At 38.3% G+C, this 58,159-nt stretch overlaps 4 protein-coding genes and 1 pseudogene across 4 annotated transcripts; 1 reads left to right on the top strand and 4 right to left on the bottom strand.

The window, feature by feature from the left end:
- Positions 1–4,420: 4,420 nt before the first annotated feature.
- Positions 4,421–6,149, bottom strand: LOC148113839 (vomeronasal type-2 receptor 26-like). The gene is made up of 2 exons (XM_087894459.1): positions 6,102–6,149; positions 4,421–5,335 (listed from the first exon to the last, which is right to left on the bottom strand). The coding sequence occupies exons 1-2, from the start codon at positions 6,103–6,105 to the stop codon at positions 4,440–4,442; spliced, it is 900 nt and encodes a 299-aa protein (XP_087750585.1). The 5' UTR covers positions 6,106–6,149; the 3' UTR covers positions 4,421–4,439.
- A 286-nt stretch (positions 6,150–6,435) lies between these two features.
- On the bottom strand, positions 6,436–17,718 carry LOC117673029 (vomeronasal type-2 receptor 116-like). The gene is made up of 5 exons (XM_087893445.1): positions 17,477–17,718; positions 12,559–12,850; positions 10,674–11,528; positions 10,023–10,250; positions 6,436–6,456 (listed from the first exon to the last, which is right to left on the bottom strand). The coding sequence occupies exons 1-5, from the start codon at positions 17,716–17,718 to the stop codon at positions 6,436–6,438; spliced, it is 1,638 nt and encodes a 545-aa protein (XP_087749571.1).
- Positions 17,719–24,132: 6,414 nt separating this feature from the next.
- Positions 24,133–33,888, bottom strand: LOC117672989 (vomeronasal type-2 receptor 26-like). Its single transcript, XM_034430122.2, has 6 exons — positions 33,686–33,888; positions 32,449–32,626; positions 30,118–30,975; positions 26,839–27,066; positions 25,867–25,993; positions 24,133–25,056 (listed from the first exon to the last, which is right to left on the bottom strand). Exons 1-6 carry the CDS (start codon positions 33,886–33,888, stop codon positions 24,149–24,151), a joined length of 2,502 nt encoding a protein of 833 aa, XP_034286013.2. The 3' UTR covers positions 24,133–24,148.
- Positions 33,889–39,466: 5,578 nt separating this feature from the next.
- Positions 39,467–46,659, bottom strand: LOC117673030 (vomeronasal type-2 receptor 26-like; annotated as a pseudogene).
- A 3,839-nt stretch (positions 46,660–50,498) lies between these two features.
- LOC132709364 (vomeronasal type-2 receptor 26-like) lies at positions 50,499–57,744 on the top strand. Its single transcript, XM_087893444.1, has 6 exons — positions 50,499–50,722; positions 51,726–52,017; positions 52,734–53,585; positions 54,939–55,004; positions 55,878–56,004; positions 56,840–57,744. Exons 1-6 carry the CDS (start codon positions 50,499–50,501, stop codon positions 57,742–57,744), a joined length of 2,466 nt encoding a protein of 821 aa, XP_087749570.1.
- The last annotated feature ends 415 nt before the right edge of the window (positions 57,745–58,159 follow it).

Below are 58,159 nucleotides of genomic sequence, written 5' to 3'. Positions count from 1 at the left end.
TCTAGATTATATCTGCACATATGTTATCTCAATCCCTTGATCACTCATTTCCTGTTTGGTTTTAAGTTCCCCTTTTTCATTTAAAATATCTGGTAACATTCTCTATGTCAATAACATTTGGATAAATCAGTGCCTCCATTATTGAAAGCCAGATTGGTATTTTCAAATAGTGTTTTCTTTAATTTTCTCCCAAGCTAATAATAGTGCATTCCTAACATAATGTCTTTGGAAATAGCTATGTATTTTATTTTTTCTGTACCATAAAAAGTCATGCCAACCTAGTTCAAGATCATTCCCTCCAATGTCAGTAGTCTTTTATTCCTCAAACCTATCCATTCTTTCAGTGGTGAAATGTCAAATTTGTTACTACCGGTTCTGTGGGTATGGCTTGGTGTGTGTGTGTGTGTGTGTGTGTGTGGTGGGGGGGTAATGTGACTGGGTGGGCATGGCCAACTTTTTTTTTTTTTTTACTTTTAAAATAATTTTTTCTACAACCTCTTTGGCAGAAGAGGTTGTTAAAAAATGATTTTAAAAGCCTCTGATGATTAGGCAACTCAGCTGGGATCGTCAGAAGCTTTTAAAAGCATTTTTTTCCTACAACCTCTTTAGCCAAAGAGGTTGCAGAAAAAAATGTTTTTAAAAGCCTCTGATGATCAGGCAACTCAGCTGGGATCATCAGAGGCTTTTAAAAGCCTCTGACAATCCCAGCTGAGCCGCACGATCATCAGAGGCTTTTTTTAAAAAAATGTAAAAGCATTTTTTCGGCCAAAGAGGTTGTAGAAAAATGCTTTTAAAAGTAAAAAAAAACAAAAAAAAACAGCCTCTGATGATCACACGGCTCAGCTGGGCATAGTGGGGGGGGGGGCGCAGGATTTTTGCTACTGGTTCTCCGAACCACCCGCCCAAGAGGGTCCAAGTGCACATGTGATGCATGCACGCACTTCCGAACCAGTTGGGAAGGTAAGTAGATTTCACCCCTGCCCAAAACTACCCCTACGTTTAGCATCTTGCAACATTTTCAAACTTATCCTTGCTTTTTTCCCCTGCCAGATATATTTTAATATTGTTTTTTTTTTAATTCTTCAAAAAAAATCCAGTTTTATTGGTACTGTTTGAAATAAATATAATAATATTGGCAAAATATTCATTGTTATAGTGGCTACTCTTCCGATCAATGATAGTTGTAAATTTTTCCACTTTCCATTTTAATTTGTTGCACCAATTTATAATAGTTATCTTCTTTACTTATCGTTACACATCTTACTGCTAATTGAATTCCTAAGTATTTAAATTTCTTGACTATCTGTTTACCTATTTTCGTCATTAGTTCTTTTTTCTGAGTGTCTGTGACATTTTAAACTATTATTTTAGTTTTATCTTTATTTATTTTCAGTCCTGCTACTTCACCATATTCTTCTACTTTCCTAATTAGTTTAAGTCCATTTTCTTGTGGGTCTTTCAGAATAAAAACTAAGTCATCGGCAAACACCTGCAATTTATATTGTTCCTTTTTTTATGCCCACACCTTTAATTTCTTTATCTTGTCTAATATTTCTATTTAACATTTCCAGTGTCAAGATAAATAGTAAAGGAGATAATGGACATTCTTGTCTTGTGCCTTTTTTTATATTAAAATTCTCTGTTGTATCTCCATTTACTATCACCTTTGCCATTTGTTTATGGTATATTGCCTTTATCATGTTAATAAATCTCTCACTAAAGTCCATATATTTTAGTTGTAACAACATAAATTGCCAATTCACATTATCAAATGCTTTCTGTGCATCTAAGAAGATCAACGCCATTTGTTTTCCAGGATGTGCTTCATAATATTCATATGCATTTAAAATCATTATCATATTTTTAATCTGTCTCTTAGGTAAGAAGCCATTTTGATCTGAATGTATACATTCATTTAGAAATCTTTTTAGTCTCTCTGCCCTTATTGAAGCGTATATTTTATAGTCAGCATTCAGTAAAAATAATGACCCGTAGTTTTCTATCTGTATTAAATCTGAGTCTTCTTTCAGAATCAAATATTTGCTTCCATCCACAAATTTGGTACCTTCGCATCAATCAATACTTCATTATAGACTTCCAACATTGAGGAGCCTAGAATATCTTGTAAATGTTTGTAAAATTCTGCCGGCAGCCCATCTGGTCCTGGTGTTTTATTGCTTTTTTGTCTCTTAATCAATTCTAATCGATTAAGAGACAAAAGAGCAATAATTGATATTCGTTCATTTAACTTGACTTTCACTGTTTCTGGTACTTTAGGTAGTCCTACTTTTTCCAAATATTGTTTAATTTTCTCTTCTGAAATTTTCTCTTGCTCTTACAGCTTTTCATAATAGTCTTGAATTATTTTTTTATCCTCATTTTGGTATAAAGTTCCTTTCTTATCTACCAGTCTATGTATCAATTTCTTCTCTTTCTCTGTTTTCAATTTATATGCTAACCATCTTCCTGGCGTATTTGCTTTTTCAAAAAGTTCTGTTTAGCATTTTTGATTTTTTGTGCCAATTCTTTTTTATCTAGTAAGTTTATTTTATGTTTTATTAGTTCCATTTGATTTTTTAAAATCTTGTTTGGTACTTTCTGTAGTTCTAATTCCAATCTCTTGTGTTCTTCTGCTAACATCTTTTGATTTGGTTTCTTTTTCTTGTTTTTTCCCCTGTGTATGTTATAGCTAGTCCCCGAGTGTATGCCTTAGCAGTGTCCCATACATTTTGTTTCTTCTTTTCTGTTCACTTTGGGGAAAAAAATCCATTTCTTTTTCCATACTTTGTATAAATTCCTTGTCTATTAATATTGATTGATTCAATGTCCATCTCCACTTTCTCCACTTTGTCCTTTCCACTTAACTCCAATTGGATTATGGTCTGCCCAAGTGTTTGTTTCTATTTCTATTTCCTGCACATTTGACTTCAACTCCGGTGACATCCATATCATATCTATTCTTGACCAGGACATATGTCTATTTGAATAAAATGAGTATTGATATCTTTTAGAATTTACTTTTCTCTATATTAAATCTTGGGTACTTGTCTCTTCTGCCATTTTAAAAAAAATGTTTTTAGAAGCCTTTTTCTAACTTTTTTACTTACTTTTCTACTTTTATAATCCAATTCTGCATCTACAATTGCATTGAAATCTCCTACCACACAAATATTTTCATATTCCAATTCCATCATTTTCTTATGCAATTTAAAATTGTTTACCATTTGGTGCATATATTGCTACCAAAAGTATTCGTTTGTAGTTCATTGTTACCTCCACCATCAATATTCCATCCACAAATTTGGTATCTTCACTTCTAACAGTACTTCTTTATAAACTTCCAAGACAGAAGGGCCTAAAACATCTTGTAGATCTTTATAAAGTTCTGCCGGTAGCCCATCTGGTCCTGGTGTTTTGTTACTCATTTGCCTCTTGATCACTTCTGTTAGTTCCATCATTGTTATTTGTTCATTTAACATGGCTTTCACTGTCTCAGGTATGTTAGGTAGTTTAGCTTTCTCCAAATGTTGTTTTATTCTGTCTTCTGGAGTTTTCTCGATAATCTTGTATTATTATTTTTTTATTAGTGTTTTGATAATGGAGAGTTCCTTTCTCATCTACCAAACAATGGATTCAGTGTACGTCTCAATTTTCTCTTTTTTCCTTTCTACTTTCTACTTAACTTTTACTGGATTGTAGTCTGCCCAAACACTTGTTTCAATTTCTATTTCTTGCACATTTCATTTTTAACTCTGGTGACATCATATCATATCTATTCTTGACCAAGACATGTGTCTATTTGAATAAAATATTGGTTTTTCTTAGGGTATATCTCTCTCCATACAACTTGAATACCTATTTCTTCTGCCATTTTGAAAAAGGGTTTTGGAAGTGTTTTCCTAGCTTTTTAGCCTACTTTACTACTTTTGTAATCCAGTTCTACACCTGCAATTGCATTAAAGTCCTTACTATTCTCTGTATGGGATTTTTATCTGAGGAACTGCTGCCACCAAACAAACATTGACACAGTTTGCTAAAATGCTCTCAATTATGCCTCTTTAAAAAGTGGCCAGGACAAAAGGAGAAAGACGTGCTCTCCTCATCTGATGTAGGAAATGCAGATGCTTTCCTAAGAATAATGTGTGCAGAGCCCAGTATACAATATAGTCAATAAAATTAACATTAAAATCAGAATAATTTAAAAATAAAATGTTTAGAAAAATGCTGCATTATCTCTCATGCTGTCATAGACCTATTGCAACTTTAATATCTGTGTCGCTATATATATATATAAAGCTACTGCCTTGTATGTCACTTTGATGTGATGATATGAGGGATGAATGTAGACTCCCCAAACTGCAAAAACAGAACAAAAATGCCCTAAATGGTGAAAGTAAACAATTAAGCTTCATTCAAGGGATCTGGTATAAATATCAGTTTTATTTTTTTATTAATTGCTCCTTCTTATTCAAATCAGGTCTCAGAATAATGATATAGCACTTGGGGGAAAAGATGCAGCCCAGTAATCCAGCTGCTGAAGCCAAAATGGAGAAGATCTCCACAGCAACCACATATTTCCCCTTGGTGCTCAAGTAGGTGGGAACAAATGTCACCCAGACACTGCAAAAGACCAACATGCTGAAGGTGATGAATTTGGCTTCATTGAAGCTGTCAGGTAAATTCCTAGCCAAGAAGGCCACCGTGAAAGTGACAGCAGTCAAGAGCCCCATAAAGCCAAGTACTGTATAAAACATTGTGGTTGAACCTTCATTACATTCCAGGACAATTTCTTCAACTATGGAGTGCATGTCTGAATCTGGAAATGGGGGAGAAATTGCCAACCACACTACACAGATGGTGAACTGAGCCATGAAGACAGATAGGACTATCGTGTTGGCCATCCTTCTCCCCACCCATTTCCTCATTTTGGAGCCTGGCTTGGTAGCCATGAAAGCAAGAACTACTATAGTTGTTTTACCCAAAATACAAGAGAGGGCAATAGAGAAAGTGATGCCAAAAGTACTTTGTCTCAAGAGACATTTCACTTGATCAGGTTGCCCAATGAAGAGGAGTGTGCAAAGGAAGGAGAGCAGGAGAGCAATGAGAAGAATGTAGGTGAGGTTTCTGTTGTTGGCTTTGACAATGGGAGTGTCCTGGTGTTTAATGAAGATTCCCAACACCATAGCTGAGATGACAGAAAAGGAAACTGAAATCATTACCAAAGAAATACCCAATGGCTCTTGGAAACTCAAATAAGTTACAGTTTTTGGAAGGCAATTATCTCGACCTTTGTTTGGATGTTGATCCTCTGGACATGGGAAACAATCATCTAAGTCTGGGGAAAAAGAACAAATAAAACTGTTTCACAGAACCATTATAGGATTTAAGAATGAAAAAGTAATAACACTAGATTTAACAAGATTTTGGGAGTTCATACTATTTTTCTCAAAATAATTTAAAATGAAATTCTTTATATAATGCGGTGTTCAGTTTCAATATTCTTTAAGTTACACAGTTATCTCAAAACATTTATATGACACTTACTCTCCAGCTGATAGTTGAAATGGCAGGAAAAAATGTTGCACAGATTGAATTTGATGGAGAATGACCTTACAATAATATATATAATAAAAAGACTTCTGGAATTTTTTTTAAAAGGCATAGGTTACCTGCCAAATGTCTATAAGCAGTAAGAAGAAAAATCCAAGGTGCTGTTTCAAAAAAGAAACTGGATTTTCATGTTTTTCCTTGAAGACATTTTGCTTCTCATCTGAGAACCTTCTTCAGTTCTGAGTGAAGCAAGTCAGTCAGAATTGAAGAAGCTTCTTGGTTGAGAAGTAAAATGTCTTCAAGGAAAAAAGGGACTTCACTTTTCTTTTGAAAAGGCAACCTTGGGACAAAAAGCACTTTGGAAGATTGAGAATCTCCATACATATTAAATATCCCTTTGAATTAGAAACAAGTAGTTGACGTTTTTCATTACTAATCTATACCATGTATCAGATAGCTCAAGATTTTCAGTCGCCATAATACTGATGAAAAATTCAACCACATTTATATTTATTAAATTATTGATATATTAAATATATTTCTTTGCTTACCCATTTGGTCAGCTATCTTCCCTTCTGGACATTGTCTACAGTCGTAGCAGCAGGATAATTTGCCTTCTATTTTTACCTTGCTGTAGCCAAAGGGACATTTCTCATTACAGATGGAAAGGGGCAAAGTCTGTTCATAAATAAAATCAGAATTCTTTCACATGAAGGACTTATAGGTTGGGAGTGTTCACTTCATCAGGTATATATACCAAAATTTTTCACATCCTTATCAAAACTTAGTGTCCCATTTCCCCATTTACTTTTGTTTTAAATTCATCAAAACAATCCTTTAATTCATTTCTTTCTCAAACCTCAGTAACTAAAAGAGGTATGAACATCAACTCCCTGAATGCTGCAGCTGCCAGAAAAGCCAATGCAGTCATAGTCTGCATTAACAAAGGGATAGAATCAAGATCATGTGAAGTGTTAATGCCACTTTATAATGTCTCAGAAAGACCACACTTGGAATATTGCATCCAGCTTTGGTTGCCACAATATAAAAAGATGTCAAGAGTATAGAAAGAGTGCAGAGAAGAGCAACAAAGATCATTAGGGGATTGGTGGCTAAAATATCCGAAGAACAGTTGCAGAAATTGGGTGTGTCTAGTTCAATGAAAAGAAGAACTAGGGGTGACATGATAGCAGTCTTCCAATATCTTAGGGCCTGCCACAAAGAAGAGGGAGTCAACCAATTCTCCAAAACACTGAAGGCAGGATAAGATGCAATGGATGGAAACTAATCAAGGAGTCTGAGTTTGAGTTGATTTAGATTTATATACCACCCTACTCCCGAAGGACTCAGGGCAGTGAACAGCCATAGATAAAACAGATACAATATAAAATTTAAAAAACAATTTAAAAAAAAATATTTTTAAAAAATATTAAATAAATTTGGCCCACACTAATTAAAAACACCCCTATTTTAAAAAAACAAATTCTAATTAAAATTAAACAATTAAAAAGAGTTAGGCCAGCCCCGCTTGTTGGAATAAAAAAATCTTGAGGGCACAGAGGACAGTGCGTAAATCCGGGATCTTCCGTATCTCTGGGGGGAGCTCATTCCAAAGGGCAGGTGCCCCCACAGAGAAGGCTCTCCCCCTGGGGGCTGCCAGTCGACACTATTTGGCCAATGGCACCTTGAGGAGCCCCTCTCTGTGAGAGCGTACTGGCTGGTGAGAGGCTACCGGTGGCAGAAGGCGGTCTTGTAAGTACCGAGGTCCTGAGCCATGGAGCGCTCTAAAGGTGGTAACCAATACCTTGAAGTGCACCTGGAAGACCACCGGGAGCCAGTGCAGCTCGCGCAGGAGAGGTGTTATGTGGGAACGCCATGTCGCTCCCATAACCACCTGCGCGGCTGCATCCTGGACCAGTTGGAGCCTCTGGGTGCTCCTCAAGGGGAGCCCTATGTAGGGAGCATTACAGTAGTCCAGGCGGGAAGTGACGAGGGCATGAGTGACCATGCATAAGGAGTCCCGATCCAGAAAGGGACGCAACTGGCGTATCAGGCGAACCCGATAGAAAGTCCCCCTGGCCACAGCCGTCAAATGTTCTTCTAAGGACAGCCATGTATCCAGGAGGACACCCAAGTTGCGAGCCCTCTCCATGGGGGCCAACGACTCGCCCGCAATAGTCATTGATGGCACCAACTGGTTATATAGGGACGCCGGAAACCACAGTCACTCGATCTTGGATGGGTTGAGCCTGAGTCTGTTTCTCCCCATCCCGATCCGCACAGCCTCCAGGCACTGGGATATACTTCAAGGTCATCATTGGGGTGGCCCGGGGTGGAGATGTACAGCTGAGTGTCATCAGCGTACTGATGGTACTTCACCCCGAAACCATGGATGATCTCACCCAGTGGCTTCATATAAATGTTGAATAGAAGGGGCGAGAGGACCAACCCTTGTGGCACCCCACACACAAGGCACCTCAGGGTCGACCTCTGCCCCCCTGACAACACAGACTGCGACCGGTCAGAGATAAAGGAGGAGAACCACCGCAATATGGTGCCCCCCCAACTCTTCCAACCGGTGCAGTATGATACCATGGTCAATGGTATCAAAAGCCACTGAGAGGTCTAATAGGACCAGGACAGAGGAACAACCCCTGTCCCGAGCCCTCCAGAGATCATCAACCAACGTGACCAATGCCGTTTCCGTGCTGTACCCAGCCTGAAACCCGGCTGGAACGGATCTAGATAAACCATTTCATCCAGGTACTGGGGAAGCTGTCACACCACCACAACTCTCAACAACCTTCGCCACGAAGCGAAGGTTGGAGACTGGACGATAATTTACTAACACTGCCGGGTCCAGGGAAGGCTTCTTACAGAGAGGCTTCACCATCGCCTCTTTCAAGGCAGCAGAAAAGTCATCCTCACTCAATGAAGCATTAATAATCCCCTGGAGCCAGCCTCGTGTAACCTCCCGAGAAGCCAGCACCAACCAGGAGGGATACGGGTCCAAGTAGAGGACCAACCTAGAAATAAGGAGAAATTTCCTGACAGTTAGAACAATTAATCGGTGGAATAGCTTGCCTCCAGAAATTCTGGGTCCTCCAACACGGGGAGATTTTAAAGAAGGGATTGGACAACCATTTGTCTGAAATGGTAGGGTTTCCTGAGTAGGGAGTGTTGGACTAGAATACCTCCAAAGTTAATCTGTTATTTCCCCAACCATCATGCTGAAGTTGGGAGTTGAAATTCACATCTCATATACTTGCTGGGTTGGAGAAACACTTGCTTAACTGCTCCTTTTTTTCTAATGTAGTTAAAGACACCTGACTACTTCAGATGTGCTACTCAATTGTCTGTTATATGCTCAACAAGGGCTCGATACATAGAAATATTGCTTCACAAAAATGATATATTAGGACTCAAACAAACAAAATAATTCTATTTCCTTCAGGGCCCAAATATGTATGTAGTCACTTGAACTGTTAAGTTTATAGTCAGGCTTCTCCAACAAAGGACATCTTATATATTACACATTGAGGTTGTATGTAAAAGTAATTAATTAAGTTAACTGCCTACTGTTATCCAAATAGCGCAGTCTTGGAACGTGCTGGAATTTCTAGCATGTATACACTATTGAAACCGCAATGTCTACACTGGCTTGGCCATGTCTTGAGAATGGCTGATGGTCAGATTTTGAAAGATCTCCTGTATAGAGAACTAGTGCAGGGAAAGCGCCTTGGAGGAAAACCACAGCTGCGATATAAGGATATCTGCAAGAGGGATCTAAAGGCCTTGGGAATGAACATTAATGACTCGGAAACTGTGACCTCTGATCGTTCAGCTTGGAGGCTAAAGATGCAGCATGGCCTTCTCCAATTCAAAGAGACTTGAAGACTTGTTCGGCAGGCTGAGGCAAAGAGGCAGTCCCGGAACCAGCAAAATCTGGTGGCAGGGCAGGCGACAGAATGTATTTGGCCTCAGTGTGGAAGGGATTGCCACTCTTGAATTGGCCTTTTTAGTCACACCAGATGCACAATACCATAGTCTTTTGAGACTGAAGGTTGCCAATGACTGTTGTCCATCTCTAGGATTCCTTTCATTATACTGTATACCTTTGCATTCTGTTTTACCATATCCCATTTTATCTTACTGTTTTAACTTATCTAATTTTATTGTATTTTTCTATGTCTGAGGCTCATTTTAGTAATGTAACCCACTGAGTAATTAGTAGAGATTACAAGTGTGCTATGTACTGGGATGATGTTGCACTGGAGTCTGGAACTAATTAAATGCTGTAGGCATTTAGACTTTAAGCCACCTACACTATATATACTTCAGTAGTTTATGTACCTCAAACAAAAAAAGTGAGGTTGTTAAATCCAAGTTTGATTGTGATTGTAATTTAATCATTTACTTCTGTGGATCAATGAATACATGATTTCCAAAAAAAAGTGAAAGATAAGACACACCTTGTTAAATATGAGGGGCCAAGCAGCATCGTTGGCAGAAATGGTGAGGAGCTTTTTTGGGGGAGCCAGGGGGTCGATCTTTCCAATTTGGACTTTCAGAAAGGACTTGTTTGGAAATGTGACCCAATTAAAAACATCAAACCCAGTTTCCAATTCTCCATTGGGACCAAAAGAAACCTGTTCTCCAGCACTGTTGTTAAAAGAGACTTGCTGCAAAAAATGATGAAGCTGAATAAAAAAACAAAAAACAAAAAACAAAGAAATATAAATATTAACTGAAGATACTTTACATAGCATTTCATACATAAAATATAGTTCATATGTTAGGGGGTTTTTTCAAACTTTTTCAAAAGGTTATGTTTATTTTCAAATTGCATCCAGTTTTGCATAAATGACCTTCATTGTTTAGATTATTCAGATAACATTTGAAAAAGATAATAGGTTTTTAAACTTTTTTAGTTTCTGCGTAAGAGAATACCATGAACATTCAAAACTATCTGTAAAGGGAGGGAGGTGAACAGTTATGAATTATGAAATATAAAGAAATAAAGACACTTTCAAAAGGAAAAGAGGGGGAAAAAACTATAAGCCAACATTTTTACATAATTACATGATATTACATGATTCCTGATTTGTATTCATAAACATTACCTGCCATGATGATTGAAGCTTCCATCTTCTCTCATCAATTTTTTGATCCGCTTTGAATTTGGAGGCATGCAAGGTCCTCAGAGCATATGCTACAGAATAGACTGCATTGTAAATACTGTAACTATGTCCACCAATGGTGGTCTCAAAGACAGAATTAGGAAGAGTCTCCAGCTTCTCTTCCCCAGTGCAGATCCTTTCTGCATTCTCGTCTGTAATATTGCAGGAGAATGCACATTCAAATGCATCTTTCCAGAAATCCCTAATAAACCCATCGTCTTTTTCAAAATTTGGATTTTTCTTCTTCATATATTGTTGGAATCCTGTTAGCTCCTTTGAGTGAAGTGCAAAGGAAATTGCACCATGGAGAAAATCAATGGGCAATGGTCTTTGCATTAGAATAGAGGTGAACTCCATTTGAGCTGTCATGATCCAAACTTTGGCTTTTCTCTCCTTTGGAATATCATCAGAATCTAAAACAGAGTGCATCATCCTCAATGTCACTATGCTTGTAATTTCAGCATTAAAGATCACTGCAATGACTGTACTCCACATGATCACTTTATATATTTTATCTGCCTTCTCCACCATTTCAGCAGCTTCACTACCATACATCATTTGGGGTAGACATTCTATAAAGTCAAAGCAGATTCCTTTCTCTGAAAACATGGAAAGACTCTTTTGAACAAACCTCTCCCTGTCTTCCTCAAACAGAGAAATCATCCCAACCCAGGTCCATCCAAAATGTAACAGTAAGTGTAGCACTCCTTTAAGTTGGTGGATCTCATCAGGGAACATCCATTTGACAAAAATTCCTGCCTGGTCATTATTCATCAAAGGAGCTGATCCATATGTGATCTAATTGGGGAAATATGGACATAGGAAGAAAGGAGACAGACTTTTAAAGGAATTTTAAAAAATTAAAGGAAGAATGCATTTTTTCTTAAACTTAATACAATACTTGGATTTGAGTCAGATACAGAAAGAGGCTTAATAGAATAGAATGGAATGGAATGGAATGGAATAGCATAGAATAGAATAGAATAGAATAGAATAGAATAGAATAGAATAGAATAGAATAGAATAGAATAGAATAGAATAGAATAGAATAGAATAGAATAACAGAGTTGGAAAGGACCTTGGAGGTCTTCTAGTCCAAACCCCTGCTTAGGCAGGAAACCCTACATCACTTCAGACAAATGGTTATCCAACATCTTCTTAAAAATTTCCAGTGTTGGAGCATTCACAACTTCTGCAGGCAAGTTGTTCCACTTATTGATTGCTCTAACTGTCAGGAAATTTTTCCTTAGTTTTAGGCTGCTTCTCTCCTTGATTAGTTTCCACCCATTGCTTCTTTTTCTACCCTCAGGTGATTTGGAGAATAGTTAGATTCCCTCTTCTTTGTGACAACCCCTGAGATATTGGATATTGCCATCATGTCTCATCTCGTCCTTCTTTTCATTAAACTAGGCATACCAGTTCCTGCAACTGTTCTTCATGTGTTTTAGCCTCCAGTCCCCTAATCATCTTTTTTGCTCTTCTCTGCACTCTTTCTAGAGTCTCAATATCCTTTTTACATTGTGCCAACTAAAACTGAATGCAATATTCCAAGTGTGGCCTTACCAAGACATTATAAAGCGGTATTAACACTTCACATGATCTTGATTCTATCCCTCTGTTTATGCAGCCCAGAACTGTAAGAGTTATACAGTAAGGGTTATGGATGTTTAATTCTGGTCATGAAGCAAAGAAGTGACTGGCCTTTGGTGATATGCTTGTCATTATATTGCCTCTGGAATCTTTCTCATAGGAGTTATCATGAGGACCCAACATCTGAAAATCGCAACTAGCTCATGAACTTTCCATCTTGCTCCACATTTCTTCTCACCTGGGGAAATTTGTAGTTGCACAGAGTGGTTGCCATGTTGAGACAGGTTTTAGTCTGGGGTCCTCCAATGATAGCTACCGTATTGGTCTGGTCATTACACTTGTAGTTGGGGATAAATTTATCTTTTGTAGATAAAAATTCCATTGTTAACAGAGAAGTAGTGTATTCCTCAAGATAATTGGTAGCGATGTGGAAACCAAGGCTAACGTTGGGTAAAATCCCAGAATGTTCGTTGATCTCCTTTACAGCAAATGCCAAAGCCAAAGCATGTTGATAATTTTGAGTGAGGAACCTTCAATGAGAGTTACATACAAATGGCATCAAATGTTGCTGCTTCAGATTCAGACAGTTGATATTTTTAATGTTATGGATCTAGTGCTTATGCATTTTGATTTAAGGAATCAGTGATGAGGAAGGGAGATAAGCTAACATTGTACTGAGAAAACATTTGTAGCCTGCTTTCTTCTGTATTTTAGATTCTTCTTCTGGCGAACTGTCAAATTCATTGTAAAATCTCTCTTCCAGGATCAACTTAGATCTCAAAGTAACATTGAATTTCAGTTCTATCTATATTTTGTCTGTGATTTTTAACAGTGGGAAGTCAGTTCAATTTTTCAACACTACTGTAGACTTGAAAAGTCTGAAAAAAAATTGTCAAATGCACTTAGGGATTTCCTGCTTCTTTTCTGAGTGAGATGAAACAGGAGGAAAAAAAAAAATCAGGATTAACCTGAAGGCATGTTCAACCCTGGATTTTTTTACTTTTAACAGAGGACTTTATTGAAGGAAGGAAGTCTCCTGAAGAAAAATTCATATAATTTATAAGTCAAATCAATTTGTCTCAATTTGAATTTCTGTATTAAAGGAGGTATTTCTATGAGTTCTGTAATTAAAAATGGCTATATACGGACATTGGAAGTTGATTACTGACTAACTAGCAACTGATATGGTTCAGTAGAAAAATACTACAGGTGGTATCGCAGGAAAGAGAGGCAGGAGGAGAAGCAGCAGCAGGAGGATACTTACAGATATTGATCAAGCACTTCATGAGAGGGAAAGCTTTGAAATGTGATCTCATTTGAAAGAAAGAAGACCTGATAAATAATTGCAGCAATGATTAAGTCTCCAGGCTGATAATACTTGTGAACAATTGAGAGAGGACTACTGAGTTTGCAGTTGTAAGCAGAAGAGATTAATATTATGTTAGGAAAAAAGAATAAAATTAATGTTCTGAATATAACCAACTCACTATAACATATGGCCATTGTACAGTAGATATTAAACAGTACTTCCTATTTTATCATTCAGATGAGGAGTTGGGTTGGCCGCCCATTGATGTTACCTACAGTTAAGCCATTCTCTGGAATTAAGACAAGGAAATATCAGTTCAAACACAAATCCTTCCCCCCCCCCACCCCTACATGTAGTTCTGTATTTCTGAGCAGAGATTAATGCAATGTAATGTTTTAATCTAGAGACACAGTTTTGTCAGTGTCTGTTCGAATGCCCTTGTGGCGTGGAGAAGAAGGGACAATGACTATACTTAATGAGTAATCAATAATATTACTTGCAGTACTTTGAAAAACACCAGAGAGAAACATGTTTATTATGTCTCAGTAGAACTTCTGCATTGTTATGAATTTTTGAAACTAAGACATTAAGTAGAAAATGGGAGAGTGAAAGGTCATATATACAGAAGAAAAAAATAGAGAAAACAATTGTGGAAATATATTTATTGAACTCATTTTTCTTACTCTTAACAACATGATAGCATGATACTATTAATAATATATGGTCTATCATGATACTACTACTATTACCCATTACTTGCCCCATCTCCTGGCCACTAGCATGTTCCAAAGCATGCAAATATGAGCATATTAATAGGTACCATTTCAGTGGGAATGTAACTGCATTCTGTGTGCCTTTGGTATATAGCCATACTGGCCACATGACCATGCAAATATCTTTGGACAATGCTGGAGCCCTTGACCAAGTAAAGGAGATGAGCACCGTGCCCTAGAGTTGGACATGACTGACAGGGAAACCTTAACCTTTGCCTTACATGATAAGTAGTGATATAAAAATCACTTAAGTTCTAAAAGGAAGTATAGCAAGATAGAACAAATAGTAAATGGAGTTCAGGAATGGGGATTGAACCTGTTAGGTTCTCCCAAAAAGCAGATGAGCATTTTCAAAGTGGTCTTTCCACTATCTCTTGTTTTCCAAGTCCTGCAGTAATGAGGAGAACACTGTGGTACTACACCTGGCATGCTAGCTATGATCACTCCATTAGGCCACATTACTCATTTCCCTAGCTTTCCCTCACTCATCGGTTTTCCACGTAAGTCCTAAATTATGTAAAGGGAACACAGTTAAACAAATGTGTTGAATGCTTTATAGATTTATTTATTGAGGAAAATGATCCAGAGTTACATACTTTTGTGTGGCATATGTATGTGAACCTTTGCTTTCAATAAGTGGGATGCCCCTACCCCACCCCACTGGCATCAATGGTTGACAATAAATGTGAATAGTTGTTCTTCATATCCATGAAATGTTGTTCATATTATTTGATCATTGATTGTATTGTAGACATTAACTGTTCTGCTATACCCGTAATGGCAAACCTATGGCACGCGTGCCACAGTTGGCACATGGAGCCTTCTCTGAGGGCACACAAGCCGACGGCCAGATTAGCTCCACTGCGCATGCCCGTGCGCTTCCTGCCAGCCAGCTGATTTTTGGGTCTCTGCTTGTGTGGGGTGGGGTTGCATGTGCTTATGCAAGGGTGGGGGTCACACGTGCATGCACATGCACATGGGGGTGCAGCACCCCCACATGCCCCATTTTTGGTCCCAGGAGGCTTCAGGGAGGCCTGCTAGCACCAAAAGAGGGGTCACGCATGCATGAGCAGGGGGCAGGGGAGTGGGGGGGGATCATGCACGCATGTGCAGGGCGGGACCTGCGGGGGGAGGCATTGCATTATGGGTGTTGGCACATGCGCACACACGCAAAAACAGGTTTGCCATCACTGTGCTATACCTTTACTAGCTATAAACAGAACACTGTTTCTTTGTTTTTCATGTTCTCAGTGTCAGACAGTGTGATTTTCTGATTGAAGTGACTGGTGCAAGCTCATCTCAATTCACCAATGCCAAAGATTTCAATTTAAAGTTGTTTCCCTGTGTTGAGCTTTCCCGTGTTCATGTTTCTTCTGCTCTTCATTAATACTGTAATTCTGTGTTTGCAATTTTAGATTTTCTTTTTCTTTTTGTACATATGTTCTGTACAACATCTGTGCCTACAAATCTTGAAATATTTAGTCTAATTATAAACACCATGAATCCTTGAAAGATCTTCAGCTCTTCCTCAGTAGCGTGTTGAATGCCATCTGACCCAAGGGGTTCATAATCTACATTATATTGTCAATTTTATATACCGTATTTTTTCAGACTATAAGATGCTCCGGACTATAAGATGCACATAGCTTTTGGGGAGGAAAACAAGAGGAAAAAAATCTGTCTCAGGCTTCCAGCAATTTGCCTCCTTGCAGCAAACAGCAAACAGCCTGGTCAGCTTCAGCACAGCCTGATTTAGCATGAGCAGTTGATTTGCGGTTGGATCAGCCTCCCAGAATACCAACAATCAGCTGTTCCAGGCTACAGGGATCATCGCCACCTATCGCTGCCTCTGTGCCCCCCATTTTTTGTCCTCCACATGCTCCATTTTTGGCCTGTTCCAGGTGGTGGGGATCGCTGCTGCCTATCACTGGTGAATGGGACACGTGTAAAACAGGATGTGTGGAGGCCAAAAATGGGGCACATGGAGGCAGCGATAGGTAGCGATGATCCCCGCAGCCTGGAACTGCTGATTGTCAGTATTCCAGGAGGCCGATCCAACTGCCAATCAGCTGTTTATGCTAAATCAGGTTGTGCTGAAGCTGACCAGGCTGTTTGCTGTTTACTGTAAGGAGGCAAATTGCTGGGAGGCAGAACTGAAGGGTGGGGGCCAGCAGGTGGGGGCCGACGGGTGGGTGGGGCTTTGGCAATATTCACTGTATAAGAAGCACAGACATTTCCACACTCTTTTTTTGGGAGGGAAGTGTGTCTTATAGTCCAAAAAATACAGTATTTTTCCATATGGCTTTCTTGGTGAAAAATATAGGAGTGTTTCATTATTGCCTTTTCCCTTGCTGTATTAATTGAGTCCTTTGCTACTGTCCATATAGTGGTATATGGATAAACCATGGTCTGTATATAAGGAGCATGATGGCTCACATGGTTAGGATGCTGGGTATGAGGTTAGCAAGCCCACCTTTGAGTCCCAAGTGCTGCCATGGGATGGGTTGAGATCCCATCCTGTACTCCAGCTTCTGCCAGGGACATGAAAGGAGCCTCTAACTGGGCATCCTCTGGGCAATGGTGATATCTCAGGCTAATCCTTTCAACCCGGAAATATCACGGTACTTCTGACATAAATGCAACACAATCTGCTTCTGGCATCTTCCTCTATTTTTTTTTTAAATTAAGGTTTTATAAGTTAAACAAAAACAGAAAACAAAAATACATACAAACATGGATACATTAAGACAATACAAAAGAAAAAACAGACCAACACTAACTCAGTCCATTGACTGACTTCTGAAAGCTGTTGCATCAGTGGTTATTTTCTATTTTGTCTATTTTTATCTATACATATCTATTTTAGATGTTTACTTATTTAGACATGTATACATATCCAAGGTTTCTTTTTTATGAAAATATCAACTACATTTATATAACTTTCTAGAAATCCTTCTAGGTATTTATCTACACCATCATTCTATCTTGCCTCTTACATCATTGTCTGTGTTTCTTGGTTAGATTGACAAAATGTATTATTTGTTGGTCCTATCTTTCCCTCTAACCAGGAGTACCACCTTTGCCAGACTAAATAGTAATCGGCATCGTCTTTCTCTTGCAATTCTTTTGTAAGTCTGCCCATTTCTGCACATTCCGTTATTTTCGCAATTATTTTTTCTTCTGTTGGTAGAAGTTCAGATTTCCAGTTTTGAGCGTACGCTATACATGCCACTGTTAAGATGTGAATAATAAGATACTTCATCTCTTTGTTATATTGTGGTGTGGTCATTCCAAATAAGAAAAACTCTGGTTTCATTTCGACCTTCTGTTTAGTTATTTCTTTAATCATTTTCCTGATTTCCTGCCAATAATGTTGCGCCCTTCTGCAAGACCACCAAATATGATAATATGACCCCTTTTGTGACTTGCATTTCCAGCACATTGGAGACATATTTGGGAACATTTTAGCCAGATGTGCCGGTGGGAGGTGCCATCTGTAGAACATCTTGTAAAGGTTTTCTTTATATGGTATCAATAGTGTCAGCTTGTAGTTTTCTGTCCATAACTTGTCCCATTTATCCAATTCTATGCTGTGCCCTATATTTCTTGCCCAGGTTATCATATTTTCTTTCACCGTTTCCTCCTCTAATTTATATTTTATTAAGTATCTGTAAATTTTAGTTATCATTTTCTCGTCCGTACTTTTTAATATTTTATCCAATTCATTTGGTTCTGTTTGAAATCCGTATTGTGTCCTGTCTGCTATGTATCTTGACTCTATTTGGAGATAAGGCCACCATTCAATAACTATACCCCGGTTTTCCAATTCTTGTCTCGTATATAAGTTCCCTTCACTGTTCAGTAATTCTTGGTAGTTCCTCATCTTTTCTATTTCTATGGTGTTTGGGTAGATTAAAGCTTCCATAGTCAATAGCCATCATGGGATTTTGTTGTAGTGTTGTTTTCTGATTTCTTGCCACGTTTTGTATAGTGAGCCTCTAATAATGTGTTGCTGGAAGTAGCTATGTTTCTTATCTGTGCCTTCCCACAAAAAGGCATGCCAGCCTCAATTCAAATCAAATCCCTCTAAATATAGCATTCTCCTGTTTTTTAAATCTATCCATTCTCTAATCCAGTTTAGCGACGCTGCTTTGTAGTATAGCTTCCAATCCGGTAGACCAAGTCCTCCCTTTTCCTGGGCATCCTGTAAACATTTTATTTTGATTCTGGCCTTCTTTCCTTGCCAGATGTATTTCATTACTATCTTATTAAGGTTCTGAAAGAAATCTTTTCCTGGGCTAATTGGTATCACTTGGAAGAAATAAAGTAATCTTGGTAATATGTTCATTTTTACTGATGCTATTCTACTCAGGAATGACAGCTGTAATTTATTCCATATTTCCAGATCTTTTTTAATTTGTTTCATCAGTTTAATATAGTTATCTTCTCTAATTGTTGTTGCTTTTGTAGTAGCCAAATTCCCAAGTATTTTACTTTCTTTGCAACTTGTATTCCTAATTCTTCTTCCAATTTTGTCTCTTGTGTCTTAGTTAAGTTTTTAGTCAGAACTTTAGTTTTTTGTCTGTTAATTTTAAGTCCCACCACTTTGCCAAATTCTTCTATCTTCGCTAATAGTTTAATTCCTGATGTTTCTGGTTGTTCCACTATAAACACAATGTCATCGGCGAAGGCTTGTAATTTGTATTCCTCCTTCCATATCCTCAGTTCCTTTATTTCTTCTTCCTTCCTTACTTTATTTAGTAAGACTTCCAGTGCTATTATAAACAGTAGGAGTGATAGTGGGCATTCTTGCGGCATCTTCCTCTATTGATGCCCCCCCCATACATGTTTGCTTTAGTTGGGCAGCTGCAATGACCTGTTGGTGATATACTGTATACTCACGGCACACACTCACAATATTCTTGTTCACCCCTCTCAGAAGCACCCACTACTACCACAATGAGGCAGCATGGTAGGATTTAAGGAGGGACAATTATTTTAATACATTTGCTACATGATCTGCATTGCTTACTAGTGTCACACTATTAAGCCATGTCTCCTTTATAGGAAGCCCTTCTTCTGCATTACAGGTGCCCCTGGGGTAGTATCAATCCAGAGGCACATTGTGCTCCTGTCAATTTGTAAAGCATTCCTGGCCTGCTCTCGAGTTGCCATAGGCAAGAGGGAGGGGGAACTGATGGAGCAGTATGGCAGCCACAACCAGAAGCACATTCCATGCATACCTTTCTCAAGGCTGCATCCTAGGTTACCAGAGCCAGCTGGAGAGGTGTGAACTCTACAGCCCATGAAAATGCTCCATTGGAGAATGTGATTTATGACACACCCTGGGAGGAGGAAGGAAACAGGGTCATAGCTGGGAAGTAAATTATGTGGAGCAGAGCTGACTTCACTTGGGTACATGCTGACATGTTGCTCCTAACAAATAACTGCATTTCTTTTAAAACTTGGCTCGAGACTCATGATTAGGGCATCTGTCAGAACCCTGACAGCTCCACTATTGGAAGCCTTTAGATCAGAGGTATCAAACTCAATTTCATTGATGGCTGCATTAGAGTTGTGTTGACCTGGGTGGTGGTGGCCAGTGGGGTGGCCAGCATGCTGTCACTCATGCCAAGAGGCACATGTCATGGCCCAAGTGCTCTGCCAGTGAAAACAGGTTCCCAAGCACCATTTTCAGCTGCAATGGCCTCCTACAAGCTTCTGCCATTGAAAACGGAGCTTGGGGGGACGGCCCTCATGAATTCCATTTTTGCTGGCAGAGGTACTGTGGGCTGGTCCTTTGCTGTTTCCAGGGTGACCCCACGGGCCAGATCTAACTATCCTGTGGGCCAGCTCTGGCTCCTGGGCCTTGAGTTTGACACCCCTGCTTTAGATGGTCTTTAAAAACATATTTTACCCTCCCAGAATTTCTTTGGCCCAGAATTTCTGGGCCAAAGTCAAAAAGTGGCTAGAGGAGATAACACAGAAATCAATAAAGGGAGAACCAGAGCAATTCTTACTAGGGATTCCCATAGAAAATTACACAAAGGAAATACAATATTTAACATTACACATACTAACAGCAGCCCGCATAGTCTATGCGCAAAATTGGAAGAAGGAAAATTCACCAAAAGAGGAAGATTTAATTAAAAAAAATTTAGAGTGTGCAGAGATGGACAAACTAACAAAAGAACCCAAGGAGAAAGAGGATACAGAATATTATAAAGTGTGGTGTAGATGGTATGAATGGTTGGAGAATAGGAAAAATGAGAAAGAGGAATAAAGGAGAGAGAGAGAAAATGTTAAAGATCAAGGTAAAATGTAGATAAAATAAGGGAAGATAGATAACAATGTGGAGTAAGATAAAGTTAAAATATGTGTAAATAGTAAGAAAGGACCACTTCGAAAGAGCTGTTAAAAAAAAGTGTATGTATATAAATGTTGTACAGTATGTTTGTGTCTTGTTTTAATGTGTTTACAATAAAAAACTTCAAAAAAAAAACATAATTTACCCTCAAGGTGCACAATAGGTCAGTGATGTGCCCTTGTGTTTAGTACTGTTTGGTTTGGTTCAAAATGTTTTCCTTCTCGTCACATGAGTTGCCATTTAGGTTGTTGTGGTTTAGATATTATACTGGGTTTAATGGTATGCTGCCAAAAGTAAGTTTTGGATGAGCCTAATTAATCCAAGGAAGGAAGGAAGGAAGGAAGGAAGGAAGGAAGGAAGGAAGGAAGGAAGGAAGGAAGGAAGGAAGGAAGGAAGGAGGAAGGAAGGCAGGGTTTTCCAACTCAACAAAAAAAGTTTAAAAAATTGTAAAGGAATTGGATGCTGAATCAGGTGGAGCCAATTCTGGTAGAGGAGATATTGGTAAAAGAAGGATTGAGCACAACAGTAAGAAAGACCAGGCTAGAGTCTGCAGAATAAAGGTGGCGGGGAGTCCAGACCTATTTTCCCAATGGTTCCCTTATGGTGGAGATACCTATCTAAAGTTGGTGACTAAATAATTCTAAGCACCCTTTGTCCTCCTTCCTTGCCACATTATCCAGAACCGAGGCACCAGCCCATCCTATGTTTTTCAGTAAAGATATACACACAACAAACATTGAATAAAAATATATTTAAATAAAAATATATTTTATTTAAGAGATTATTTCCATGGCCACTGCTGGTAAAGTTGAAAAGCATTCAAGAAGTCATTTCTGTATGATTGCCTATCTTTCTTTGATATCACAAAAATATATCAAGTACAGCATATCATTATATTCTTTAGAAATAGAGAAGTTGTTATTACCTATAGGGAAAAGTATTCCAGGGAATGAATAAAGTATAAAAGACTACAAAGCCCATGATCCATTGGGTCATCATTTCAAAGATATTTCCTTATCTAGAAAGAGAAACAGAATTACCATAGGTGAGTAAAAAAAATTGTGAGCATGGAAGCGACTTCCGAATTCCTGTTGGCTTCCCTATTGAATTTCCTCATGGATAGGGAACTGGAAGGAAAAATCCTTCCTTCCTTCTGTCAACTCGCAAAGCATCCCTGACCTGCTCTCTAGTTGCCTTAGGCAAGGGGGATGAGAAAACGAACTCTGCACTGTGTTGAGGCAGCAAGTCAGTCAAAACAAAAGCACATTCCAGCCATATCTCTCTCAAGGCCATCTCTGCAGTTACTCACAGTGGCCGGAGGGGAATGATCTCTACAACCTGCGAAATTGCTTCGTTGGAGAATGTGACTGATGACACACCTTGGGGGGAGCGGGAAAACAGGGTCAGAGCTGGAATGTAAATTACATGGGGTCAGAGTTGGCTTCACTTGGAATGTGCTGACATGAAGCGCCTAATAAATAACTTGGCTCGAGACTCATGATTTAATTAGGGCATCGGTTGGAACCCTGACACCTACCTTCCTTCCTTCCTTCCTTCCTTCCTTCCTTCCTTCCTTCCTTCCTTCCTTTCTTTCTTTCTTTCTTTCTTTCTTCCTTTCTTCCTTCCTCCCTCCCTCCCTCCCTCCCTCTCTCCCTCCCTCCCTCCCTCTCACGCTCCAATTCCCGATAGCTCCCACAATTTTTTTTTCTTGTGATTTCTGGAAAAAAGTCAATGGGAAAGCTAGCAGGAAATTGCAAGTCCAAAACCAGGAGGCAGGATATGATGGGTGATAGGTAGGGAGAGGGAGAAGGGAGGGTGGGGAAAGTATGAGAAGTGGTGAGCATTGAAAATGGTTCATAGGGATATGGCATAGGTCAGGAATGGTGTTCAGGGGTACATAAAAGTTGCAACATGATTCAGGGAGGGCCCAGTCAGGAAGACTGTTTGGGGCTGCACAGGGGTGCATGAGATGTGCCAAATGGGTCACAGAGGGCACATGGTGGGCCAGTGCAAATTGTGAAGGATATGTGGGGGATATGGTGCAAGTCAAGAAAATAGTGTGAAGAACATTTCATTCCCATGGGAGCAATGGGTTCTAGCCAGAGGTAGTATTCAGCTGGTTCTGTCTGGTTCAGGCAAACCAGTAGGTGGCGACTGTGGGAGGCTTTGCCCACCCACCTGGACATAATGTGTGAGCAAAGAGCATGCGCAGAAGGCCATGCACATTCACAGAAGAGTGTGCTCACATTTGTGAACCGGTAGGGAAGGTAAGTGAATCCCACCTCTGGTTCTAGCATTGTGTAAGTTAACCCATTTGAGGTACCTTCTTAAAACAATTGTTCCCCAATTATGAACCACTCCTCCCAATTGAAGGTTACATACAAACAGACATGAGAGCTTTGTACTATATAGATAGCCACACATAAATGAAGAAATAGGGTTAGAAAAAATATATTCTTTGGCTGTCGGAAGTGAAAATGAGTTTCTAAAATGGCAACAATAGGTAGAGGCTCATATAGCATTACAGTTAAATAATAGAATAAATGTCTTCTGGAAAAAAAAAACAAGGCTTTGACTCAGTAATAAAGCAACAATCAAATGGATGAAGATCTAACTTCTAGAGGCAGTGCATTTCATAATTGAGATGAGACCAGGGGTGGCCTTCAAAAATTTTAGCAAGGGGTTCTCTGCCAGTTGCTGGGTGGGCATGGCCATGGTGAGTGTGACCTAGTCAGCCACTGCACCATGGTGAGGGGGAGCATTTTTGCCCTCCCCAGGCTCTGGGGGCTTTTCTCAAGCCTCCAGGAGGGTGAAAACAGCCTCCCCAGGCTCTGGAGGCCTTCGAGTAGGCCTGTTTTTCACCCTCCCCAAGCCTCCATGTGCACCCTGCACTTACCGGCATCAAAAATGGGCCACATGGGGACTCCTGGGAGGGGTGGGGGGGAGGGGAGGGGCCAGCCAGGAGTGGGATTTGGAGGTTCTCTGAACTGCACAGAAACATAGCTAGAGATTCTCCCAAACCCCTGCGAACCCCCAGCAGCCCACCCCTGGATGAGACTCTCAATGCCCTAATCAAATGGGTTTCCACACAGTTGCAACCCAACAGTCTTCAGGGTAGAAAAGTCAGAAGCCATATGAGAATTAAATAGGTAGGCTTGATAGTAGTCTGGTAATAGACAAGGCCATCTACCAGGCCTCTCTCATTGGTATGAGAGAATGTGATCCTTAGATTCTGTGGATGTATTATGGCTTTGAATTTATATAACTGTATTCCATAATAGAGTCTAGACAAGATGAAATTGGTCATGATAGATACAAACCCAATTGCTTCTACTGGGAAAAAGCATTTAATATTGGCTGAAAAAGAAACTTCGTGGTTTTAAAGTCTGCTTTTTTTCCTAGTTAAGTGTGCCTTACTGTTCAGCTCAGGTAATACTAAAATAACAAAGCATTTGGGGAAGAAGATACAGCTCAGTAAACCACCACTGGAAGCTAAGATGGAGAAGATCTCCACAGCCACCATGTATTTTCCTTTGGTGCTAAGGTAAGTTGGAACAAAAGATATCCAAACACTGCAAAACAGCAACATGCTGAAGGTGATGAACTTGGCTTCATTAAAACTGTCTGGTAGATTTCTGCTTAGGAAAGCCACAGTGAAGCTGACAATTGCCAGGAAGCCCATGAATCCCAAGACACAATAGAACATGATAGCGGAACCTTCATTACATTCTAATACAATCTCTTCTGCTACCGAGTGCATACTAAAATCTGGGAAAGGTGGATAAATTACAACCCATACAGTACAGATAGCTATTTGAATAAAGGAGCATGAAACAACAATGGAAAGACTCAGCCTCCCCCCTACCCATTTCATCATTCTAGATCCTGGCTTGGTAACCAGGAAAGCAAGTACTACAATGATTGTTTTGGCCAATATGGAAGAAACTGCCACGGAGAAGATGATGCCAAAAGCAATTTGTCGAAAAAGACATATCCACTTGTCTGGTTGGCCAATGAACAGAAAAGAACATAGAAAGGAGAACAACAGTGCTATTAGAAGGGTATAGGTAAGGTTTCGGTTGTTGGCCCTGACAATAGGAGTGTCTCTATACTTAAGGAAAATTCCAAGAACCAAAGCTGTTAAAGAAGTAAAGAAAATGGCAACAGTGGTCAAACTGATTCCCAAAGGTTCTTTGTAAGACAAAAAGCTTATACTTTTTGGAATGCAGAAGTCCTGTTTATTGCTTGGATAATGATCTTCTGGACAATTAAAACACTCCTCCACATCTGGAGAGGGGAGAAAAAGAAATGAAGTATTTTCAGTGCAGGATTCAATAATAAATCTCAAATGAATGTTGTTTCACCTACATATGTAAAAGATTTAGAATATCTTTGGCTAATGGGGGAGCTCTCCATTTGCAAAACGTTCTTTTGTCTAATGAACACAGCGTGTTCCCTCAAGGAAGGAAGGAACTCATTCCAGTGCTTCACTGAGTGGAAGTTATAATTAGAATATTTTAAGAACAAGTCAAATGTAACATTTCTGGGTATGCCAAAATTTCCCACAATTCTCTTGAAGTGTCTTACTACATATAGTGATGTCATTCTTCTTACCAAATCACACATTCTTTTTTATCTTATTTATACATTCATCACTTTTACATCAAATCATTATAAAAATGGTGAGGAAATCAATATTTTGGGATACACCAATAAACCTTCCTTCCTTCCTTCCTTCCTTCCTTCCTTCCTTTCTCCTTCCCTCCTTCCCTCCCTCCCTCCCTCTCTTCCTTCTCCTTTTGCCATATTTTGTTTTCCAAATTTCATGTTTATATATTGCATTTATATTCTGCCTTTTCAGGGAGAGCTCAAAGAAACATTTAAAAGTTCCATTCATACCACGTTATTTTATTTTTGCATAATCTTAGAAGGCAAATTAAGATTTGCAACGAATGAAAAGAGATTTGACTTGAGATCTTGGCCCTGACCACCTCACCAAATATGATGGTTTACTCAAGAGCAAACAAGCACACATATCATTACATTAGGCCAGGGATATTTCATTATTTAGTTAATAAATAAATAAATAAATATTACCACTCTTGTTTGAAAACTTCCCTTGAGAACATGGAAGGCATTCATAACAACAAAATGGCTTATCTTCAATTTTTGTCTTCCTATAACCTGAAGGACAATTGCTGTTGCATAGAGAAAGAGGACGTATCTGTTGGTAAATGAGACCAGGCATTGTATTAGAACTAATTTCATTCCACCTGCAATACGACATTCAGGTATAAAATACTGTCAGTGAATGGGGTATTTTTTGGAAATTACTAGAGTATTCTTTGCCTAATGAAGGATTCAGAAATCAATATACTTCTAAGTGGCATGCTGTCTATTTAGCATAACAATGCAATGTACTGTCCAAACAAATACATAGTACTTGATACATAGACTATAAGTACAAGATACATAGGCTATCTTTGTTGATCAAGGAAGCTACATTTATGCATCCCTGTCATCACTATGAGATGTGACTGACGATGGGAGGTTATCTGAATTCCCTTGCATTAGGTATTAAGTGGGATGAGACCGGGGTGGGCCGTTGGGGCTGTTTGCAGGGATTTGGGAGAACCTCTAGCTAAGATTCTGTGCAGTTTGGAGAACCCTCAAATCCCACTCCTAGCTGGCCCCATCCACCCCACCCCGCCCCTACCAGAAGTCTCCACGTGGCCCATTTTGGATGCAAGTAAGTACAGGGTGCACGTGGAGGCTTTGGGAGGGCAAAAAATGGGCCTACCGGAAATTCAGGAAGTCTGGAAACAGGCCCGTTTCCAGCCTCTACAGGGCCTCCGGAGCCTGGGGAGGCCATTTTCACCCTCTCAGAGGCTCGAAGAAAGCCTCCAGAGCCTGGGGAGGGCAAAAACGCCCTCCCCATGGTGCAGGAGGCCGGCTAGGCCGCACCCACCAGGGTCACACCCACCCAGCAACTGGGCAGAGACCCCTTGCTAAAATTTTTGAAGCCCACCCCTGGATGAGATTGTTATATTTTTCTGAAATATGACCTACCTGGTTAAACATGTTGGGCCAGATGATGTCATCTGCAGAAATAGTGAGAATCGCTTCTGGTTGAGCCAAAGGATCTAGCTTTCCAACTTTGACTCTAATAAAGGACTGATTTGGGAATGTGACCCAGTTAATAATATCAAATGCAGCAATTAACTTCCCATTTTGATCAAAGGAGACCTTTTCCCCAACACTGTTGTTAAATGAAACACTTCTCAAATAGTACTGGAGCTAAACAGAATCAATATACGATTATGTAACCATTCAACAGACAAGCATATAAAGGATATTTAGTGGTCATCTTATTAATCTTTTATGGTCTCTATGCATTTCAATCGTAAAAGCAATTCAAGATTTACAATTATATACTTACATTATGCATTCAAAGATCTATATACTATAGCCTATAATACTATCAAACAGTATTATATGTAGACCTTTTATTGTATTGTTTTATTGTCAACCACCACTAACATTCTGAACTACAGGGATAAATTGCAATAAAGATTTTCAATATTGCACAGTTTCCCCCCCCCCAAAAGAGAGAGAGAGAGAGAGAGAGAGAGAGAGAGAGAGAGAGAGAGAGAAGAAAAATCTAATGAACATGAAACATAAATTGGTTGGAGAAAAGGAAAGATAGATGTAGATGCTTAGATGTAGATATATACTGGAATTCATATATGACCAATAGATGTCAAAGATTTAATTTTTCTAGTAAAGCTGTCTAAGTACACTACAATGATGTAGGGTGGCGCAGTGGTTAGAGTGCTGTACTGCAGCTACTTCAGCTGACTGCTAGTTCAGCAGATCAGCGGATCAAATCTCACCGGCTCAAGGTTGACTCAGCCTTCCATCCTTCCAAGGTGGGTATAATGAGGACTCAGATTGTTGGGAGCAATATGCTTTTTAGTATACTGTCGATTGTTGTAAGCCACCCAGAGTCCTCGGAGAGTGGGCGGCATAGAAATATGATTAATAATAAAAAATAAATAAATAAAAAATGATCATTTCACTGATTTGTAATGGTGAACTTATCCATGGAATTCCTCATTGTGTTATTCAACTATACCTGCTGTCTGTTTTCTGTTTTTCATTCTGTTACTTTTGTTAAGTTTTTTTTTTTAATATTAGCAACCTTGATTCTTTCCAATTTGGTTGCTGTAAACATTGATGATAATGACACAATTTTGAGGACCAGTAAAGCCATGGAGATAGGCAATGCGATTCTTTCATTTTTAGCATTAGCCAAGAGAAGCCTGACATATTGAAACTGCCATTTATCTTCTTTAGATAACGGAGTAATAGAGTTGTAGCATTTTATACATGTGATGAAGATCATTTAAGACAACTAGATGATCATGAATAATAATTATTTTTTGTTTAGCAAATAACTTCCCATCTTGTCTCCCAAAACAGAATATTATGGCACAAAATTAGGTATAAAGGGAGAAAGAATGTGAAAACTTAGTGGATTCAATGGTGTGATATGGAGAAAATAATAATAGGAAAAAACCTCATTGCGTCCCCATTGGAGATATAATTGGGCATCACCTCCAAATGTTCTGGCTCCTCTATTGTAGGCACTCCATAATACCTCTGGTCACATGATCCAAACTAGAGGTTATGCAAAACCACTCTTTGCAGATATAGGAACTATAAAATAACATCCCTGGAGATCTAGTTATTGGGTGGAACAGTATCCCCCTTTAAATTCAGATGGCCCTGATCATTCTAGCTTTTTACTTAGACCTGTTGGTTCTCTGAACCATTTGGGCAAATAAATTAAGAAAGTTCTGCTGGTTAGATTGATTGTTTCTTTTTCTTTGTTTGAAGTTGGACCTTTTCTTTTTAACTTCTGATATTGTTCCTTTCAGTTTATTGCTTATTGAATTTTTTTGTATACCCATTAGAGTCATTGCTAGGAGATGACCAGTGTAAATAAATAAATAAACAAACACAGAGAGATCAAACATAAGGGGTAAGTAGAAACATACCAAAGATACAATTCATATGAATTCTTCCTGATTAGACATCCCACACACCAGCACATATACAGAGGCAATATATACCATACATACAACACAGTGGTGTGTTTCTACTGACTGGCCCCGGTTCGGGAGAACTGGTAGCGGTGGTGGTGGGACTCTGCCCACCCACCCGGACGTCATCACGGATGCTCTGCACATGCACGAAGATTCTGCCCATGCACAGAAATGCCGCACGCAAGTGAAGCAAGCACATGTCCTTTCCCGAACTGGTAGCGAAGGTAAGTGAAACCCACTACTGATACAACACACACACACATACAAACACATATGAGATGAAACAAAATAATTCACCACACAGAAGAAAACACTAAGGCCTCTTGTTGACACTACAGGTGGAAATTGGAAAGACTTCTACTGCAGAAGTCATGCTTTGAGTGATGTTCCTATCTTGCTTTTAAAAGAAATTTCAGCAACATTTCTTTATATCTAATGACGGGGAAAAAATCTATTTAGCTTGCTACAATAGTTATTTTCTTTTGGATATGAACCATATTTTTCAGAGTATAAGATGCACCTTTTTCTCCCCTAAAAGGGGGTGAAAATTTGGATGTGTCTTATACACCGAATGTGGCCCCGCCCACCCACTGGCACTCACCCTATAGTCTCTGCCTCCCAGCAGTTTACCTCCTTGCAGCAAGCAGCAAGAAGAAACAGCCCATTTCAGCTTCCACAAGCCTAATTAGCACAAATTCATTGTCTGTTGGATCAGCCTCCCAACTCTCAGCTGTTTCAGGCTGCAGGAATTGCCATTGCCTATGGCTGTGCAGGCCTCTGCTGCTTGCTGCAAAGAGGTAAATTGCTGGGAGTAGATTTTTTCCCTTGTGCTAATCAAGCTATGCCAAAAACGAAAGTGAAAGTAAAGCAGGCTGTTTGCTGCAATGAGGCAAATTGTTGGGAGGCAGAGGTAGATTTCTTTTTCTTGTTTTCCTCACCAAAAAAGGTAGGTGTGTCTTATAGTCCAGAGTGCCTTATACTCCAAAAAATACAGGATTTGGTGGATAAATTGTCCAAGCTTCCTGACTGCCTATGTTATATTACATGCATTCCAACAGAATAACACACAATAATGATTGCACACTTTTTTATAATGATCGAATTGATTTTTTTAAAAAACTCCAGAATACAAGCCAACTATCTAAATCATTGAGACGAAGCTTCTGAACAAAATTGAGAGTTAGATATTTCATATTCCTGCTATGTTAATTCTCTTGCATTAGCAAGCTGAGTTCCTTACCTGCCATAGTTGATTCTGAAGAAACTTTTTTCCATTGCTGATACTTCTTCGGTGTCTGAATCTGGATGAATACATGGCTTGCAGAGCATAGGCTACATTATAAACAGCATTGTAAACATTATAGCTCTGGCCAGTCATACCAATTTCAAAAACAGATGCAGGAAGATCTTCCATTTTCTCATTCCCAGTGCATCTGTCTCCGCTCTTTTCATCTACGAAAGCCTTAGGTAAAGAGCAGTCAAATACCTGTTCCCAGAAGACATTGATGAAGCTGTCCTGGCTTTTGGAAGTTGGGTTTCGAGTCCGAACAAATTCCTCAAAGCCTAACACTTCTTTTGAGGAAACTGCAAATGATAGAGCACCATGGATGAAATCTAGTCCCCAGATTTTTTGAAAAGGAAGGGACGTGAACTCCATCTGGGCTGTCATAATCCATACTTTATCTTTGGTTTCAAAAGATATGTCTTCAAATGATGAAACGTAGGGAATCATTCTCAAAAATATCATGATCTGATTTTCTCCATATATGACGACAACATTGGCAGTGCTCTTCATGATATTTTTGAATGTTTCAATCCAGTCTTCTATCATTATACTTATATCAGCGGAAAAAGATTCTTTGGGCAGATCTTGTATGAAATCAAAGCAGATACCTTTCTGGGAAAACAAATTGTATGCTTTCTGCACAAACCTTTCGCCACTGTGACTTTCAAAATAAACTAACCCAATCCATATCCATTTAAAATGCAGTAGCAACTGGAGTATCCCCATAGTTTGGTCATCATCCTCTGGAAACATTTGGTGAAAAAAATCAGCCTGGTCATAGTTATTCATCAGTGGAGCAGAGCCATAGATGATCTGAAGGATATATTTTTTTTGAAAAAATAAGGAGCTTAGAGGATGAAGCCCCAAAATCTTGATATTGTTTTTTTCATTCTCTATAAAACTTAATTGCAAACACTTATTCACATATAATTTAACAGAGTTTTCTAACTTAGGGAAACATCATTTCTCTTATTTTTTTCTGAATATGGCAATAGCAATAGCACTTAGACTTATAGTGCATTTACAGCCCTCTCTAAGTGGTTTACAGAGTCAGCCTCTTGCCCCCAACAATTTGGGTCCTCATTTTACCCACCTCGGAAGGATGGAAGACTGAGTCAACCTTGAACCTAGTCAGATTTGAACTGTCAAATTGCAGGCAGCCAGCAGTCAGCTGAAGAAGCTTGCAGTACTGCACTCTAACCACTATGCCACCGTGGCTCAGTATGCTTACAATTGCAAACAGCAGATGCTGTAAATTGTTGATTCAGGAAATGTTACATACAGATCAGTGGTGAAATGTAAAATTTGTTACTACCAGTTCTGTGGGTATGGCTGGTGGAGGGTAATGTGACTGGGTGGGTGTGGCCAACTTTTTTTTTTTTTTTTACTTTTAAAACCATTTTTTCTACAACCTCTTTGGCTGAAGAGGTTGTTTAAAAAAGCTTTTAAAAGCCTGTGACGATCAGGCAACTCAGCTGGGATCGTCAGAGGCTTTTAAAAGCATTTTTTTCTACAACCTCTTTGGCCAAATGTGTATAACTTATAGGACACCCAATTTTAGGACACCTACCCTCAAAACTTCCATCCTTTCTAAGGTAGGTAAAATGAGGACCCAGATTGTGGGGGCAATAAGCTGACTTTTTATAAATATACAAAAAAGTATGAAGGCTATTGCTCAATGCATTGTAAGCCGCCCTGAGTCTCCAGAGAAGGGCGGCATATAAATCAAATTAAAAAAAAAACAAAAACGATGTTATAGAGCACTGCACACCAGAACAACTAGATACAAGAACAGTTTCTTCCCTCTGCTAAACAAATAATCCACTCAACACTGTAAAACTAGTTACTAAGTCTGCCTTACTATTAATCTTCTCATCATTCCTATCACCCATCTCCTCCCACTTATGACTGTATGACTGTAATGTTGTTGCTGATATCCTTAAGATTTATATTGACTGTTTCCTAATATGATTTGATTACTTATTTGTTCCCTATGACTCTCATTAAGTGTTGTACCTTATGATTTTTGACGAATGTATCTTTTCTTTTATGTACACCAAGAGTGTATGCACCAAGACAAATTCCTTGTGTGTCCAATCACACTTGGCGAATAAAGAATTCTATTCTATTCTATTCTATTCTATTCTATTCTATTCTATTCTATTCTATTCTATTCTATTCTATTCTATTCTATTCTATTCTAGAGCAGTTCTTGCCTGGGGATCTAATAAATGTGCAATTTGTTTAATGAATCTAAAGGATGCCTTCCATATGAGAAAATCTTACCTGTGGGACTTTATAATTCCTCAAAACGTTGGCTATGTGTTGATAGATGTGAGAGGTTGGTCCTGCAATTACAGCAACTGTACTATCCTGGCTATCACATTTATAATTAGGGATGAATTTGTCCTTACTGGAGAGAAGCTTCATTGAAGCAAAATAAGTCCACCTTGCCATGAAATAGCTATTGAAAATTTGGATGCCTAGGGTGATGTTAGGTAAGAGAGAGGCCATTTCATTGATTTCATTGACAGTGAAAGCCAAGGACAGGATATGTTGGTAGTTCTGCAAGAATACCCTAGAAGAAGAATTAGACTCTTAGCCATAGTACAGTATATCTGATTTTTAAAAATGTTTTTTTTTTGTATTTAAACATTTATGCTAGAAGCATATATTTTATTTATTTATATCCTGCCTTTATTATTTTTTGTTTTACAAATAACTCAAGGTGGTGAACTTATCCAACACACCTTCTTCCTCCTATTTTCCCTTCAACACCAATCCTATGAAGTGAGTTGGTCTGAGAGAGAAAGTGTGACTCAGATGGCTTTGTTGGTTAAGGCAGGCGAAAACTCACTAAAACATTGGAAAAGCATTTAGTCTCAGTACAAACATTTGTAAAAAGGCACTCATAAGGATCATGTTGCAAAATCCTTATTGAGAAATAATGAAGATACTCTTAGTGAAACAAACACAAATAAAAGCAAAAGCATGTTTGCGTCTGATCACACAAACTGCTGTGCTGTGAACTGTCCATGCAGAGATCATTCCATTACATTTTTTAAAAAGGAAGAATATTCAAATAAGCAACAAAGAATATAGATTATCGAAAACAGCTAAAGCTATAGCCAAATAACAGGATGGCATAGGGAATATGCCAACAGTCTGGATTCATATAGAACAAAATGTTTATAATCAACTAACAAATCTTTTCACACTAACCGGTTCGACCTCAAGGGACTGGGGGAAAAATACAAAATGAATCATATTGCAGATTATGCAGCCTTTCCTCTTAGCACCTATGATACATTTGCAGTGTTTAAATGCCAACTGATATATTTGTCGGAAAGAAGCACATTAAAGGACATTGGCGAAAAAAATGCAACTATTTAGCTTCTTTTTTAAAAGAAATAGTGCAGCAATCATCTGGCCTCACTGAGATATAATTAAATCTCTCAATCTCCTTCTCTGTGTATGCATTCTGGACTGCCATATAATATGATGACAATTAACAACTCCATACATGACATCCCCAACCGGATCCTCAGACATATGTCTTCTGAATGTTGTCAGATCTGAAAGCATGTAGATTTGAGAAATAATGCCCCCAATGATGAGATCTCCTGATTGATAATATTTATGTCGAATAGGAAGAGGTGTGCTAACAATACATTTAGTTTCAGGGGTACAGGATACCCATTGGGGTAATAGCAACAACACTAGCATTGTGAATGATGCCATTGCATGCCAACATCTACTGACACTGAAGCACCTGTGAGGATTGTTTTGCTGCCCAATAACCATCTGACTTCAAGCCATAACTGGATAATGCAGTTCTTCAGCTTCCTAGAACTGTATGAGTCTTTTTGTCCCAGCTATGAATGAGGGAACACTGACACCCAAGTCTTATTTCATTGTGTTTTCCAGCCACCAGGTCATATTGAGGATTGAAGAAAAAATCAAATTAAACATAGTCATTTTACTAATTACAGGGAAGGTAACCATATCCAATGGTTGAAGTGCCTTTGTAATACTGCAGGGAAAAAAATGAACTGCATCCAGATTTAAGATTTTTTTTAAAAAAAAAGATTTTTTATTTTTTACACAAACAAACAAACAAACAAACATACAATGTATTTTTTTTTAACAGAGTATTGGCCGGTTGACAAATTTAGACAATTTTTAATCATTTCAACACAATTTATGTATTCCCTTTTTGCCATAGTATTTATTCTTTCTATTTTTTTATAGACCAATATTACCCTTCATCCTAACTTCTAATCTTAACCAAATTCAATTTTTTCCTTCATCTCTATATTAAACCCCTTAAATTTAAAATCTCACATAATATAATTCCTAGTATTTCCTTATATTCCCTTAGTATAATCACTAGTATTTTCCATTATCATCTATTTCAATATCCAACATCTTAATAAAAATATATTAATTATGTAGTATTACAATCATTCCTTTCTTATAAAAATAATAAACCAGGAAGCATTGGATTTGATCTGAAGCATTGGATTTGACTGGAAGCATCACAGTGAGAAAGTCAGGGAAATAGTGGGCTCCGATGAGCTCCACAAAATCCCAGGCTGACAAACCGTTGCTGAGGGGTCTTTGGACCGGAACCGTCTTGTAGGGATGGAGAAGAAGGAGAGGTACCTCAGAAGACCAAGAGGAACAAGCAAGTTCCTCGAAGGTCAGAGGAAACTAACACCAAGCCCAGGGTGGTTCCTGGTGGTGTCTGGGGAAAGTGATGATGAGGACCCAGAAGATCTGATGGTGAGCGACCCCATTCAGCCCTTTGTAATTCCTGTTGTCATCTGGAACCTTCACTCTTCTCAAGGGATTGAATACGGGGCCCTAGTAGATTCAGGGTGCACACGTTGCCTGAACCGCCATGCTGTGATAACCGAACTGGGAGTCAGAACCATCAGGATGAAAACCCCTATCAAGTTTGAACAGATGGATGGCTCATTATTGGGGTGGGGGTGGCCACCCATTTAACTGAACAAGTCCAGTTAGAGATAGGAAACCATCGGGAAAGCATCTGATTCATTATAGTGGAAAGGATAATTGAGCCGATTATATTGGGGTTAGCATGGCTCGACAAATGGGAGCCCATTATATGGTGGGAAGGGGGCTTCTGGAAACTACGGTTCACACTTGGCCCAGAGCTGCCTGTGAACAACCAGATAAAAGGGGGAACAGGGGTGAGAGAAAAGCCAGTGATAGCTTCGCCAGGTCAGGGATTCCCTAGTATATACGGGGATTTGGCTGCTATGTTCAGTGAAGAGGAGTGTGAGATACTCCCCCCTCACAGGGCGACTGACTGTGCCATTGAATTGATCCCGGGGGCCAAGTTGCCAAAATCCCATATGTACTCGATGACACTGAAAGAACTGGAGGAATTGAGATGATACATTGATAAAAACCCCTAGCAAGGGGTTTCATTAAACCCAGCAGGTCCAGAGTGGCAGCACCCGTTCTCTTCAGAGAGAAGAAAGATGGGGGGTTACTCTTGTGTGTTTACTTCCATGGCCTTAACAGCGTGTGCATGGAGCATGGCCAGGACTCGACACACTTGGGGGGAGGAGAGTGGAATATGCAGCTACAGCTACTGATAAAGAGGCTGGGATGGTGTTGGGGGCCAATCCGGGCATCGAGCGGATGACCGGCATCAAGAGGCTGTCATCAAAACAGCAGGAGCCCACCAACGACTGCAGAGATGCCCCCGGTTCCCGGCATGGATTGGCAGCTTGTAATGATGTTTCAAAGCGCCGGAGAGATGTGAAAGGGCAAGAATTACAAAAGACCTGACGGTCAGCTGATGGGGTATGTGTGTCGCTTCGAATGCCAGATGCTGGCTAACCAGAACTAAGTGAATAAATACTGCTGAGAGATGGTTGCTCTTAGTGCTGACTTTGACCCAATAACTTGCCTTGTCCTGCCTGTTGGCTGTGTTCAGCAATTAAAGCTTTGCAACTATCACCATCTGTGGTTTGAATTGCACAGACCCGGAGCAGAAAGGCCAACACACACTCTATATCTTGGCATCTATAAATATTCAAACAATGCTCTTAACACTCATTGAAATTCAGTCTATTTTACACATATCCCTCTGGCCATTTCTCTCTGAATACTTACATACTATCCTCAAAGAGGTCACTCGAAGGAGGTATTTTGAAGTACACCATCATATGAAACATATTGAGCTGAGAAATGATGCCAGCAATGTTGATGTTCCATGACTGATATTGCTTGTGAAGGATAGGCAGAGGATCCTTGGTGCTGCATTTACTATGAGAATGTTACACATTACTTGTGACCAAAGCATTGATAGGAATGCAATGGGCACATCATATAGAAGGAATCAATTCATTCTGGGACTTGTATCACTTATCTCTACATTTTATTGCCTTTCTAGATTTTTAGCTAAAGATCTAAATAACTATTTGGAGTTTGTTCTTATGTGTTTGTGTCAAAAGGATATAAAGTTCATACTTTAAGATAAAAACCATAGGTTAACTTGAACTGCAAATGGGAACCTTACAAAGGCTATTGATAGTCCTCAATCCACTTGAAGTGTGTATCTTACAATCATGTTCATGTTATTGTCATTATATTTGTTATTATTACATTTGATATAATCACCAATTCAGAATAGCAGGCCTCATGGTTGGAAACTAAACAAAGAGAGAAGTAACCTGAGATTAAGGAGAAACTTCCTAAGAATAAAGCCGTGGAACAGCTTGCCTCCAGAAATCATGGATGCTCCATCACTGGATGTTTTTAAGAAAAGAGTAGACAGTCACTTATCTGAAATGGTATATGACAGTGATGGCTAACCTTTTTGCCATTGTGTGTCAAAAGCAGGGGGAGTTGGGGGGATTGCGTGTGTGCGTGCCCACACCCATAATTCAATGTGCCCCATCTCCCCATTCATGCGTCCGTGACCTCTCCTGATTTTGGCACGCAATGGCATGGTGGGCTCTGGAGGCCCATTTTTTTTGCCCCCCCAAGGCTCCAGAGGCTTTCTAGGAGCCTGGGGAGGGCAAAAACAGCCTCCCCCCCGGAAGCCCTCAGGAGGCCCGGAAACAGCCCTTTTCCCGACTTCCAGTGGGCCCGGAAGGCCCGAAAATCAGCTGGCCAGCATGCTGGACTGAGGTAGGGCAACACTTGCGTGCCCACAGATATGGCTCCATGTTCCACCTGTGGCACCCGTGCCATAGGTTCGCCATCATGGGTATATGTTCTTCACCTTGAGTAGTGGGCTGGATTAGAACACCCCCAAAGTCCTTTCCAGCTTCTATTCTATTCTATTCTATTCTATTCTATTCTATTCTATTCTATTCTATTCTATTCTATTCTATTCTATTCTATTCACAGGTAGGAGAATGTTGTTTGTCATGTCTGAGAAGAAGTTTTCTCTGGTTGACACCAAGCCATAAAGGGATTTACATAGAATGAGAGTAAATCTTAGAACAGCAAGGGGGTGAAGTATCTTTGCACCAGCTGGCTTGTAGCATTCAGAGGATGTCAGGTCATATGGGCTTTCTTCCGCCAATCTCATCTTGCATATGGCAGGTTCGGTGCTGTCTCCTGCTTTCACACAAAATGCTGCTATCTTTTCCAGCCAGAGTGGTATCTATTGATCTACTTGCATTTTTACATTGTTTTGAACTGCTATGTGGGTAGGAGCTAGGGGCAAATGATAGGAGCTCACACTACCACCTGGTTCTAGTTCACCCCTGTGGTTTGCCCTAGATAACACACATGCATGAACAAAGTGAACTGGCAAATCTTAGACTGCCAGAACTACTGGTTAAAAGCATTGAAGCTTTCCCTGGCTATAGGTGCTTAAAAAAACCCTCTTCGCTTTCTTTGTTTTTCTTTTTTAATTCCATTTTTTATATTAGTTTATTTTTCTTTCTGAGAAAATTTCCAATAATATTATAAAAATGGTATAATCAATGAATGAAAATAGAACAATAAAACAGAGAGAAGAAATCATGTACACTCATAATAAAGGATAGATATATCAGCAAAGAAGAGGCAATAATTGTTCAATGCCAACCTAACATAAGCCATTGGAAAACTGTATTTTTAAAGATTTGTGGAATAGCATCAGGGTTAGGACCAATACTTTGATTGTACCCTGTGCAAAGCAATTATGTTTGGAAGAGTTGGTGATAAAAGGAAACCATCAAAGAAAATGATTGTTGGACACTATCAGACCTGACACAAGCTAGAGCATAGAAAATAAAGAAATAGTGCAAGATCAAAAGGTGTGGACAGACCAGAAGTGGGTTTCAGCAGGTTCTGACCAGTTCTGGAGAACCGGTAGCAGAAATTTTGAGTAGTTCGGAGAACCGGTACTAAAAATTCTGACTGGCCCCGCCCCCATCTATTCTCTGCCTCCAAAGTCGCAAATGATCGGGAGGAAATGGGGATTTTGTAATATCCTTCCCCTGGATTGGGGAAGGAATGGAGATTTTACGGTATCCTTCCCCTGGAGTAGGGTGGGAATGGAGATTTTACAGTATCTTTCCCTTGCCATGCTCACCAAGCCACGTCCACAAAGCATGCCATGCCCACCAAGTTGTACCCACAGAACCGGTAGTAAAAATTTTTGAAACCCTGCACTGGGACAAACCCATAGAATCACCAAGAGTCGGATTCAACTGAATAGATAATATCATCATCAATTTCTTTATTAAGTGAAGCAGTCACTAATTGAAACAATGACTATACAGATAATCCTCGACTTCCAACAGTTTTTTTTTAGTGACCATTCAAAGTTACAATGGCATTGAAAAATGTGACTTATAACCATTTTTCACAGTTACAATCTTTGTAGCATCTTCATGATCATGAGATCAAAATTCAGATGCTTGGCAACTAGTTCATATTTATGACCATTGCTGTACCCAAGGTCATGTGATCTCCTTTTGCGACCTTCTGACAATCAAAGTCAATGGGGCAGCCAGATTCACTTAACAACTGCATTACTAACCTTTAAACTGCAGTGATTAACAATTATGAAAAGAAAAGTCATAAAACGAAGCAAAACTCACTTAACAAATGTCTCACTTACCAACAGAAATTTTGGGCTCAGTTGTGGTAGTAAGTCAAGGGCTAACTGTACTAATGATCTTACTTCAGCTTTCTTTGCTTTACAGACTTTTAGAGGTTGTAGATTACTCACAATTATTTTTTTATCCATCATTATAAATAGGAATGGACAGTTCTTCAATAAAGCAGTTGCTAAACAACAACTATATCATTCATAATATACCATTCATTGTTTCTTGCCTTTCAGTAACTCCCTCTTATTGTTCAGGTGAGGTCTCAGAAGAATAATAAAACATTTGGGAAAACAGATGCAGCCCAATAACCCTGCACTGGAAGATAATATGGAAAAGATCTCCACAGCCACCATGTATTTTCCCTTGGTGCTAAGATATGTTGGAAAAAATGACAGCCACACACTACAAAAACACAACAGGCTGAAGAAGATAAACTTGGTCTCATTAAAACTGTTTGTTAATTCTGGGATAGAAAAGCCACACTGAAACCAACAATAGCAAGGAAAAGAAGGTAGAGTAACACACAATAAAACATGAGAGTAGAGCCTTCATTACATCCCAGGATGATTTCATCTGCCACTAAATTCATATCAGCATCTGGATATGGGGGTGAGGTTATAAACCATACAGTACAGGCAAGGACTTGAATGAGGGAACAAGAAACAACAATGTAATTATCTAATCGTTTGCCCAGCCATCTCTTCATCTTGGATCCTGGCATTGAAGCCATGAAAACGATCACCACGATGATGGTTTTGGCCAATATACAAGAAATGGCTACTGAGAAGACAATCCCAAAAGCAGGTTGTTGGAAAAGGCAGGTGACCTTTTCAGGTTGTCCAATGAATAACAAACTGCAAAGGAATGAGAGCACAAGGGAGATGAGGAGAAGGTAGGTGATGTTCCGGTTGTTGGCCTTGACTATGGGAGTGTCCTGGTATTTGATGAAGATCCCAAGCACCACAGTGGCAATGCAAGCAAAGGCAATTGCAGTAGTGGCCAAACTGGTCCCTAATGGGTCTTTATAAGACAGGAAAACTACCTGTTTTGGAAGGCATGAATCATGGTTATCATTTGGATACTGTCCTTCTGGGCATGGTAAACAATCATCCATGTCTGCAAAAGGAAATGCTATTATTACAGTGTAGAAGATTGTACATGATTTAAGACATGGTTAATATTGACTGAAGAAAGAAGTTTAGCAAAATGGTTAATGCATAATATTTCAATGGGAAACTGCCTAAGAATTATTTTTATTATTTTATTTATTGAATTTCTACACTATCCATCTCACCTAAATGATTTTGGGCAAATTATAGCAATATAATAAAATAAAAATAAGTTGTAAAGCTGTTGGGAAACATTAAGAAATCAATTCTTTAACGTAGTGAATGAAAGTGCATAGAATTGACTCATTTCAAACTGACTTACTTTTATTCCGTTCTGATTAATCTGAATTTTCAAACTAATGTAAAATTGGATCTATGTAATTTTGCAATTGTTATGATACATCATAAATTTCAACAGATTAAATTGTATTTATACCCTTAGATATGGGAAAAGTAGATGTATGCAAAAGAGAATGTATATATATGATTAGGAAGAGCTAATATCCAAGCAAATAATTTTATTGGGTGTAGCAGCACATCAACATTAGTGCTTAGAGAAGAATTAAAGGAACAAGGAATAGCAATAGACTGGTGGCCATACTCACAAATAAAGATAAGATATAGGAAGGATCAGGAGGAGGGAGGAATAAATTTAAAACAAAATCGATTGGACAAATTATTAGAATCCAAAGAAGGGAAATTAATTTCGAAAATTTATAAATATTTACTCGAATATGATTTGGCAGAAAAATTGGTTAAAGGGCAGATGATAGCCTGAGCGAGGAACATTGGGCACAGTATACAACTAGAAGAATGGGAAAGAACGTGGGAAAATAACTATAGCATGACAAAATCGGTAGCCTACAAAGAAAATCACTATAAAATGTGGTATCGATGGTATCTGGCCCCCGCAAGGTTAGCAAAAATGTACCTAAATGTAAATCCGGCCTGTTGGAAGTGTAAAAAAGCACAGGGAACTTTTGATCACACTTGGTGGCTCTGCCCAGAAATTAAGAAATATTGGAACAAGATAAAAACATGAATAGCAGAAATAACAGATTATGAAATTGAATTAGAACCCGAATTTTTTTTATTAGGTATGATTAAAAAGAACATTAGGAATGATATAAAATATTTAATACTTCACATAATAATGGCGGCTAGATTAGCGGTAGCACAACTTTGGAAAACAAATAGATTGCCAACCAATCAGGACCTAATACAAAAGATATACACAGGCACAGAAATGGACAAATTAACTTTAGAGTTACAGGATAAGGAGGATTCAAAATATTTTACAATATGGAATAGATGGTACCAGTGGATAAATCAGAGGAGGGCAAATGGGTAGAGATGAAATTTAAAGGAAATTAATATAATTAAAAACAGCACTGTCAGATAGATAGAAAATGAAATATGTCACTGTAGGTTTGTATATATGTATATATAATAATAGAAATTAGTTAGTAGTTGAAGTTGTTTATTGTATATGTATATGTAAATTTGTTTCTTGATTAAGTTAACTTTTAACTTAATCAAGCTTTTGTATGTTTTAAATGTTTTAAATGTTTTTAAGAATGAATAAAGTTTTGCTTTTTAAAATTAAAAAAACAAAACATTAGTGCTTATAATTACACTCCATGGCATAGGGCCTAGCTATCTCCGAGACCGCCTGCTGCTACCGACGACCTCCCATCGACCCGTGTGCTCCCACAGAGAGGGCCTCCTCAGGGTGCCATCAGCCAAACAATGTAGGCTGGTGGCCCCCAGGGGGAGGGCCTTCTCTGTGGGGGCTCCCACCCTCTGGAATCAGTTGCCCCCGGAGATAAGAAGAATCCAGGACCTCAATGGAGGTCCTTCCGTCGTTCCCTGAAAACCCATCTTTTTCAGCAAGCCGGGTTGGCTTAAGAAGAAATTTTTAAATTCTTTTAATTAGTCTGTGATTCTTAACTTTCGGTCCAAAATTTATATATATTTTTAAATATTTTAATATTTGTATTCTATGTTTTTTATCTTGGCTGTACACCGCCCTGAGTCCTCAGGGAGAAGGGCAGTATATAAATTGGAAATTAAATTAAATTAAATTAAATTATAGCCTGTGCTTTCTCATAGGGTCTTTACCTGGTTTTATCATCATCCATTTGACCAATATCTGTTTTATTGCTTAGCGTACAAAGTTCCTTGTTTCTCAAATTCCTGGGAGGATATTAAGGAAGAAGAGAGGAAGTTTTGTTTTATTTCACTCATCTAAACTTTTCCCCCCTTATATAATTACAACACTTTCTCTTGAATACCCTTCTACCCTCCTTTGCATGGACCAATTATTCCTTTAAAGACAATACAACTTACTTTTATGATTTGTAATCCTTCCTTCTGGACATGGAAGGCACTCGTAGCAACAATATGGCTTTCCTTCTATTTTGGCCCTACTAGAACCAGGATTGCAATTATCATTACACACAGAAAGAGGTCTTTCCTGAACGAAAGAGAAGAGCAAAATGAAGAATTGATTTGGAGCTATTGGCGTGCTATGAATGTTTGATTTTTGTTAATAAAACATACAAGCCATGAAGGAATTGCTGTTACTGAAACACAGATACAAAATGGCTGGTTTGCTGTTTTATATGTCTTGCTTGAAGGCATGAGAGTAAGACTTTATGAAACAATGTCAGCTATAACCGCATTGGTCTTTGCAAATAGGGAATAAAACAGTATCATAGATTTTTCCACTTTACCCTTAATAGTCTCTATAAAATAGGTCCTTCACTTTGTATAAGATATTCTCTTTTTAGAACGGAATGGAATGTATTGCTAGTTTTGAGGAATGATATTTGGGCATTTATATTTACATTGAAGTGTTGTTTATCATCTAATGTACTCTCTCTGATTTAATTGTTTTAAGAAGAATGGACTGGAATTTTACTCAAGCATTAATTTATTACTTTTTTCTTTGCCAAACGTAGGGAGTTGCAAGTTCTCAAACACTGCAGTCTTTTAAGAACTGCAGTTTATTTTAATGATATCCTATGATTCAGTGACTGTTAATGTGTTAGAAACTTAGTTGAATTAATCTATCATAGTTAAAAGAATTTTTAAGGAGCTATGTGCCATTCTTTAGACCAGCAAGTTATTTCTTTTTTTTTTATTGAAAAAGTTTTCAAATACAAATTTTCCCCCTTTTTTCTACCCCCTCCTCCCTAACCCCCCCTCACCACCCATCCCCCCTGTGACTTCTTCACAACAAAAGCCTAATTCATAACAGATTACATAATATTTTACCATCCCCTTACTCCCTCCTCTAAATACTGACCCTTACTTGCTAAAAATATTATTAATATTATTACTTCCCCCTTTTACCATATATTTAAAAAAAAAAGCATTCTACTATTATTTCAATCAAATAACTGTTCCCCTTCTCCAGAAAATGCAGACAGCATATTTTAATGCACTTTATAGCCATCTCACTCATGCTGTTTAATCTCAAAAAGGCATCAAGCAAGACTTCATAATGACTCTACTGCTTATTTAACTCTATGGTGGGCATCTCCTTAATATGGACTTTCCCTACCCAAAACTTACTGGAAGACACTTTTTCTCTTCTACCATGTTCAGGTAATGCAGCAATAATAAATTTTCAGGGTCCTAGCACAAGGTTGTAAGAAATATTAAGTGGAACTCAATTATCAGAAAATCATGGCATTTGCCAACAGGTCCCCCAAAATTGCATGTTTCTTTTTTCAATATTTGGGGGTACGTCTTGATCATGCTGGGATAGGAAGGTCCACGGGCCAAAAATGCACAGAGGTGTTCATATTATCTTCAAATATATGAAGATATGAAGTGGACAGTATATATCTGAACCTCTTAAAGCTCCACATACAGCACATTACTGTACTTAAATGTTAAGGTACTGTGGGCAAGATAGGTGCAACTGATGCACAAGGTGAACTTTTGTAAACCCTCCTGGCCACTGCTGCTGCATCATCTTCAACCAGTAAAATGTCCAAAGATGCACATTAGTCTCTAGGGGAAAATGCATCCCATTACAAGAACAAAGGTGAGAATGTTGCAAATTCAGAAGGTCCAAACAGACATGGTACTCAGTCTTCTCAGGATTAAGCCAAAGTCTATTGCATCCTATTCAAACCCAAACAGCCTCAAGCACATGACCATCTTCACCTGCACACCATAGAGTTGATATGTGCAATTTGATATCATCATAAAGCAATACTAGACCCTGAACTATTGCATGACTTCACTCAGTGCCTTCATGTAGATGTGAAGCAGGACAGGTAAGAATGTTGAGCCCTGAGGCATCCCATAAATCCCATAAAGTCTGTAGGGGCAACCTCCTCCTGTCCACATTGATTGGGACAAAGAAGATATTTAATTTAACCCACTGTTTCCAAATCCTAAAGAGTGCATACTGACTATGCCATTTAAGTAGAAATGCAAGGAACTATTTTTTAAACATTCAAAATGGGGATTGAACTCTCTGCAAATTTATACAAAATATATACTGTACCTGGTTAAATCTCATGGGCCATGTAATGGAACCCTCCTGCATGTTGAATGTTTTGGAAGAGGAAGAATTTGGGTCCACCCATCCAACTTTGACTTTTGTAAATGTGTTATTTGAGTAAGTGACCCAGTTGAAAATATCAAATCCTGCATTGATATGCCCATTGTCATCAAAGGAAATATTTTCTCCAACACTGTTTTTAAAGAAGGTGTTTCTCAAAAATTTATGGAGCTAAATTGGGGAGATGGTAAAGAGAAAATGAAGTCATGTCTAGTCTAAAAACAAAACAAAACAATAAAACCTTTTCATATTTGTATGTAAGCTACCTGCCATGGCTGTTCATGTAGGCCTTTTGATATTATCTCTTTCGTCTTTGCTCTCTGTTTTGACTTGGATGAAGTTACTGCATGCAAAACATGTGCCATAATGTAAACTGCATTATAGATGCTGTAACTGTGGCCAGACATGCTTGTGTCAAACACGGTCCCAGGCAGAGTCTCCAGCTTTTCCTTCCCAGTGCAAATCTCCCCATCTCTCTCCTCTAGAGTAGAATTTGAGAAATCACAATTAAAAGCATCTTCCCAGAAGATCCTGATAAACCCATCCCTATTTTCTGAGAGAGGATTTCTTTCCTTCAGAAATTTCTGGAATCCTCTAGGATAGTTTGTGTGAACAGCAAATGATAAAGCCCCATGGAGGAAATGTAGATCCCAATCTCTGATAAAACCAGGAGATGCAAAATCCATCTGTGCTGTCATAATCCACACTCGACTCTCAAATGATACACCATAAAATTGTGCAAAAATGAACATTGACCTTAAGAAACTAATAGTATGTATTTCACCTTGTATAATAACAGTATTGGCAGTACTACCTGTGACCATATGAGAAGTCTCAGACCATTTGATTCCTCTCTCAGGAATATGACTTGAAAAAGATATTTCGGGTATTTTTTCTAAGAAGTCTACACAGATTCCCTTCTGAGAGTAGATGGGAAGTATATCCTGTACAAATATATCTGCATTGTCACCATTTGAAGCAAGCACACCAATCCAGGTCCACTTGAAATGCAGGAGTAATTCAAGAATGCCCATATAATCATGGGTCACATTTGGAAACATCTGGTGGAAGAAATCTTTGGTTTTGTCATTTATTACTGGAAATGTGCCATAACTGATCTTAGGATAGAAATACATGGGAAAAGGTGAGACATCATAACAATCAGTCTTGTGAAAGAGAAGGCATTGGAACAAGGTTTTCTCTTCATTCCTCTCTATGTTACATTTAGCTGAGTTTTGTATATTTCTTATTGTAAAAGAGAGTAAAGTATGCCTTCCCCAAAAATCTATCTTGAATACTAAAATGTCAAGAAATAATTTTGGAGCACATGAGTTCCTGGGATATGAGTATGGATTGAGAGTATGGATTACAGATGAGTAGATACAGTATGGAATAAGCTCATTTATTATCTTCTGACCCTTCACATTACAAACATAGATTAAACAACCATCAAGTCATTGCAGGGAAAAAAAGTCAGACACTTTCCATTTTCTAATAGCCAGGCCCAAAATCATACTTAAATTTAAGGAACCTTGTTCTTCCTCATGGTCTTTTGACACGTACAACTAACCTGTGGAATTTTATAAGTGCTTAAGATGTTTGTCATGTAGAGACAAACTTGAGAATTAGGTCCCCCAATGACTCCCACAATGTTATTGTGAATATCACATTTGTAGTTGGGGATGAATTTGTCCTTTGTGGATAGAAGTTCCATCGAGGCAAGGTAGGTCCATTTTGCAAAAAAGTGGCTATTTAAAATGTGGAAGCCCAAACTGACATTGGGTAAGAGTTGGGTATTCTCACTGATTTCCTTCACAGCAAATACCAAGGCCAGGATGTGCTGGTAATTCTGAGTGAATAGCCTATATCAAAAGAAAGAGTTTCAAGCTAGGTATATTTTTTTAGATGGTAACACTCATTCTACCTAGACACAGCACTATGAAAATTGACCTACTAAAAATAAGGCACTTCAAGTCAACTCCATGGAACTAAGGATAAATTTCCTAACACTGAGAGCAATCAACCAGTGGAATGGCTTTCCTTAGCAGTTGCGGGTGTTCCATTGCTGAAGACTTTCAAAAAGAGACTGGACAAATTCCAAGCACCAAGAGAAATTCCTTGTGTGTCCAATCACACTTGGCCAATAAAGAATTCTATTCTATTCTATTCTATTCTATTCTATTCTATTCTATTCTATTCTATTCTATTCTATTCTATTCTATTCTATTCTATTCTATTCTATTGTACATATCCATATTTAGAGACAGTATGGGGCTCCCGCATCAAAACATGAGTCATAGTTTCCTTGATGGCTTTCACTTTTGCAATCTTTTGACATTAGAAGTGGAGCAATCAACCTCATTTACGATAGAAAACTTATATGATGAAGAGCACTATGGTGTTCTTGTATGTCAATTAGACTAAAAGATGTATCCTCTTACCTTTCATGGTCCTATCATCTCTCTCATAATCTGTAATTTTATGCTTCAATTGAATTCATTGAATTTAATAAGCTTTGCAGCTGATCCTACCATTATGAGAATCAAAGATTTGATCCCCCCCACAATGATTCTACTTTGTATTATATTCCTATAGATGGTTGCATCTCTAAGTATCTTTCAATCCCCTTCAGCAATGTTCAAGAATTGAAAATCACCAAATGGGGACATAAACATAGACTTGAATTGCATAAATGGTTGAACACAAACCATTAACCACAAACCCCAAATTGTAGATTTATATACAGTCACATAAGTAATTGGGAAATATTATCTAGTCAAAAATAACATGAATTTTATTTGCAAATAAACTGCTTACTTACTCAACTACTTACACATGGTCATCAAAACTCTCCTCTGAAGGCCGCTTCTGAAAACTGATTGGACTCAAAAAAATGTAGATCTGAGAGAAAATGCCTGCAATGATGAAATCACCTGGCTGGTAATACTTGTGGAGAATAGAAAGAGGTTCACCAACATAACACTTAGCAATAGAAACCTTACTTGAAGCATGAGGAAGAGTCACAGTAACTATGATCAGGACCACAAATAACACCACTTTGTCTGAGAGATTTTCTGCCTAGCTCCAAATTGTCTGCTCCGTCATTCAAATGTGAATGTTGGAAATCAAAAGGCAACATTCATCTTCTCCAAGAATGTTGCTAGAACTCTGCATCCTTGACCAACAATGATCACAGTGGTGAAATTCTACCTGTCTCTACTATCACTTCTGTATCAGACATAAAGCATTTGTATGGATAACTGTTGAATTATCCTATTGTCCATAGGGAATATTTAAAGTCTTGTAAAAATAACCTTAATAATGATTATTTCATAATTGTAGTGGGATGGAGAAATAAATACCAATTTGGAATTATGAGATCTAAAATAAGTCCAGATTTCATCATGTTTGTTTCTCACAACTCAGTTGGCATCTTCCCCATGTTATTCATTGAAATAATAAGAGACAGATCTTTACTGTAATTACCCTTATGAAATTAAATCCTGAAAATGATTAATCAATAAAAAGATTTTAAAAGATTTAAAAGTTCTATATCAGGGGTGAAATTCAGCAGGTTCTGACAGGTTCTGGAGAAATCAAGGAAATATAGACATCACTCCCCATCAAACTCCAATTTTCATACAAGAAACTTATGAGTGTCTCCATACATCATTTACAGAAAAATACTCAATGCTCATTTGAGGCAGACATATTTTTTTTTTATGACTCTTTCATCTCATTGTGTTGGAGTGACTGAGTAGAGCTGAGCTAGCCAGATACCCTTCCTGATGCCTACACAGAGTTCACTGAAGATATAGAAAACTCTGCCACTGCCTAGGGTCAAATTCACAACCTTCTGAACAGGAGGCAAGCATCTTCACCTCTTGGCCACTTTCTCGCTCTTTGGAGACATAAATTTTCAGTATCAAAGTCTTGGTCTAATGAAAAATAACTTCAATTCCAACAAATCTACATAATGCAAGTCAGCTTGCAAGCATTTCTTATCTATCTATCTATCTATCTATCTATCTATCTATCTATCTATCTATCTATCATCTATCTATCTATCTATCTATCTATCTATCTATCTATCTATCTATCTATCTATCTATCATCTATCTATCTATTTCAGTCCTTTTCTCTGGCCACTATATCAAGATAAATTATTATGTTATCCCTCATTTAATGGACAATTTAGGAATGGCTGGCATATGGAGGCAGAAAAATGGCAATTCAAAAGTACACCTACTTTTCTGAAAGACATAAATCTTTTACCAGAATGAGCATGATTTGCATTCCAAAGAATTTAACTACAAATGCATAGATCATGAGACAACATTATCAATGAGACAACTATGTTTTCAGTATGGTTCTAATATCCCTCTGAGTTTCAAATATTCCAGAATCGAAAACTGGCCCAAACTAGAATTGGCAAAGTTTAAATGTTACCATACAAGGACAGATTAGTATAAATAAGTGTTTCTTTCTTGCACATGGAACAGTGGTGAAATTCAATTCTTTTTTTTACTACTGGTTCTGTGGGTGTGGCTTGGTAGGGATGGTGTGGTTTGATGTGCGTAGCTTGGTGGACGTGGCAGGGAAAGGATACTGCAAAATCTTCATTTTTTTAATTTTTTTTTTAAATTTGATTTATATACCGCCCTTCTCCGGAGACTCAGGATGGCTTACAGTGCATTAAGCAATAGCCTTCATACTTTTGTATATTTTTATACAAAGTCAGCTTATTGCCCCTACAAACTGGGTCCTCAATTTACCTACCTTAGAAAGGATGGAAGACTGAGTCAACCTTGAGCCTGGTGAGATTCGATCTTACTTTAATTGCAGACAGCTGGTGTTAAATTACAGTGCTTAGTCTGTTGAGCTATCCAGGCTCCTCATTCCCTCCCCACTCCAGGCAAAGGATGTTGCAAAATCCCCATTCCCACACCACTCTGGGGCCAGCCAGAGGTGGTATTTGCCAGTTCTCCGAACTTCCCAAAATTTTTCTAGAACCTGTCAGAACCTGCTGAATTTCACCCCTGATATGGAACTTTTAAATCTTTTAAAATCTTTTTTATTGATTAATCATTTTTTGGATTTAACTTCATATGGTAATTACAGTACAGACCTGTCTCTTATTATTTCAATGAATAACATTGGGAAGATGCCAGCTGAGTTGTGAGAAACATAAACATGATGAAATCTGTACTTATTTTAGATCTCATAATTCTAATTCCATGGTATTTATTTCTCCATCCCACTACAATTATGAAATAACCATAATTAATGTTATTTTTTCAGGCCTTTAAATATTCCCTATGGACAATAGGATAATTCAACAGTTATCCATACGCAACAGCATCATACTAATGCTGATACAGAAGTGATAGTAGAAACAGGTAGAATTTCACCACTATGATCATTGTTGGTCAATGTTTCAGAGTTCTAGCAACATTCTTGGAGAAGATGAATGTTGTCTTTTGATTTCCAACATTTCATATTTGAATGACGGAGCAGACAATTTGGAACAAGGCAGGAAATCTCTCAATCGAAATGGTCATATTCATGGCAATGATCATAGTTATTGTGTCTCTTCCTCATGCTTCAAGTAAGGTTTCTATTGCTAATTGTCCTGCTGGTGAACCTCTTCCTATTCTCCACAAGTATTACCAGCCAGGTGATTTTATCATTGCAGGCATTTTCTCTCAAATCTACATTTTTTTGAGTCCAATCAGTTTTCAGAAGCAGCCTTCAGAGGAGAGTTTTGATGACCTTGTGTAAGTAATTGAGTAAGTAAGTAATTTATTTGCAAATAAAATGTATGTTATCTTTGACTAGATAACATTTCCCAATTATTTATGTGATCTTTATTTAAATCTAAAATTTGGGGACACAGATGAGGAAGGAAACAGAATGTTAGAAGAAATGTGTTCAACCATTGATGCAAGTCAAGTCTATGTTTATGTCCTCATTTGGTGATTTTCAATTCTTGAACTTTGCTGAAGGGGATTACACAATGCTTAGAGATACAACCATCTATAGGAATATAGAAGTAGAAAATAGGATCATTGGGGGTGGGGTCAACTATTTCGTTCTCATATTGGTAGGATCAGATACCAAAACTCATTAAATTCAATGAATTGAATTGAAGCATAAAAATATAAAAGCTGTAGATTATGAGAGAGATGATATGATAGCACTATGAAAGGTAAGTGGTAACATCTTTTAGTCTAATTGAAGTGCAAGAACACAATACTGCCCTTCATCATATAACTTTTCTACAGTAAATGAGGTTGATTGCTCTATTTCTAATGTCAAAAGATTGCAAAAGTGAAAGCCATCAAGGAAATGGCTTGTCCTCAAAGAAACCATGAGGCAGGTTTTCATGCAGGAGTGTAATACTAAATATGGATATGTACAACTGAACATTGCTATATTGTAATATTTTTGGAATCTTGCTTTGTGTGTCAAAATACTATAATTTCCAAAACTTAGAACAGAGAACAGAGAATAATAGAGTTGGAAGTACCTTGGAGTTCTTCTAGTCCAACCAAATAAATGGTTGTTCAGTCTCTTTTTGAGTGTTTTCAGCAATGGAGCACCCACAACTGCAGAAGGAAAACCATTCCACTGGTTGATTGCTCTCAGTGTTAGGAAATTTATCCTTAGTTCCATGGAGTTGACTTGAAGTGTCTTAGTTTCACAGCACTATTTCTAGGTAGAACAAGGGTTACCATCTAAAAAAATATACCTAGCCTGAAACTCTTTCTTTTGATACAGGCTAATGACTCAGAATTACCAGCACATCCTGGCCTTGGTATTTGCTGTGAAGGAAATCAGTGAGAATACCCAACTCTTACCTAATGTCAGTTTGGGCTTCCACATTTTAAATAGCCACTTTTTTGCAAAATGGACCTACCTTGCCTCGATGGAACTTCTATCCACAAAGGACAAATTCATCCCCAACTACAAATGTGATATTCACAATAACATTGTGGGAGTCATTGGGGGACCTAATTCTCAAGTTTGTCTCTACATGACAAACATCTTAAGCACTTATAAAATTCCACAGGTTAGTTGTACATGTCAAAAGACCATGAGGAAGGACAAGTTTCCTTAAATTTAAGTATGATTTTGGGCCTGGCTAAGTAGTGGAAATGGTAGTGGCAAACTGCGGGTGGGCTCGTCCACCTGCCCCGGGGCTATGCTGTTCTATTTAGCCATGTTTTCTAAGCCACGGGCATAAGCAAACTGCATGCACAGAAGGCCGTACGCATGTATGGAAGGTGTCCGTGTGAGTGAAGAAAGCGGGTGTGCATACTCACATTTTTGGTAAGTGCAAACTGGTGGTAAAATTATGTGAAAACCACCTCTGGCCTGGCTATTAGAAAATGGAAAGCTTCTGACTTCTTTTCCTATAATGACTTGATGATTGTTTAATCTATGTTTGTAATGTGAAGGGTCAGGAGGTAATAAATAAGCTCATTCCATATCTTCTCATCTGTAAGTCAATCCATACTCTTATCCCAGGAACTCACATGCTCCAAAATATTTTTTGAAGGACTTTGAAAACCATAATATTTCTTGCCATTCGAGTATTCAAGATAGATTTTTGGAGAACGCATATTTTACTCTCTTTTACAATAAGAAATATACAAAATTCAGCTAAATGTAACATAGAGAGTAATGAAGAGAAAACCTTGTTCCAATGCCTTCTCTTTCAGTTGAATCTATCATAATACTGATTATCATGATGTCTCACCTTTTCCCATGTATTTCTATCCTAAGATCAGTTATGGCTCTTTTCCAGTAATAAATGACAAAACCAAAGATTTCTTCCACCAGATGTTTCCAAATGTGACCCATCACTATATGGGCATTCTTGAATTACTCCTGCATTTCAAGTGGACCTGGATTGGTGTGCTTGCTACAAATGGTGACAATGCAGATTTATTTGTACAGGATATACTTCCCATCTACTCTCAGAAGGGAATCTGTGTAGACTTCTTAGAAAAAATACCCCAAATATCTTTTTCAAGTCTTATTGCTGAAAAAGCAATCAAATGGTTTGAGACTTCACGTATGGTCACAGGAAGTACTGCCAATACTGTTATTATACAAGGTGAAATACATACTATTAGTTTCTTAAGGTCAATGTTCATTTTTGCACAATTTTATGGTGTATCATTTGAGAGTCGAGTGTGGATTATGACAGCACAGATGGATTTTGCATCTCCTGGTTTTATCAGAGATTGGGATCTACATTTCCTCCATGGGGCTTTATCATTTGCTGTTCACACAAACTATCCTAGAGGATTCCAGAAATTTCTGAAGGAAAGAAATCCTCTCTCAGAAAATAGGGATGGGTTTATCAGGATCTTCTGGGAAGATGCTTTTAATTGTGATTTCTCAAATTCCACTCTAGAGGAGAGAGATGGGGAGATCTGCACTGGGGAGGAAAAGCTGGAGACTCTGCCTGGGACCGTGTTTGACACAAGCATGTCTGGCCACAGTTACAGCATTTACAATGCAGTTTACATTATGGCACATGCTTTGCATGCAGTAACTTCATCCAAGTCAAAACAGAGAGCAAAGATGAAAGAGATGAGACAAAAAGGACTACATGAACAGCCATGGAAGGTAATATCCACACTAATGTGAAATGGTTTTCCTTTTTTTTTTCTTTTTTGAGACAACAGATGAATTCATTTTCTCTCTACCTTCTCCCCAATTTAGCTCCATAAATTTTTGAGAAATACTTTCTTTAAAAACAGCGTTGGAGAAAATATTTCCTTTGATGACAATGGGCATATCAATGCAGGATTTGATATTTTCAACTGGATCACTTACTCAAATAACACATTTACAAAAGTCAAAGTTGGATGGGTGGACCCAAATTCTTTCTCTTCCAAAACATTCAACATGAAGGAGGGTTCCATTACATGGCCCTTGAGATTTAATCAGGTACAGTATATATTTTGTATAAATTTGCAGAGAGTTCAATCCCCATTTTGAATGTTTAAAAAGTAGTTCCTTGCACTTCCACTTAAATAGTTTTGTCAGTATGCACTCTGTAGGATTTGGAAACAGTGGGTTAATTTAACTATCTTACTTCTCCCAATCAGTATTGACAGGAGGAGGTTGCCCCTACAGACTTTATGAGATTAATGGGATGTCTCAGGGCTCAACACTCTTACCTGTCCTGCTTAACCTCTACATGAAAGCACTAATATTGCTTTATGATGATATCATAATGTAGATATCAACTCTTTGGTGTGCAGGTGAAGATGTCCATGTGCTTGAGGCTGTGTCAGCTCCAGTGTGCTGTCAGCATGAGGCTGCCATTCGTGGGGGGAGGAACACACAAACCTCATTTCAGCCCAGCATCTGCTTCGTCGAGCCTCTCAGGAACTGACAGGATTGATGGAAGGGAATAGCTGGGGAATGACATCATCATGGCCAGCCAGAAATAATAAGGGGATTAACTGTTTAGATGCTGGTTGTAAATACTCAAGAATTAAACATAAGCCAACTTCCGGGTCACATGGGAGGGAGCAGCGCGCATGATTGGTTGGGTGGTGATAACTAATGGATAAATGGTGGTGGGAAGCACAGGGCAGTAGCCCTAACAAGATTTTCATCTGTGATTGTCAGTGAGTGCCAAGAAGTGATTAAACTAAGGTAGCAGCCATCCAGGTTTGTCTCCTTTTATTTCTTTCTGTTTGGAACCTGACAGGTTGTTTGGGTTTGAATAGGATGCAATAGACATTAGCTAAATCCTGGGAAGACTGAGTATCATGTCCGTTTGGGCCTTCTGAATTTGCAACATTTTCACCTTTGTTCTTGTAATGGGATACACATTCCCCTAGAGACTAGTGTGCATCTTTGGACATTTTACTGGTTGAAGAGGAAGTAGCAGCAGTGGCCAGGAGGGTTTACAAAAATTCACCTTGTGCATCACTTGCACCTATCTTTAACTGGGAAATCCTTCAGATGGTTACTCTTGCTCATAGTACCTCAGAATTTAACTACAGAAATGTGGAGCTTCAAGAGTTGCAGGTATATAATGTCCGCTTCATATCTTCTTATCTTTGAAGAAAAGATGAACTCCTCTGTGCATTTTCATCAATATAGTCCTGTGGATCTTCCTATCCCAACATGATCAAAACCTACCCCCAAGTATTGAAAAAAGAAATCTGCAATTTTGCAAACCTGTTGGCAAATGCCATGATTTTCTGATAATTGAATTCCAGTTAATAGTTCTGGAGAAGGGGAACAGCTATTTGATTGAAATATCTTGCTGGTCTAATGAATGGCACATAGCTCCTTAAAAATTCTTTTAACTGTGATAGATTAATTCAACTAAGTTTCTAACACATTAACAGTCACTCAGTCATAGAGTATCATTAAAATAAATTACAGTTCCTAAAAGTCTGCAGTGTTTGAGAACTTGCAACTCCCTACATTTGGCAAAGAAAAAAGTAATAAATTATTGCTTGAGTAAAATTCCATTCCATTCTTTTTAAAACAATTAAACCAGAAAGAGTACATTAGATGATGAACAACACTTCAAAGTAAATATAAATCCCCAAATATTATTGCACAAAACTAGTAATATCTTCCGTTCAGTTCTAAAAAGAGAATATCTTATACAAAGTGATGGACCTATTTTGGAGATTAAGGGTAAGGTGGAAAAGTCTGTGATACTGTTTTATTCCCTATTTGCAAAGACCAATACCATTATAGCTGACATTGTTTTATAAAGTCTCACTCTCATGCCTTCAAGCAATGCATATACTGTAAAGCAGCAAAGCAGCCATTTTGTATCTGTGTTTCAGTAACAGCAATTCCTTCATGGCTTGTATGTCTTATTAACAAAAATTAAACAATCATAGCATGGCAATAGCTTCAAACATCTTCTCTTTCTTTCAGGAAAGACCTATTTCTGTCTGTAATGATAATTGTAATCCGGGTTCTAGTAGGGCCAAAATAGAAGGAAAGCCATATTGTTGCTACAAATGCATTCCATGTCCAGAAGGAAGGATTACAAATCATGAAGGTAAGTTATATTGTCGTTAAAGGATTAATTGGTCCATGAAAATGAAGGTGGAACGGTATTCAAGAGAAAGCGTTCTAATTGTATAAGGGGGAAAATGTTTAGATGAGTGAAATAAAACAAAACTTCCTGTCTTCTTCCTTAATATCCTCCAAGGAATTTGAGAAACAAGGAACTTTGTACTCTAAGCCATAAAACAGATGTAGATGGTAATAAAACCAGGTCAAGAACCTATGAGAAAGAACAGGCTATGAGAATTAAGGTTGATGTATTGCTACACTCAATCCAATTATTAGTTTGGATATTCGCTCTTTCTAATCATATATGCATTCTCATTTGCATACATCTACTTTTCCCATATCTATGGGTGTAAACACAATTTAATCTGCTGAAATTTATGATGTATCATAACAATTGCAAAAATACATAGATCCAATTTGGCATCAGTTTGAAAATTCAGATTAATCAGAAAGGGATAAAAATAAAAATCAGTTTGAATTGAGTCAATTCTATGCACTTTCATTCACTATGTTAAAGAATTGATTTCTTAATGTTTCCCAACATCTTTACAACTTTAGACAATTTTAAATCAATAGTTTTAAATTTTTTATTTCATTTATTTTTATTTTATTATGTTGTTATAATTTGCCCAGAATCATTTAGGTGAGAAGCACAGTGTAGCAATTCAATAAATAAAATAATAAAAATAATTCTTAGGCAGCCGCCCATTGAAATATTATGCATTAACCATTTTGCTAAACTTTCTTCAGTCAATATTAACCTTGTTTTCATTGATGCAGAATCTTCTACACTGTAATAATAGAATTTTCTTTTGCAGACATGGATGATTGTTTACCATGCCCAGAAGGACAGTATCCAAATAACAAGCATGACTTGTGCCTTCCAAAACATATCACTTTCCTGTCTTATGAAGACCCATTAGGGACCAGTTTGGCCACTACTGCAATTGTCTTTGCCTGTATTGCCACTGTGGTGCTTGGGATCTTCATCAAATACCAGGACACTCCCATAGTCAAGGCCAACAACCGGAACATCACCTACCTTCTTCTTGTCTCCCTTGTGCTCTCATTCCTTTGCAGTTTATTATTCATTGGGCAACCTGAAAAGGTCACCTGCCTTTTCCAACAACCTGCTTTTGGGATTGTCTTCTCAGTAGCCATTTCTTGTATATTGGCCAAAACCATCATCGTGGTGATCGTTTTCATGGCTTCAATGCCAGGATCCAAGATGAAGAGATGGCTGGGCAAACGATTAGATAATTACATTGTTGTTTCTTGTTCCCTCATTCAAGTCCTTGCCTGTACTGTATGGCTTATAACCTCACCCCCATATCCAGATGCTGATATGAATTTAGTGGCAGATGAAATCATCCTGGGATGTAATGAAGGCTCTACTCTCATGCTTTATTGTGTGTTACTCTACCTTCTTTTCCTTGCTGTTGTTGGTTTCAGTGTGGCTTTTCTATCCCGGAATTTACCAAACAGTTTTAATGAGACCAAATTTATCTTCTTCAGCCTGTTGTGTTTTTGTAGTGTGTGGCTGTCATTCTTTCCAACATATCTTAGCACCAAGGGAAAATACATGGTGGCTGTGGAGATCTTTTCCATATTATCTTCCAGTGCAGGGTTATTGGGCTGCATCTGTTTTCCCAAATGTTTTATTATTCTTCTGAGACCTCAACTGAACAATAAGAGGGAGTTACTGAAAAGCAAGAAACAATGAATGGTATATTATGAATGATATAGTTGTTGTTTAGCAACTGCTTTATTGAGGAACTGACCATTCCTATTTATAATGATGGATAAAAAAATAATTGTGAGTAATCTACAACCTCTAAAAGTCTGTAGAGCAAAGAAAGCTGAAGTAAGATCATTAGTACAGTTAGCCCTTGACTTACTACCACAACTGAGCCCAAAATTTCTGCTGGTAAGTGAGACATTTGTTAAGTGAGTTTTGCCTCATTTTATGGCTTTTCTTGTCATAGTTCTTAATCACTGCAGTTGATAGGTTAGTAATGCAGTTGTTAAGTGAATCTGGCTGCCCCATTTACTTTGCTTGTCAGAAGGTTGTAAAAAGGTGATAAACATGACCTTGGGGCATAGCAATGGTCATAAATATGAACTAGTTGCCAAGCATC

This window comes from Pantherophis guttatus, chromosome 4 (genome assembly GCF_059756535.1).
Source record: "Pantherophis guttatus breed Tessera chromosome 4, ASM5975653v1, whole genome shotgun sequence".
Lineage (NCBI taxonomy): Eukaryota > Metazoa > Chordata > Lepidosauria > Squamata > Colubridae > Pantherophis > Pantherophis guttatus.
The sequence above is the reverse complement of the archived record's forward strand: the minus strand, read 5'-3'. Positions and strand labels throughout refer to the sequence as shown.

Excerpts from the sequence above, each read along its gene's own strand:
- LOC117673029 (XM_087893445.1), bottom strand. The coding sequence starts at position 17,718 with ATGAAACCAGAGTTTTTCTTATTTGGAATGACCACACCACAATATAAC. Across the intron at positions 11,529-12,558 it reads GCAACTACAAATTTCCCCAG|ATCACATATGGATCAGCTCC; the intron begins GTGAGAAGAAAT and ends TTCCCCAATTAG. Across the intron at positions 6,457-10,022 it reads GGCCCCTCATATTTAACAAG|CTGCAGCATTCAGGGAGTTG; the intron begins GTGTGTCTTATC and ends CTTTTCTGGCAG.
- LOC117672989 (XM_034430122.2), bottom strand. The coding sequence starts at position 33,888 with ATGCTAGTGTTGTTGCTATTACCCCAATGGGTATCCTGTACCCCTGAA. Across the intron at positions 27,067-30,117 it reads TTCAGAATCAACTATGGCAG|CTCCAGTACTATTTGAGAAG; the intron begins GTAAGGAACTCA and ends GATTCTGTTTAG. Across the intron at positions 25,057-25,866 it reads GAAGTTTTCAAACAAGAGTG|ATGTGGAGGAGTGTTTTAAT; the intron begins GTAATATTTATT and ends TCCCCTCTCCAG.
- LOC132709364 (XM_087893444.1), top strand. The coding sequence starts at position 50,499 with ATGGTCATATTCATGGCAATGATCATAGTTATTGTGTCTCTTCCTCAT. Across the intron at positions 50,723-51,725 it reads GAGAGTTTTGATGACCTTGT|GCTAATGACTCAGAATTACC; the intron begins GTAAGTAATTGA and ends CTTTTGATACAG. Across the intron at positions 55,005-55,877 it reads TGGAGCTTCAAGAGTTGCAG|GAAAGACCTATTTCTGTCTG; the intron begins GTATATAATGTC and ends TCTTTCTTTCAG.